The 72,089-nt window shown below is 34.5% G+C and overlaps 1 protein-coding gene and 2 pseudogenes across 1 annotated transcript; 2 read left to right on the top strand and 1 right to left on the bottom strand.

Annotated features, from left to right (window-relative positions):
• The first annotated feature begins 5,966 nt into the window (after positions 1-5,966).
• On the top strand, positions 5,967-7,585 carry LOC149555635 (caffeic acid 3-O-methyltransferase 1-like; annotated as a pseudogene).
• A 25,009-nt stretch (positions 7,586-32,594) lies between these two features.
• LOC149555634 (caffeic acid 3-O-methyltransferase 1-like) lies at positions 32,595-33,899 on the bottom strand. Its single transcript, XM_089833669.1, is given in 4 exon segments — positions 32,595-32,885; positions 32,983-33,047; positions 33,219-33,404; positions 33,407-33,899. Coding segments are annotated over 4 exon segments (1,035 nt in total).
• A 2,067-nt stretch (positions 33,900-35,966) lies between these two features.
• LOC149555633 (caffeic acid 3-O-methyltransferase-like) lies at positions 35,967-50,884 on the top strand (annotated as a pseudogene).
• The last annotated feature ends 21,205 nt before the right edge of the window (positions 50,885-72,089 follow it).

Genomic DNA, 72,089 nt, shown 5'->3' with positions numbered 1-72,089 from the left:
AAGCATACCATATCTAGGCATACTTCAAGGGTATCTGATTATTATCACCTAGAACAACCATATGCCAAGAAAAAGGTTCTAGGTGGAAGGGGCGAAAAAGATCTTGGATCCATCACCAGTAACACTGAGCCCATCTATAGAACCAAAAAATGTGCAAAAAAGTCTCTGGTTGACCACAAAAAGGGCAACGAGGGTCAGGAACTCCTAGGTGCCATAGCCAAGGGCCCAAAGGCAAGCCTTGGAAAAGAATACACCAGGCAAAATGCACAATTTTGGGTTCAGTAATGGCATTCCACATAGTGGAGAACCTATGACTCTAAGTACGGTGAGAATATTGCAAATGCCATTGTTGGTTGAGAATAACAACCATGGGCAAGTGAGGAACTAGCAATCAATAGCCTAGCCTAGGCTTATAGCTAGTTACCAGGGTGTCTAGATACCACTTCCAGTCTTTCCACCAAGGGTGAGTGGACTGAGTGCCCACTTTATGTAACAAATGTGGAGGCACCACAAAAACTAGAAGATCAAAAGTTTTCCAATCTGGACGAGTGAGTTAGAATTGCACTTTCATGTCCTCCCATGATCGTAAACTCATAGTAACTCTAGAGAAAAGATATTTAGGAGTCCTTAGGCCATGATTAAAAAAATGCAAAGCACTAGCTTCATCCACCTTTGCCATGGGAATACCTTGGATAGAAAATAATGGTGACCACTAGAGATTGTGATGGCATTGCCAACCCAGTGAAGCCAGTGCTTGATTGCTTCCTAGGCTTTCCAAATACTCTCGACAATAAAAGTACTCTAAATCTAGATAGGTATGGTGGTGACAAGAAGGGTTTTAAAACCAATCCCCTTCTATGCTGGCCAGTGAACTAGAAAGCCTAAAGAAATGCAATGTCTTAACATAATATTTTGGGCTTCATTGCCAAAAGTAGTTCGAATCACCCATTTGGTGCATAAATAAGTACCTTTCTTTTGGGAGGAAAACAAGCCTAGGCCACCAGACTCTTTGGGAAGACAACAAAAATCACAAGCAACTCTATGAAAGCCCTAGTGAGAAGCATCTGACGCCCAGAGGAAGTCACGTAATAGGTGCTTGAGTTTGAGGTAAGAGGCCTTTAAAGGAGCTCAACAGGAAGAATAGTATACATGGGTGGCAGCCAATAGTTTTGAGCAAATCTAGAATTTTCCCACAAGAGAGAGAGGTTTGGTGATCCAATACTCTAGCTTCTTCTCTATTCTAGCAAGAACCACATTCTATAGCTCTATAACTGAGGCTTGGAAGGCAAAAGGGATGCCAAAAAAATGAAAGACTTCCCCATGTTGAACCCATTTCCATTGATATTGTTCAAGCCAAGAAGAATGGGGAAGAGAAGATTGCCTATAGTAAAGGGTTTTGTGCCATTCAATAGTAGACCTTGAAGCAAGACAGAATGTGTCAAGACATTGTAAAGTGGAGGCAACATTCTCTTCATCCTCTATGCGAGTGAGGAAGGAGTCATTTACGAAATGACCATTCACAAGCTGATCAGGGGAATCTGGGAGGGAAATACCCCAGACCCCCCTTTGTGAGATGGAACTTGTGAGCAAATATCCCAAACATTTTGCTGCCAACACATATAAAGAGGGCACCAATGGACATCCTTGTTGTATTGAATGATAAAGCCAAAAAGCTTGAGACTAATAGCCATTAATGGTGATGCAAGAAAAGGCATCCCCAAAAAGAAACTGGACTAACTACAAAAAAGTAGGGCCAAACCCAAGAGCCTAAAGCATTGCAAGGATGAAAGGCCACTCAATCTAGTCATAAGCTTTGGCAAAATCAATTTTGAGAAAGGTGGCTTGTTTTCTGGAATGTTGTGCCCATTCCATCCCTTCCCACACATCAATTATATTGTCTAGGATATAATGGGATTTTATAAAACCTATTTGTTCAGGGCGAATGATCTAAGGAAGAAGATGACAATTTTAAGAGAGAGAGAACCTTAGCAATGATCTTGTAGGAGACATTCAACAAAGTAATAGGCCTCTAATTGCATATTTCTTCAGGGTAACCCACCTTAGCTATGAATTTGATATTCTCCTTTTTAATAATATTTCCTAGAGAATAGGAATTGTAGGCCTCTATGTAAACTTTATGCAGGTCGAGTCCAATCTCATCCCAAAATGTTTTGTAAAATTCACAAGGGAAGCCATCAAAACTAGGAGCCTTATCATCCACCATGGAGAAGAAAGCTTCCTTGAGGTCCACTAAAGTGAGGTTTTGCTCATAGAACACATATTATTCTAGAGTGAGTCTTTTCAGAGTGACAACCAAACAAGCCTGCAAGGCTTGGTTCTGGGCTACCGAGGGACCCTGCATTGTGAAAACTTTTTCATAGTGGTGAACAAAAGCTTGGAGAATGTCAGGAAGCTCACAGAAGGTGTGCTAACCCTCTTGAATGCATTTGATCCACACTGTACAGTTGTTAGCCCTCAACACATTGAAAAATTCCTTGGAATCTTGATCACCAACCTCTTGGTAGTGAAGGTAGGCATTGAGTTGAGCTCCCCAGGCATTATAATTGTTTGCAACCTGCATCTAGTGGCAAAGGTTAGCAAGCCAAACCTAGAGATCTGTATCAAACAAATTCATGGCAAGAGCTTCAGTGGCTGTACAAAGATCTTCGGTAGAGGCCTCATAGGATCTCTTGTAGAAAATGGCCAGTTGTCTCACATAAATGCGAAGAAACCTTGTAGTATGGGTGATGTCATCATTCCACCACTGAATCCACCCAAAGGAAGAGTGGGGCCTAGGTTCAAGGTTCCAAGTTTGTAAAATATGAGCAGTTATGGGTGGATGGGACAACACTGAAGGATTAAGGTAAAATTGAGTTTTATAATTACAAGGAGGGGAGGAATGCCAGGTAATGGAGAAGTGGATTTAAAAATTGTCTGAAAGAGTCACATTAGGGAGTGGAGTAATAGGTAGCAGACTTGTGTGAGAAAAAGAGAAAAAGGACTGAGAAAAATCATAGCATAGTCCAACCTTTTAAGAACCTTGTTAGCTCTCTCTCAAAAGTTAGACCATGTGTACTAGATGCCATCAATCCAATGGCGATGAACATTGGGATCAAAAAGACCCAACTTGTTTCGCATGTAACCATCGGAAAGATAGAATGCCCACTTTATCAATAGCCAACTCAACTATATTAAAATCTCCATAGAATATCTAGGTGGAAAATGGAAAAGAATCAACTGGCCACCTCCACAAGTGTGAGTGCTCAACCACATCATTAGGAGCATAGATATTGACAATACCAAAAGAATGGTTTTGAAAAGATAACAAAATTTAAAGAACTCTTTGCATGGGGTTAGAACTATGCGAAATAAAAAAAAGGGAAAAGTTGAAGGGAGAGGATAGTGACTACACCACCTTGACTAGCTTCATGTTGAGAAGCAAAGCTAACACCATCCAACCATATCACACGGCAAGCTGAGTTGAGAAGAAACCCAAAGCCTTTGACTTCTTGTAGGCACAATACATCAATATTGCTAAGCCTACACTTGGTATCATGTACATGATATTTTCTAGGGAGGTCTGTTAGCCCCCACATATTCCAGGAGAAAAAATTCATTATAAACCAACTTTCATATTCTCCTTGTCCCCAAGCAAGGAAAAGGTTTTATGCAAGAAAGTAAAGGATTTGAACGTGGGGTCACCCAAAGTGATGGCTCTTTGTTTATCCCTAGTGATAGCAGCTACATTCTGGCCTTTAGGGCTACGAGAGTGATAGAGAGATGGAGAGGAAATCATAGAAGTTTCTTGAGGCACACGAACCCAAGTAGCTTGGACCTCCAACTGCTAGGTCCCCTGCGACACAGGGTTTGAAATAGGTGATGGGACAACAATGGGAACCTTTGGTGTCGTGCGCATAAGATGAGCCACACTGGAGCTGGGATGACTAGGTTCTTGAGAAATAGGGCTTAGCTTAGCAACACCCTTACCCTTTGTGACAATTGTTGTCCACTCATCTTTTTTAATGGTCAGAGCTAGCTTGGGTTCCTACACCAAAGAACGATTATGCTTAAGAAGAGGACAATCCTTTATCTTATGGCTAGCAGATTGACAATGAAAGAAAGTATTTGGGAGATTTAGGTAAAGCACATTTTGGGTAAAGGTGGTAGCACCAATATGAATTTCCACATGAATTATTTAAGGTCCCTAGAGAGGTCAACCTAAACATAGCCCCTCCACTGAGGGCGGGCATTAAAAAATTTGTCCAATTCCATGAAAATCACTTTGCCCATAGTTTGGGCAATTTTTAGGAGAAAATACCAGCAAGGGATGGGCAACCCAAGGAACTCTATCCAAATTGGAACCCTAAGTTTGAGGTCATCCGAGATGCAAAAGTGTCAAAACCATCTCTAAAAAACAAGCAACAACGAGAAAACTATCCATGACCCATGGCTAAAAATTCTCTTAGCCTAGGAAGGGTTACCAAAACAAAACAAAAAAAAGCCCTTAGTGACGTTTTGAATCCCTTCAAGGAAAATCCCCTAGGGGGTCCAAGCCTCGGATACCCATTCATGTAGTTTGCTTTCAAATGGAGTGCAACCCACAGAATACCCAATAAGGGTTTGGGTTTCTAGCCATTGACAAGAAGATTCAAAAGCAGAAATATTCAAAACCAGGTCAGGAGAAGAATTACCTCATGAAATACTTTGGGCACAAATTTGCATGGGCATTTGCTTGGTAGGGCCATTTTTGCATGCAGCAACAACTCCAGCACCAATAACAACTATTGGGCCAAAGAGGGTTGAGGTCATTATATTCTAAAGTAAATTCTTGCACTAAATGCAGAATGATAGACAATAAGGTAGAAAGGGCTCAGACGCAAACCGTACAAACCCTAGCAGAGCTCATTTCTTGAATTCTTCTTTCAACACACCCTAATTCCAAGAGCATTTGGGTGATATCTTCGATGAGTTTTATTTAAGTTTGCATGACTTATTTTTTAATTTTTTGCATTGATGAACTATTTTATATTTTATATATTTAATTGTTCACATTCTCGTGAATAGGCGGGCGAAGAATTTTAAAACACAATTCAAAAGTTTGTGCAAGAATGGGGCCCACATCTTTGTTATCTTTTGATTCTGTTAAGGTATGGCAATGTATATCATACATATTTTGCATGCATAATTTAGTATGGAATGCATTTCTTTTCATCTACCATGTCACTTTTTGCATCTGGACAGATGGCGCCGAGAATTGATAGTTACAAGTACAATTGTTTTTAATGTCTTCCTATGCATTTGAATGTTGCATTTTCTTAAGACATACAAAAAGTACAGTAGATCCTTGCTATAATTTTAACTCTTTCAAAATGGATGTTACTATGTACAAGAATGACTTATATACTAATATATGTATAAATATTGTACCTAATTTAACGTAAACCTTTATTTATGTTTTCAAATCAAACACCTATCAGCATCAAATGCTAGTTAATTTTAACTAAGCAAAAAATACTGTTGTCAGAATTAGAATATGATATATTGAAGTCATTATAGGGTCCAATAGATTATCATATCATCTATTAAAAAATTTCATGAACAATGGGATCAACAATCAAATTGCGAGTTGGGAAGTTGTACAATGCGTCGAACATATGATAATGACTAGACAATCGATTGGACATTCACCTAACTTCACATCGTAATAATTGTCTATTGATTAAACAATCAATTGAGAATAATAAGTAATTCTTCACATGGAAATTATTGATATTTGTTCGTAAAGTTGCTCCAATTATTTTTGAATGTAGTGAAAGAAAATGGAGGCAGAGACATTTAGAAACCATTTAATACACAAAAGGCATCATTCACGTTTACTATGAAGAATTTGATAACCGGAATTTCCATGTTTCTGTGCCCATGATTTTTCTATAAATTGACAAAGTTTGTATTAGATGAGGCAAACTATGGCTTCTTCAGAGTCTTCCATGGAAGCACATCTCAAACTCTATGAAATCATTCTTTCAGCAGCCAAGCTAATGGCCCTTCAGGCTGTTGTTTTACTTAACATTCCTAACATTATTGCCATCCATGGTGGTGATGATCCCCTCAGTGTAAAGAAAATTTCTTCACATATTTCTATTTCCACCAACAAACTTGCCCATAGCTAGTACCTATTTAGAATCATGAGGCTTCTGGCTTCCATTGGTATTTTCACAGAAGAGAGCATAGTAGATTATGGTGGCACTCCCCAGTTCAAGTATGGCCTCACTACCCTCTTTAAGTTTCTTGTCAAAAATGGTGCCCAGCAATCATGTGCACCTATTCTGTTGGTGAGTAATGTGAAGTGTGTGGTAGATGGTTATCAGTATCTACATGACTTTGTCATAGATGGTTGTCATGCATTCATGGAAGCCCATGGGATGAACTTATTTGAGTACATGAGCACCAATCCTGAACCAAACAATATTTTCAATGAGGGCATGGCTAGTGATACTGGCCCTTTAATGGCATTTGTGGTGAAGATTTATGAGGGGTTTAAGAGCTTCAAGAGTGTAGTCAATGTTGTAGGAGGAATAGGCTTTGCAATATCTGTAATTGTGTAAGAATATCCACACATTCATGGCATCAATTGTCACAAATCAAATCTTGACATGCTTTTTATATGGACTTATTATGTGATTGACCTTTTGACTAAGACTATGTATGACTCGACTTGAGTAGGATACTTTATAGACTTTGATTAGAATTTTATCATATATGTTATTAGATGGTAATGTTAATTTATTTTGTCATTGTGATAAGTCGTTATATGCTGCGCTTATGAGATATTGACTTTTGACTTTTCAAATTCTTTATATTTCCGCATATTGTTCCATATCTTGAAGTTTTTTTGCTTATGTGGCAATAGTTGTGATTTTTGAACTTTACTTCAATTTCGACCTTCCTCATGTCATAAGTACTACTCATTCCATACAAGGTCAATAAAAAATTTCTATCTCTAAGCTTTCATAGATTCTCAACAATGAGAACTTGCATGCTAGCAATTAGAGCATTGGAGGATGCTTGCAAATTTCACCACGAATACAAACGTCTTCTACAGTTTTCTGTTATTCATAGAAATTAATTAACTTTGTAGGAATAGAGAACATGGAGGGTAATATGTTCAATAAGATTCCTTCAGCAGATGCCATTTTTATGAAGGTATTTATACTTTTAAAAGTTGTTTTTATTGAAATTCAAGTTATGTTTTCAAATGGTGATGTAATGAAATGTTTCATTGTTATGTATTTAGTGGATTTTGCATGATTGGGATGATGAACAATGTATGAAAATTTTAAAGAATTTTCATGATGCAATATCAAAAGATGGGAAGGTATTATTTGTTGATGTCATCATTGAGAAAAAAGGAGCAGTCAAGAGATAAGCTGAATTACTGTTTGATATCTTAATGATGGTTACTTGCATAGGCGGAAAGGAAAGAATAGAAAAGGGATTTGAGAACTTGTTTTAAAAAGCAAGATTTTAAAATTGCAAAATCTTCAAATTACCTTTTCTTCAAACACTTATAGAAATTTCCATGTAATAAATATAAATTTATAATAAACACGTTCCAAGTAATAATGAATAAGATCTTGTATGTGACAATACATTATGTTGTATGTGGGCATGTTCTACTACACATAATTGAAAAAAATCAAAATTTTATTTGTAGTTTTCTAAAGAACAATAAGTTGGAATTTGTGTATAACAAAAATATTGTGTTGTATGTAGTATCTTCCACTCACATAATTGAAATCATGCAATATTGTATTAGTATAAGTTAGCACTCTAAACATCAATGAAACAAATGAGTTATTTAATGTTGATAAATAATATGTTCAAGAAAATTTAAATAGCAATATAACAATGCAATTGTATGCAATATGAGTAATACTTTTATGTTCTTTTGATTTTGTATATTTTTAAATTAAAAGATACATAGAAGGAAGGTTCTATTTTTTATAATTTTGTTCAAAATTTATTATATATTTTTCATTAAAATTGTATATTTTTAATTATCCCTATAAGTTAAGCTATATTACTATAAATTGCATGACCATTGAAGATTGAAAAATATTTTCATTTTCATGAAAAATATAGAATATAAAGAACTTTATAATCTTGATAATATATTAATTTCCCTTCTAAGGTTTCATAGGCATCAAAATAAAAGTTATCAAGTACAAGTATTTGGTGGAAAAATATTTTCTATAATCTTATCAAGAAATTTGTGTATAAAAAAATGTGCCTTGGATTGCTTAAAAAGGACTTTCATCCATTTCTTTAATAAGAGAAAACATATAGAAAATAGACTTTCAAAATTCTTCCAATATTATAGAGATGCTTTTAAATAAAACCTTTCAAATAGGCTTTGCACAGTTAAGTTACTCTTTGAGCAAGAAAGAAGTTAAACCTACATTTTTTGCAACATTGATTTTTTGAAGTATTAAGTAATTATTTATTTTAAAATGAATGTAGGAGCATTTTATGAGTTGTTGTAATTGTGCTAAAAACTAAATATTTTTAAGCTTACCATTTTCTAACATAAATTTATTCAATTTTTCTATAAGGTGTGAAAGACCATTGAGAATACATATTTATAGAAAATAATATGCTATCAAATATGTAGTTATGTAAAATCTATATTTGGAAATTTTGTATCATCATCATTTTTTTTCTTATAAGTTGGAAATGATAAAGAAAATGAATATATTGTTCAGAGAACATGGGACTATGTATGGAGAAATTTGAATCAAGGAAAGTAAACATAAGTTCATCACATAACCTAACACCTTAAAGAGAAGTCTAAGTGAATAAATCCCAACTCTAATGTAAATAGATCTAGGAAGATTAGTGTTAACCAAATGATGAAGGGGCACTAATATTAAAAAGTATCTAATATGATAGAATTAGAGAAATAATTCAAGATCCTTATACCCCTTAATGTAGAAAAATATACGAAATAAAATTAGAATACCAGATTTATTAAGTAGATGTGTTGAAATAAAGAAGGTAATTGAAGGACTAGCCTTAAGAATGAGGATCTTTAGATTTGATTTCTTGATGTTTTGTGCAACTCAGACTAATGAATAATATAATCCCCAAACCTCAAATAATATCATTTTAAAACTCAAAAATTGTTTGGCTATTTGGCAAAGTCCACTTTTCTCTATAGGAATGACTTTAGGTCGTAGGGAAGAAATATGTGTTGGAAGTATTAGAGTTCTGAGAAGGGGGGTGAATCAAAACTCACTGATTTTAATCAATTTTTAGATTCTAAGTTTAAAGATTCAAGAAACTGAATGCATTCAAAACTTATTCAAATAAATAAGATTCATCATGCATAAATATAAAACATGAACTAACAGAAGATAGAGACACATATTTTGCTGAGTGAGAAACTCTCAAAATTTCTCAAAAAAGATTCGTCATATGGAGAAAACCCACTCCACGAATGTATAATCTTTATTGAGCTTCAACTCCTTTACAATCTACAAAAGTAATTGCTCAAGGTGTTAAACCCTTTATATCTTTTGCTATTTGTTTACAATCTCACATACACATATACATGTATATGCTACATCTATACATGTAGGTAAGCTTATAATATAGCTTTCAGATTACAACTCTTCACAAGTTTTCTCAAATGTATTTTTGTCTCCTTTTCAATGATCTTTCTCACAGACATATTTCAGATTTTACAATGATCTTTTTAAACAGAGATAAAATTTGAAATAAATCAGTTACACAAAACCAACTGAACTAGTTAGGGACGTTCAACAAAAAACACTTATGAAATGCTACTTTTTAAAAACCAACTTTAATCAGTTATGCCTCGGATTCGTTCATGTCTTTTGAAGAAACTAGTCATATAAACTTCAAACTGTGCAAGTAGGATTTTGCACTTGAAATTCTCAAAGGATTCCTTTTAAACAAAAAAAATCTTCAAAAATGCCATTTTAGGGTTCGAACCAATAACCCTATTTGTCTTGGAACTTCATTTGAAAATTGAAACTGTATCAAACAAAAGATTTTGCCTCTAAAAAATAGTTTCAAACATTCTACATTTGTTTTTGCCTTTTCTTTCAAAATTATTCAAAATAATAGCCATTAGGGTTTATAAGAAAATACCCAAAAAAAAATTCTTTTGAAAACAAATGAAACCCTTCAAAACTTGCCATTTGAAGACTGATAAAAAATCTTTATCTTTGAAACCAGATTCAAAAAAATTCATGAAATGCTTCATACAACAACGAAAAATTTGTCTTTAAAAAACCTTTATTTTTCTTTCTTTTGTTTTTCAAAAAACTCATTGTATTTTCCTTTCAAGATAGAAAGAAATTTTCAAACTTTGTTTTCAAAAACTAAAACTAGATTTGAAAAAAAAATTCATATAGGAAAACATTAGAAAAATTTGCTTAACCTTATTCCTCCTTTTTAAAATTTCATTTTTGGGAATAACAAACTTCAAATTGTTTGAAGACATTCCAAATTTTTACCTTAATCCTATTAAAGAAAAGATTCTAAATAGACTGCAATGATATACCTATAGCTAGGTAGAGCATACTTGAAGCTATTATTTTTATTTTTACCTCCATTGTTTTTGAAAACCCTCATCACAGTTTTGAAAACCCTTTTACATTCTTTTGCATTATTCTGCCTTAGCCATTCATGCATGCACAAGATAGAAATAGATAAGTATTTATTCAAATAGAAATCATGAAGAACCTTACCCATTTTTTATCAAAAGGAAACTTGTTCAACCACTTTCACAAACCATTTCATGCAGTCAAAGATCATTTCATCTTAACAAAGAAAGCACAGATCTTCTCAAAACAACTTCATATGCCAAAATATGTTTGTAGGAAGAAAGAAAATTTTTCAATAATTTATACTTGTCACACTTTCATTTGCATAGAGAAAAAGTTAGAAAAGTCTTTCATAGGATTGAAATGAAACACCCACAAACAAAACCAAATCATAAGTCCCTTTGAAATCTGCCATACCATTTTGACATTTGGAGAAACATGTAGGTTGATATTAAATGTCATGTAATGATCATGTTAGTAGTTTACGATCTTCTTTACAATGCTTCCATCAAAACAACATTCAAGGTTTCCTTTCAATTCTGCCTTTGTTTTATGTGTGCCACATTTTCAAGACTTTGCTAATAACTTTCCACATATACCATGTTTATCACCTATAATATTGCTTCGACATATGTCGTATTTACCACCTTTTAATATTACCTTGCATTTTGCCAACTTTTTGAATTGCCATCATGGTCAATGATCTCTACCATTTTTTGAGGCAAAAATTTTCACCATCTCATATATACAAGGTGAAACATAAAAACTTTGAATACAAATTTCATCTCATATATACAAGATAATGAACAGAAATGCAAGAAGATTATTTTCATGAACAAGGAGTGTTGACCACACAAATGCTGATCACATAATGTTTTGAATCTCAAAAACTGAACACTAATACTAATATGAATGCTGATCACACAAACTGATAATGTGAATACTGACAATCATAAAACAATGTTGATAATGATAAACAACTCTGATATCTCCCCCAAAAATTTTGCGTCAAAAAATTTGACCATCTACTTTTCATGAAAAAATTTTGTGAATATGAGAAAAAACCTAATACAAAATTTTTATTGGCAAAGATCTTATATCAGCATTGATTGGGAGAAAACTCCCAATTGAGTTCTTGACTTTTCAAACAATTCCCTAGTTAGAGCTTTGGTAAAAATATATGCTACATGTCCTTGAGTAGGCACATAGATTAACTTGAATTCATTATTAAAAACTTTATCTCACAAGAAACGAGGTTTAATGGTGACATGTTTTGTGTGTGAGTGCATTACTAGATTTTTTCTTAATTAAATAGTACTCATTGTCACACATGATAGAAATGGATTTTCAAACCTAAATACCTAAATTAGATAGCTGATAATCCATCTAAATCAACAGACTACAACATGTTGTAGCAGCAAAAAATTCAGATTCACAGGTAGACAAAGTGACACAATCTTGTTTCTTACTATGCTAGGCAACTAAAGTATCATCAAGGAAGAAAGATGCACCACTAGTGCTCTTTTAATCATCAGATCCACCCCAATTTGAATCAATATAACCAAAAAGTGTAAAATCATTACTGTGAGGATACCATAAACCAAAATCAAGTGTTCCTTGAATGTATTTCAGTATTCAATTCAGTGCATTGAGATTAGATTATTTTGGATCAGATTGAAATCTTGAAACCATACATATTTCTTGCATTACATCAGGTCTAGATGCTATAAGATATAAAAAAACTTCCAATCATGGATCTATAAAAATTTTGATTTATAAAAGGTGAGTTATCATTCTTTATTAGTTTGTAGTCCGTCTTCATAGGAGTACTTACTGGTTTACAGTCAATCATATTAAACTTTCTCAACATTTCTTTTGCATGTTTAGTTTGAGACAAAAACAGTCCATGTTCAAGCTGTGAGACTTGCAAATTGAGGAAAAATGTGAGCACACTCAACAGTGACATTTCAAACTCAGATTCCATAATTTAAAAAAAATGTTTTTCTGATTCATCATTAGTAGACCTGAAAAATAATATCATCCACATAGATTTCTACTGCCAAAATGTCATCATTTATAACTTTGATACACAAAGTGCTATATGCTTTTTCACAATAAAATCCATTTGTAATTACATGTTTATCCAACCTAGAATATCAAGCTCTAGGAGCTTGTTTTAAGCCATATAAAGTGTTTTTGAGTTGGTACACATAATCAGGTTTTTCAAAAGATTCAAAACCTTTTGGTTGTTCCATATAGACTTCCTCTTCAAGATACCCATTCAAGAATGCAGTTTTGACATCCATTTGGTAAACAGTGAATTTTTTATAACTAGCATATGCAAGGAAGATTTTGATTGATTCCATCCTTGCAACTGGTGCAAAGGTTTCACCAAAATCAATTCCTTCTTCCTAAGCATAACCTTTGCATACAAATTTGGCTTTATTTTTTATTGCTTTTCCATCTTCATTCAGTTTGTTATGGAATACCCATTTTCCACCTATGACATTTTTGTCATTAGGTCTAAGAACAAGTTCTCAGGTCTTTTTTTTCTCACTTTATTTTATTTCCTCCTAAATATCATTTTTCCAACAAGAGTCTGATAAGGCTTTAGTAACATTTTTTGGTTCAAAATTTGATATGAAGCAAAAAATGTCCAGCAATGTTTGCTTGTTCATCTATTTTGGCTTTTCTTCTAGTTAAGATCCCTTTTTCTACATCCCCAATAACTTGAGACTGAGGATGTCTCTTAGCAATTATTCTAGAAGATGTTTTTATTTTTGAACTAGTACTTGTTACATTGGGACTTGAATAGTTTTCTGGTTCAGTTTCATCTGTAATTTTAGTTTCAACATTTTCAGGATGTTCATCATGCATAGTTTCTGATTTTTGGAATGATGTATCTTCATGATCCTCTTTATTATTGCAGCACATAGAATTTTCATCAAATACAACATTTATGGCTTCTACGATTTTATTCAGCCTTTTATTATAGCATTTATAGGATTTTCTATGTGTAGAGTATACAAGGAAAATCCCTTCATCAAATCTTGAATTCAAGTTCTCTAAGGAATCATCATTCTTTTTGATGAAAGATTCACAACCAAAATATTTGAATTTTGAAAACATTTTTTGTTTTGCCATTCCATAATTCATATGGAGTATGAGTTGTTCTAACTGTAATTTGTGCTCATTTTAGAATGTAGATAGCTATATGAACAACTTCTTTCTAGAATTTTTTAGGTAGTTTTGCTTCATTAAGCATGGTCTTGGCCATTTCTTTGATAGTTCTATTTTTCTTTCTACAACACCATTTTGCTATGGTGTCCTAGCAGTGGAGCATTGTCTTTTTATGCCATGTTTTTCACAATACTTAATAAATTCTTGAGAGGTGAATTCTCCTCCCTTATCTGATCTTAAAAATTTTAATTTTAAGTCAGTTTCCCTTTCTACTATTTTTTTCAAAAATTTTGAAGTGATCAAAGGCTTCTGATTTGTTTTTCACAAATTTTACCCAAACCATCCTTGAGTAGTCATCTATGAAAAACATGAAATATTTCTCACCATTTAATGATGCAGTTCTAGTTGGACCACATAGATTAGTATGCACTAGTTCAAGTGGTCTACTCGATGAGTATTCTTTTGTTTTAAAAGATCCTCTTATTTATTTACCTTTTACACATTCTTCACAAATATTTATTGGTTTGGTAATTTGTGGTAATCCTCTAACCTTTTTATTCTTACTAATTCTAGCAATATTATCAAAGTTAAGATGTCCCAATCTCTTGTGCCATAGCCAATTCTCTTCTACTTGACTCATAAGACAAGTATTAACCAATGAAGTTTCTTAAACAATAGAATCTCTTAAGTTAAAAAGATTTCCACCTATCCTTAATCTACTAACAATGACTCTATCCCTTCCATTTTTGATAAAGCATCCTTTAGCATTAAAAGAAATAGAGTACCCACTATCACAAATCTAACACTCAAAAGATCATGTTTCAGACCTTCAACAAAGTATATATCATTAATTTCTGTATCCTTGTTTGAAATTATTGAACCTCTTCCTATTATATAAGCTCTAGAGTTATCACCAAAGTGTACAAATCCTCCATCAAAATCTTCTAGGGTTTTGAATTTTCTTTTACACTTAGTCATATGGTGTGAGTAGCCACTATCCAAATTCATGTTGCAGGTTTTTTAGCAAATAGGGCTATTTCAACAATTAAAGACTTTTCAGTTGTCTTCACTTGTTTCTGGATCTATTTAGGTCTCAAATTTAGATTGCATTAATTTGTATAATGACCATAGTGAAAACATCTAAAGCATCTGATAATTCTTCTCTTACCTTGATTTGTGTTTTTTTCACAGAAAATAGCCTTGTGCCCAAAGATATTATCATTGAAATAGTAACCATTGAAGAAGAATTTGGTTTTCTAATTAGAAAACTCTTTAGATGAGCTTTGTAAAGCATTGAATTTTTTATCCTTTTCTTTAAGTAATGTTTTCTAATTTTCTATAATCATATTTACTTCTTTTAACTCTTCTTGAAGTTTTTGATTTTCAATTTCATGATTTGAAATTAACTTCTTTAATCTTTTAAGTTCTAGCAAAGACTTTAGAAGTTCTTCTTCAAGATCTATTTCTTCATCTAAATCAGATGAAGATTCAAATTCACCAGATTCTGGTTTAGGGTTGTGGACTATTTCAACCATGAATAGTCTCTCCCCTTCTTCAAAAGCATCACTAAAATCTTCATTTGAATCTTCTTTTGATAGAAGACTTTTCTTTTTGAAGTCCTTCAATCTTTTGTTTTGATTCCAAGGTTTCTTTTTAGAAAACTTTTTAGAAAACTTTGAAGTCCTAATTGACCACAATTGAAACATTTAGGTTTTCATTTATACTTCTTTCTCATTTTCATGTCTAGTAATGCTTCTAGAGCATCTATAGGTCTAAATCACTCTCATCATGTTTTTCGGCCTTAAAAGTTGTCTCTTTTGATGAAGAACTAGCTTGGTTACTAATTCTAATTTCATATGTAGTTAGAGTTCCTTGTAATTGATGCAGAGCCATTTTAGAAAAAAAACTTTTCTTTTCTTCTAAAGTAGAAATTTTAGTTTCAAATTTAGGTAGAACTAACCTAATGACTTTTGAAACTATGTCATTTTCTTCAATTTTTTCACCAAGACCCTTTCTAGCATTGACTACTTCATCAATTCTTAAGAAATATGCCAAAATACTTTCATCTTCATTCATTTTCAAATTATCAAACTGTGTTTTGAGAGATAACAATTTTGACTCTTTAACCTTTTCATCTCCTTGATAAATAGTTTTCAACTTTTTCCAAATATCATTTGCTAATTTATAGTAGACCACTTTATCAAACACATCTTTGGTGAGACCACACAACAAAGCATATCTTGCCTTTTTATCTAGTTAATATGTTAGTTTATCATTAGCATCAATAGGTATTGTTGGTGGGACAATATACTTTGTAATAACAACATCCCACATTCTAACATCTATCGAATGCATAAATGCCTCCATCATTACTTTCCAGAAGACATAATCATTTCCATCAAATAGTGGAGCCCTATTAATGGAAGCCGCTTTAGCTTATGCCATAACTTCCATTAAAAATCCTTGGAATAATTCGTAAAATGATTATTATGCTTTGATACCACTCCTTGGAAGTATTAGAGTTTTGAGAGGGTGGGTGAACCGAAACTCGCTAATTTTAATCAATTTTGAAATTCTAACTTTAAATATTCAAGAAACTAAATGCATTCAAAACTTATTCAAATAAATAACATTCATCATACATAAATATTAAACATGAACTCACTGAATATAGAGACACATATTTTGCTAACTGGGAAACCCTCAAAAATCCTCAAAAATGTTTTGTCATAGGGAGAAAAACCACTCCATGGACCTGTAGTCTTTATTGAGCTTCAACTCCTTTATAATCAAGAGCAATAACTACTTAGGGTGTTAAACCCTTTATATCTTTTGCTATTTGTTTACAGTCTCACATACACATATTCATGTATATGCTACATCTATACATGTAGGTAAGCTTATAATATAGCTTTCAAATTACAACTCTTCACAAGTTTTCTCAAATGTATTTTTGTCTCCTTTCAATGATCTTTTTCACGCACATATTTCAAATTTTATATTGATCTCTTTAAATAGAGATAAAATTTGAAATAAATTAGTTACACAAAACCAACTAAACCAATTAGGGCCATTTAACAAAAAGCCCTTATGAAATAGTGTTTTTTTTAAAACAAACTTTAATCAGTTATGCCTCAGATTTGTTCATGTCTTTTGAAGAAATTAGTCATATAAACTTCAAACTATGCAAGTAGAATTTCACACTTGAAACCCTCAAAGGATTCCTTTTAAAGAAAAAAATCTTCAAAAGTGCCATTTTAGGGTTCGAACCAGTGACCCTATTTGTCTTGGAACTTCATTTGAAAACTAAAACTGTATCAAACAAAAGATTTTTCCTCTAAAAAAATAGTCTCAAACATTCTACATTCCTTTTCACCTTTTCTTTCAAAATTATTCAAAACAATTGCCATTAAGGTTTATATGAAAATACCCAAAAAAAAATTCTTTTGAAAACAAATGGAACCCTTGAAAACTTGCCATTTGAAGATTGATAAAAAATATTTATCTTTGAAACCAGATTTGAAAAACTTCATGAATTTCTTCATACAGCAACCAAAAATTTATCTTCAAGAAACCTTTATTTTTCTTTCTTTTGTTTTCCGAAAAACTAACTGTATTTTCTTTTCAAGATAGAAAGAAATTTTCAAACTTTCCTTTCAAAAATTGAAATTGGATTTGAAAAAAATTTCCATATAGGAACATAATAGAAAACTTTGCTTAACCTTATTCCTCCTTTTTTAAATTTCATTTCTAAGAAAAACAAACTTCAAAAGTTTGAAGACATTACAAATTTTCACCTTAATCCTATTAAAGAAAAGACTTTGAATAGACTTCAATGGCTTACCTATAGTCAGGTAGAGCATACCTAAAGTTGTTATTTTTCTTTTTACATCCATTGTTTTTGAAAATCCTCATCACAGTTTCAAAAACCCTTTTACATTTTTTTGTATTATTTCGCCTCAGTCATTCATGCATGCACAAGATAGAAAAAGGTAAGTATTTATTCAAATAGAAATCATGACAAACCTTACATATTTGTTGTCAAAAGAAACTTGTTCAAAAACTTTTGCAAACCTTTTCATGTAGCCAAAGATCATTTCATCTTAACACAGAAAGAAGAAATCTTCTCAAAAAACCTCACGTGCCAAAATATATTTGCAGGAACAAAACAAAATTTTCAATAATCCATACTTGTCACACATTCATTTGCACAGAGAAAAAATTAGAAAAGTCTTTCATAGGATTGAAATGAAAGACCCACAAACAAAACCAAATCATAAGTCCCTTTGAAATCTGCCATAACATTTTGACATTTGGCGAAACATGCAGGTTGATATTAAATGTAATGTACTGACCATGTTAGTAGTTTATGGTCTTCTTTATAGCGTTGTCGTCAAAACAACATTCAGGGATTCCTTTCAATTTTGCCTTTGTTTTATATGTGCCATGTTTTTGAGACTTTGATAATACCTTGCCACATATACATGTTTGCAACCTTTAATATTGCTTCGACATATGCCATATTTACCACCTTTTAATATTACCTTGCATTTTTCCAACTTTATGAATTGTCATCATGGTCAACAATATGACCCTGTCAAGTAGGTTTTGAAGCTTTGAAGATAGATGTAAGGGAAATTCAAATGTACAATTTGTTCTTCCTATTGAAATCTAAAACTTACAAAATAAAGATATGTTTGTTTTAGTAATGCGGGTTTGCCTTGGTCAAACCCCAATTTTGGAATTAACTTTCACCTTACCATAGTAGGATCTCTTAAATCTACTCCAATGAATTCACATTATTAATTGAATTGGATCAAGAGGAATGAGGACGAATAGATGTAAAAGATGAGAAAAGGGATCTTGAATGTACTGAGGAAGACCTAGAATTCTAGATAAACTCCAATTTCTTTAATGCTTGAATATTTAATCTTCAATGGAGAAATTGTTTGAATGTTTGAAAAATTAAATGCATGAGAACATGAGTGCTTGAGCACAAAGATCTTGTATGTACATCACAAAAAAATGAGGAAAATGGATAAGATTACAAAGGGCTCAGGAGACATTTTCCACTACAAGCCAAACTATGTTTATATATAAAATATGTTGTTAAAATTACAGACATAGGCACACCCAACAACAAGCCCTTCTATAATTCAGAAATCAATGTATACCTTGGTCATCCAACAAAAGTGTGTATAGGAAGGTGATTTTCAATTGCCAAAATCATTTGGGCTGGTAATCAAAATTCACAAGGCAATACCTATTCGCAGGTAGTGATCAAATTTGTTTTTATGACTCATGATATATGAGAAAACATGTCTTAAAAGGTGTTCTTAACATACTCAAAAAATATACTCAGAACATACTAGGTGGGATGATCATATATCATAATAAATGGAGATGCCCAATAGAAAGTTTCTAGACAATGCAAAAACTAAAAGTATGTTAGTTTGATATGCAAAGAGTGGTTGGAAAAAATTCTTGAATTTAAAAAATAACTGAAAACATTTAAAATCTATGGCACCCCAAAACAATGAGAATAACACTTCGAAAGAAAGAAAGAAAATGTGCTATACTAATTTGGCCCTAACCAAAAGATTAAAACCAAAATAAAGAAATGCAATTTAGGGGCTTGTAAAAATTCAAATTCATCCTACACTCGTCTTATTCTTCCCTCGAAAATTAAACCCAGCAAGGGAGCATTCAAGAACAACTATAACTCAGCAATCTCCCAGAAAATATAAATAAAACCAAACACATGTATGTCAATCTGCCTCTATGTAAATAAAGATTTGTCAGAGACAAAAAACTAAGCAGAATCAAATGAAAATAAATTGGCAAAGGGACTTGGTACATACTCTCTGGAGGTTTGTTGAATAGGACATGAAACTCACTGATTCCATCATTTATCATCTCCACTTTAGTAATGCCATCCAATTCTCTTTCTCTGGCATGGTTAGTAAGTAGCACATCAATGAACATTTTCTCTAAAACCTTGTTATCTTTTTCTTTTTGTGTAAAGGAAATGGGTGCAACTTCTGTAGCCACTTAAAAAAATGTCCTTGCCAATCCAAATATAATGACATAGTTGTGTCCTGGGTCTACCCAAAAAAAAAGCTAAATGAACATGAACACTTTAAAGTTTACCAGATGGATATCCACACACAGTGCATCTTTTAACATTTTACAGTTAATAATAGCTACTTGTGCCAACCATGGGTCCCTCAAAAATAAAAGACACATGCAACTAACATTTTACCAAAAAAATCAAATATCTCAAAGAATTTCACTGTCAATAGTGAAAATAATTAAAGAAATAAAAAATAGGGCACAAAGATGAACCTCAAGCTTCGAAAGAAGCATCCATGAATGCACGTACTTTTGGTTGAAGCTGAGAATTTTCAAAGCATGGAAAACCTTGATAAAGATAAGCTATAAAAAAATTGTGCAGAGTTGAAAGGGTAGAGTAGCTGGAATAACGAAATAGTTGAAAGAACAAGAAATTGCCACCATAGCTAAACATGGTGACAATGAAGGAGTTGTGGGTACATAGCATCTTATTTTTGCTGTAAGTTTTCACATTTTTCCCTAGCTTAGTTTGAGATTTAAAATTTATATATTATTTTAAAATCTTTATTGTTATGCCTTTTAGCATTATTAATTTATTAATTTACAATTTCTAAATTATTTTTCATCAGTTTAAAATTATATTTTATTCACACACACTCTATTAGAGGTTTTTTATTTTGGTTTCAATAATTTGATTTTAGCTATTTATAATTCTAGATATTGAGATCAAATTATCTTTAGAAATGACAATTTTGATTAATGCCATGATAATTATTATGCATCTCAAATTATAGTTTATCTAGAAGTACTCTAATGGAGGTTTTTATGTTTGGTTAGAATAATTTCTCTTAGTTTCTTTTGTAATCCTAGAAACTATCATAAAATAATTTTTTAAATGATAATTTGATTTCAAAAACAAAATATGTCACAATGAACAACAACAAACATTTATCTTGGGAATTGCTGGTGGGGGGGGGGGGGGGGGGTGGGGGGGGGCAGGGGGGGAAGGGTGGGGTGGGGTCAAATAATGAAGTAGAAGCTTTGGCCCTGCTATGGGGATTGATGATAGTGAAAGCTAGAGGAATTAACAGACTAGCTATCGAGGGAGATTCTATGTTAATTATCAAAGTTGTGAAGGCAGAAGGTCAATGTAGCTAGAAGATTAAAGCGAAAATAGAAGAAATCTACACCTTATTGAGTGGGCTTCACAAAGTCCACATGGCTCACATCTATCAGGAAGGTAATAGAGTTGTGGATGACCTAGCTAAAATAGGTCACAACATGGAAGGAATAAAGGAATGGGATGAACCCAACCATCCACACAAATGATGGTGGAAAGTGAACTTGTTCAATACCTCACAATATGATGAAGCACAATATGTAGAGCATTGGTATGTATCCAAGAGGGCAAGAAAATCCTTGGTTTAAATACTATAAATTCTAGAACATTTGGAAATATTTTTTGATTATTTCCATTTGGGATTCCCTCACCATAAGCATTAATTACAATGATGAGAGGAGGATCCGTGGGGATTTTGGTAGAAAGTTAAAATCGCTAAGGACAGGCATTGTGAATAAGCATAATGAAAATTCTCTTGCACTTCACTCCATGCATAAGAGTTACAACTGGCCATGGTTGATATCGATAGGAAAGGCACCATTCACACATGTTAAAAGTGGAGCGAGATTGGAAATCATGACACCTTGTGATCTTATGATGGGAATTGATTGCTTCCTCATGTTCATTTTTAGTATTATATCTTTAAATTGCCTTGGCTTTCAAGTTTTGTCCTGCAACAAGGGGATGGCAATGCAAATTGAGTATTTGGTTATTGAGCTCAATAAAGACGTGGATGCTAGCACGAAACGTATCAAGAACTAGATGAAATTGAAGACTGTATCATGGATAGTGATGCTGTGTAGATCTATTTATGAGAAATTGGATTATTTTCATTCATGGAATGCATTGAAGGGTATGACTAGCATGTGTCCATGAAACTTATCAAAAACTAGAATAAAAGGACTTAGGTGAACATAAATGGGGTGGTCTTCAAAATCATAGAGGAACTTGTCATGGCGATTGGTGTTTGTCTCTTGAGGGTAGGAGCTAGCGTAAACAACCCAGAGTTTAAGATAAAATGAGTTTGAGGAAATTCTCCTAAGGAGGATCCTATTCGCATGCGTGGTGGATTTTTGAGGGGGGACATACCCAAACCTTGGGACATTGTGTGCTACACCATTATGCACTACATTATGCTCAAAGACTAGTTCTGGGTGATGTACGAATACCGCTTTTCTATTTTAAACCACTTTAGGAACCAAGACTTGATTTCCTTCCCACGCCTTATTTTGCACTCAATGGTGGATAATGTTTTTCATGCTAGGAAAAAGAGGGAGGAAGGAAGACCCTCTTATATCATGCATCAAACCTTCATGTTTAAACTATATAAATTCTAACTTACTCTCAACTTGCATCTTTTAGTTAATAACCTTGTCATTGTGATGCCTCAAGTCTACCTTGAAGAAGGTGGACAAAAAATTCCTGGTTACTGGGAAAAAAATTAGTGTTATTGACTCGAATACTAATATGGGGCAGAGCAATAAAGTTTCTAGGAGATCTAGAAAAAGGCTTAAACCCAAATAGAAGGTGAGTTTAGAATCCATAGAGGCTGAAATGAAATCCACTAGGAGGAGATGGAAAGCTATGCAACCTAGCTCTGGGAGTAAGGATGTTCCTATCACTTCCCACATCTCAGACACCATGGAAGCCAATCCGTCCGAGATAAGAGCTTGAGGGAAGATATCACCTCCCCTGTGAAGGAAGCTTCTAGGGGTGGAAGGAAGAAGGGGCATTACAAGCATGAGCATGATCAAAGCAAAGCTAGGTTGGACAGGCTGGGGAAATTCGTGCATGACCAAGCCAACAGTCATGAGACCCTATGCTATAAAGTTGGAACCCTTTTTGAGTTCTTTACAAAGGTCATGCATTCGACAACCACCACTTTTTACTTTTTGTAGGTGAACAAGGAGGAGAAGGAAGTGGGAAAAGAGAGAGAGCCCACTTGCTCCCTCTATAGCTTCTTGGAAGACAATTGGCTCAAGACTCTGGGACCTAGAGGAGAAATAGGAAAACTAGCCCCTGTGCCTTTGTTCATTTTTTCTTTTGTTATATTATGGTTAACTGTGAACATCATGCCCATTGTGGCATTTTTTTATGATAGTTGATATTAAATGTATTAATAGCAGCACTTGTAATTTATATTGGTGGGTAAATTTTTGGTATCATATGTATGTCATGGGTAGTTTAGTTGATACTGATACTAAGAAGTGCCTTTCTATGTTGTTAATCATTAAGATGTTTTCAATGTCTAGAAAAGGTATTGGTTAAATAGTAGGGGGTAGCTAGTGACTGTTCTCCAGCCTTATGTACTATGGGGTTAGCCCCCATTTTTGGTTGCTATCTAATACATGAAAAACAAGAAATATTTAAATCATATAAGGGAAAAAATTACTAAATATTGGAAGGTGCATTAATTTTTATAATTAAAAATTAATAATAATATTAAAAACTAAAAATTAGAAGGTGCATTAATAATAATATTTAAAAAATAAATTTTTAAAAATAAGAATAAAATAATAACAACAAAACTATAATATAATATAGGCAAGGGCCTACAACACAACCATCATTTGGGTTCTTCAACAACTTTGAAAATAAATGAGTTCTTGAAAGAATGAAAGATATTCTCAAGTTATAATCGCTTTACTATTCTCAAATTATAACCACTTTGCCAAGAAATTTGAAGAAAGATGTGTTTGTGAAAAAAGATAATAGCACATATTTATTGCACTGATACTTTCTCTTGAGCTCTTTTACATAATAAAAGTATCCCATTATAGAGTCAACAAAACTTATTCTCCTTTGTTTTTTTGCAGAAGAGTATAAATTAAACACTCAACTAATACAAGTTGTTGACATTTATGGCTCAAAATTTGTAAAACAAGTTTTTGTTAATAGTTTGAGTTTGAAAATTTAGAAGTTTTCATATATATGCAAATTATATTGCACCCATTTATGTTGATCAATTCTTCTCCATCTTCAACACCTTGTTGTTTCGTCAAGCACACACCTACTATAGTCATTTTTTATTTTAGAAAATATCATTTGTCAATAGTTTATTATCCTACTTGCTATAGTGGTACAGTTCTCAATGAAAAAAAAGTCAAATACTACATATATAGTCACAACATATACTATAGATTTTGCAAGGTATCGTTGGTATAATACCCAAAAAAAAATCAAATTTTAATTATTGAAACAAAATGTAGAAGATAGATGCTTAGAACTCTACATTGTCCTCCTTTGATTGTTTAGTCATAAATGCCATAGATTTCTATTCCTTTTAAAAGCTCTTATAGATAGGACTAACAATCTTGTTGAGGCAAGAGCTGTCAGGGACAGGCTAAAGCTAGCATTATTTTTGGAGAATTCAAAACTCCATATTGGAGGTGACTCTCAGATTGTTACTTCACCATTGTCTTCAAAGAAGGTTATTAACAAAGACCTTTAATATGCCTTAGGTGAATTTTGGAAGCTGTTGCCTTTCAAGAGTTAAAAATCAGTCATTGTTTTAGGGAAGCCAATCAATTTGCTGAATTTTTAGCCAACATGGGGGTAGGTCTGGAGCTTGGTTGTAAGTTGTTTGACATGGTAAGCATAGGATTTTTATTTAAATGTTGTAACTTCTTAGCTAAGTTGGCTGATGAACTTGCAACTTCGATGATTTGACATCTTTTTCAAGCTGGATTAGCAAATAGTTTTGGGGTATTTCTTATTGGATCTTTCTTCCTTGAGCTCTTGAACCAATTTTAGTTTCTTAATAAATCTTTTATGATGGCTTGCCACTTTTAACCAAAAAAAACAACACCTTTTATTGAATAATAATCCCTGCATAGAACTTTTAGCATATATCAATGACACATTACCAAATGTTTAAACTACTCTATATAGAAAGCAACCATGTACAAATCAATTCTAATCAATGAACTCCCAAATTCCATTTATGACACAATTTATTTTTATTTGATCTATTTGTTCATAAATTTTGGTTGGTAGCATTAATTTTATTAACTTTTCAAAAAAAAAAAAAAAAAACAAAAGAGGGGTAAAAATTTATTAAGATAGAAAGGAATACAACAAGGAGAGCTCAACAAGGAGCTCGATCCTGAGCAACAAGATCATCAAATTCTTGCACCATCTCAAAGGACAGTTGCCTCCTATCCCTAATATTCCAACCCGGATCATGACTAGAAGCCCATTTGGCTAAACAATTAGCAGTTCTATTCCATTCACGAGGAATATACGTGAACCTAATGAACTGAAAAGAGGAAGAGAAGAAAAGAATCTGCTTAACAACAGTGGCCAGCTGCCAACTAACATCCTCAAGCTCTTGCGAAGAAAGCATGTTCACCACCACCTGTGAATCAGACTCACAGATAATCTTACTCCATCCCCACAAGAAACATTGTTCCACAGCATATAAAATAGCCTGAGCTTCCATGAGATTGTTAGTATAATCACCCTTATGAACTAAGAAGAAAAAGTTAACATCCCTAGAACTACAATGAGCCACTCCGCCAATACCAGCCGGACCAGGATTTCCACGGGAAGAACCATCAGTGTTAATTTTTAGAACTCCACAGGGAGGAGGAGTCCATTGCCCATCCTGGTTAACCCAACCCTTCCTCTGATGGTGAAGTTGCCTAGACATAGAAGGAAACCTATGAGCTGCAAACCCATCCTGCAGATGAAAATTGAGGCGATTACAGATAGTAAGATCAACCAGATCCATACCCCAATCAAGCTCACACTTCACAAGAATAGTTTCTTGAAGAGAATGTGATATTTTCCACCAAAGATGCAAAACACCAAGCCAAACATCTTGGAATATGCGATGATTCCTCTCCAACTAGATATGCCAAAGCATGAAAGATGGGCCAGCAATCCAAGCAGCATGGAGAGAAGAAGACTTGGAGGGAGCACTACCCAAGCAGGCCCAGAACTCAGGCAAAGAGGAAGCATGTTGACAAGAGCAACCCCAAGCACTCCACCAAAGGTGCCATATCTGAGTAGAATAGGAGCAATGGAAGAACAGATGGGAGACAGACTCCTCTCCATTACCATACAAAACACAATAAGAGGGGCCCTGAAATCCACGTTTACAAAGATTATCCCAGGTAAGACAACGGTTGTGAGCCACTAGCCACATGAAAAAATTGCACTTTGACCAAGAAACTTTATTCCAAACTTTCTTCCACCAAGGGACCTCAACATCCCCAAATAATTGTCTAGTTATCTCCTGATACCCAGCAGAGACATGATATTTACCAGACAAGGTACCACCCCAAGCCAAAACATCTGGACAAGCAAAGAAGAACACTCTCTAGAGGCTAGAATTTGAGAAAGCTCCTGACGATCCAGATCTGTACCTCAAGGAGGCCAATCAGAAGAATGCTTCCATCTATAACCAACAACAGGTCCCAATTGATAAAGAGTCTTGTAATGAGCCACTTTATCCCATCTAGCAACAAGAAAAGAGTCACAAAGAGGCTAAAGATGAGGGTATATGGATAAAATGGAAGGGAATCCATCCCAAGCATCAGACCAAAACAAAGCCTGAGAACCTCCTTTACATATCCAGAACAGACCCCTCTTCACCAACATCGCACCTGTCTTCAAAGTATGCCAAACCATTGAGCTACGACCTTCAAGAGGAAGTGCAGAAACAGAGCAAGGATCAGCACCATAAAAATATTTATGAGTGATAATACGAGCCCAAAGTTGATGTTGTTCAGAGCACCATTGCCAATAAAGTTTAGCAGCCAAAGCTTGACTACTCAACACAGCAGATCGAAGACCAAGACCACCCTCCTTTTTAGGCCTACAAACAGTTGCCCAATTAACCAAGCTCCATTTAGTACTACACAGATTACCACTCCAAAGGAATTGTCGAGAAAGAGCATCAAACTCCTTGAGAAAGTAAATAGGTGCAGCGTGAACCATGCTTCTATAAGTAGGAAGAGCTTGGATAACAGCTTGAAGAAGAGTAACCCGGGCAGCAGTAGAAAGCCATCTATGAGTCCAATGATTTACCTTATCCTGAAGCTTGGTAATCAAATTTTGCCAGAAGAGACATGGCTGCCTGTAAACAGCAATAGCAATGCCAAGATAAGTCAAAGGAAGTGATCCTATTTGAAACCGTAGGATACCAACAATCCTGTGCTGAATAGAATCAGGAGTGTTAAAAAAGTAAATGGAAGATTTGTGCTCATTAACTTTTTGGCCTAAAGCTACCAAATAAACATCCAAAGCATGTCGAAAGACTTTAGCTTCCTTGATCCTAGCAAGACCGGCAAGAGCATAATCATCAACAAATTAAAGATGGGAAAGAGAAGGTAAGCCATTACCCCACCGCTAGCCTTGAATAGAATTCTGGGACACCCGATGCTTAATGAATCTGCCCAAGCCTTAAGCCATGATGATGAATAGATATGGGGAGAGAGGGTCACCCTTGCGGAGGCCTCTAGAAGCACCAAATAGTTGAGAAGGTTGACCATTAATAAGAATAGAAAAAGAGGCAGAAGTAACACAACTCATAATCCAACTCACCCAGTCAGAGCTAAATCCAAAAGAAAGAAGAATACTCCTTAGGAAGCTCCATTTAACTCTATCGTAGGCCTTAGCCATATCTAACTTAACAAACATGGCTTTCTCCCTTGAAGTAGCCATAGAGTGAATAGCCTCAGTAGCTATAACCACCCCATCCAAAATTTGTCTGCCAGCAACAAAACCACCTTGTTCTTCTGAGATAATAATGGGAAGCCACCTTTTCAGTCTCTCAGCAATCAACTTAGTAATAACTTTTTAAACCACATTACATAAAGCAATTGGTCTAAAAAACTCCAATTGATTAGCACCCTCTCTCTTAGGAATAAGAGTCAAGAATGTAGAGTTCAAAGCTCGAAGCATCTGCTTGCTAGCATAGGATTCTTTAACCACCTCCAACAAATTATGATTAATGATGTCCCAAAATTCCTGAAAGAATTCAACTGGAAAGCCATCAGGACCAGGAGCCTTCCCCTTAGGCATGCCAAACACCACCTCCTCCAGCTCTTCCAAATATATAGGACACATGAGATAATCATTCATTCCCTGAGTGATAAGGGAAGGAATACATGAAAAAATAAGATTTTCTTCATTATCAGTAGGAGGAGAGTCCTCGGAGAAGAGGGTAGAGAAGTACCAAATAGCCTCCTGGAACAAAGCTGGCAAGGAATTCAGTTGGATACCTTGAGAATTAACCAAAGAAGAGATAGTGCTCTGATTCCGGTGAGATTGCACTGTTTTATGGAAAAAGGCAGTGTTTCGATCACTTTTTGGAGCCAATCAACTCTATCCTTTTGCTTCCAAAAAATTTCTTCTCGAAGTTCCCATTCTTCTAGAGCTCTAGAAGCAAGGGATTCAGCCTTGCCAAGATCCTCTGAGAAACCTCGATCTCTAATCTCCCTTGTGATGACATCAAGTTCTTCTTGAGCAAGCCTCTTCATAAAGTGAAGGTTCCCAAAGCATTCCCTATTCCATATCTTGAGCTGCCTTTTAACATATTGAAGCCTTTTAGAAAATGAGAACATTGCACTACCATATGCAGGAGCACCATGTTTCCACCAACAAAAAATAAAATCATGAAGAGAGGAGTCATGAAGCCACATAAACTGGAACTTAAAAGGAGGATGCTTCAGAACATAAGCCCCTATAGTGGAAAATTTAATTGGCCAATGATCTGAACCCCTCCAATCAAGGATTTCTGAAGAGATAGTAAGGGTGCCACTAACCCAGAAGCAAGAAACAAGAAATCTATCCAGACATTCTAAGATAGCAGCAACACCAGTCCTGCGATTATTCCAGGTATAGAGACCATTAGAAGGCTTAACATCAGAGAGATGAAAAGAGATATGTGTTGCTGAAGAAGAGCAGAAGAAGGCCCCAATCTAGCCAAACCACCATGCTTCTCCTCCAGACTTAAAACTGAATTGAAGTCCCCTACTAACTCCCAAGGACGATAAGGATGACAATTTCTAACATATTGAATATGTTCCCAAAGTTCCTCTTTTCCCACAAGATCAATAGGTGAATACACATTAGTAACCATGATTACCTCTCTTGAGTCTAGAGCAGAAGCTACCATAGAGAGAGCTGAGTGAGAAGACATCCAGCCAAGAGGAGAAATTTTTTGAGGATCCCAAAATATAGCTAAACCACCCGCACTGCCTGTTGCCCCAACACACTGGCATTGGCCACGAGACCAAATACTAAAGGCATGTTGGACCATAGACTCCACAGAGAGCTTAGTCTCTTGGATACAAAAAACATCAGGACTATGATCAACCACCAAGTTATGAATAGCCTTTTGTCTATGGATGCTATTCAACCCCCTTACATTCCATGGGAGAATAATCATCATTGGGTAGAATTGGGAAAATGAGAATCCAAAGGTTTCACTGAACCAGACTCAATCAATATATCTCCTGTGAGTTTAATCTTCTCTTGGTCTGTTTTACGCCCACTCCTTAGAGGGGGAGTAGAAGAAGCCCGCTTAAAGGGTCGAGACATCAACCCCAAGGGGAGAGGAGATCCCTTTCCCTTACCTGATGGTAGCACATCCTTAACCAAGTCAGCTAAAACAACATCATTATCCTCCAATACTGCAGGAGTCACCATAGCCTCTGTCACAGGAGCTATAGGGACCTCACAATTCTGATATACTACAACTTGGGATGCCCCACAAGCATCATTAGGAACAAATCTCTCATCTGGGCAAACTGGATCAGAAGAGATAGGAGGAGCAATACCCTCCTCTAGAACCATACTATCCAGCACCTCAAAGCAGTTAAAACCTGAATCAGATAATCTTTCTTTCAAGGGCCTCTTTTGACCACGTCCCTTAGCTCGAGGGCGAACAGGGGTAAATCCATCCTTATCTTGCATTTGAGCCTTACCCTTACTTGTAGCATCTTGCAGATTCATCCCCTTGGTAGTATTAGCCATTTGAGATTGTCCTTTCCCTATAGTATCTACCAAACCACCAGCATTGCAAGCTGTAGAACCATCCACTCCTTTGAAACTCGAGTTACGAGGGCACTGACGCTATAAATGACCATACTCATGACAAATTCGGCAACGAAAAGGGAGGGATTCATAATCTAACTATTGCACCCAAGAAGAATCCCCCATACAAATTTCCAAAGAATCTGGTAATGGGTTATTCAAATTAACTTCAACACAAATTCTATCATAAGAAATAACCTTTTTATCAAGGGATTGATGTGCAATCGCAGCTGGCTTCCCCAACAAAGCAGCAATTTGTCGAAGGATGTCTTCACGCCAAAATTCCAAGGAAAGACGAGGCAAGCGAACCCAAACTGGCACTGTTGAAGGGAGATCCTCAGCAAAATTAAAACCTGAATGCCAAGGTTTGACAAATAACCCCACATGGTTGTAGAAATAAGGGTCTCCTTCAAAAACACGATCCCGATCAGACATGCAAGAGAATGCAACAAAAAAATAACTATTCCCTACCAACATAATCTCCATATCGTCTTCCATCTGCCATGAGCGGCGAATCCATGCCTCAACAGCGGATAGAGAAATCTGGATTCCAAGAAATTTGCATATCAAAGCATGCTTGGTCCAATAATCAATGTCCTCCATTACAGCCATTGGAGGAATAACCAGAACAGGGCAATCATGGCTACATGGAAAACAACCATTAACTTTTTGCAGCTTGGAGCTCTCCCTTGAATAAAATGATTTAGATCGCATTGCATGCATAGTTGGAGAAGAACCATCTGTTCTCACCAACGGAGAAGAAATCTCAGGCCCTTCCATGCAAACAATAAAACCCTAATCCAAAATTGACTGCAGAAGATTTCCAAAAACACCGACTCAAATTATGTCCAATAGCTAGCAATCCAAACAGAACAGAAAAATAGGAAAGATCAAACACCAAGAACAGGCTAGGGGAAAACCCTTAGCCCAGCCGGCAGCCAACGCTTCTCCACATTCTCCCTTCAATTCCAACTTTTCAAAAAAAAGTGAAATTGACCAAAAGCCATATTATTAACTTTTCATTAAAATGAAATTTAATTTTTTATTAATAAAAGCTTTACTTAAATGAAATTTTATGATGTGATTCATGAATGAGCTATCAATATCAAATTGCCAAAGTACTTTTTATGTTGGAAAATGTTACGATTAATTTTTCTTAGTAAATTAGAACATGATTTGAATCTTTATTTAACCTTTCTATTTTGTACTTTCAACTCCCAAATCCACATCAAAGTAATAATATGTGAATTATTGAAATAGTAAAAGAATTGAAATTTAAGAAATACAAATTTTAAAATGCATTTTTTAACATCTCACATTTCACATTTCATTGCCATCTTTGATTTAAAATGAAATAAATAAATAAAACCATTAACAATATTAGTTATATCTCACAGCACTAAAGAAATTATTTTTCATATAGAATCAAGACTAAAGAATTTCTTAACTTAACATTTTATCTTATTTTTTAATCAACAAAGTAAAGCGACTCACAATCTTAGTAAAATTTTTGGACTAACTTCACATAGATATTGAAATTCACAATATATAGTCACCAAATAACTCATATTCTGAACGCTGTGGTCTCCAGATGATGCATCCACAGCCTTGAACAGAAATTCAAAGGGCCTTATAAATATCACCTGCCTCCCAAAAAACTCCCTAAAATGAACGGCGAAATCTCTCAATTACCTGAGAATTTCCAAACAGTCCAACCGACGGACCAAGACAACTACAATCTCCTCTAAAATCCTTTGAATTGTTTGCCAGACTGATCAGAATGTATGAAATTCCATTCAATTTCTCATAATTCATCAACATTAACCTATATGTATGTGGCAGTATTGCTTCTCTGCCAAGATGATACAATCACACTACAGAAGACAAGTGCTGAGGTTTACTTTTTTAGCATGTCTTAAAATGTGTAGATTATTTGTATAAATGGCTAATGTGAGTATCTAATTAATTACTTGAATATATAAACAGTTTAAACATCATATATTAAGCTTAATTCTTATACCAAAAGTGTTAAATAGTCTAAATTGAATTTTTTTCCCAAACTTAATTCTTCCTTTTGTATGTGATGTTTAAGAATGGCCGTCCAAGTCTACAAGATAAAACAGATGTCAAAGACCATTGCAAATATCTTCAACCAATTAAAAAATATATACAAAATGAAACTCCATGGCTTCATACTTTTTAAATTAAAATTCCCAAAAAATTTGAACTTAAGATAAACTGCACGTAAATTCATCATCACAAAATATTTTATGTATCACCTATTTTCTTAGAAAGATTACAATACTGAGTTACAGTAATACCAAATTTGTCTAATAAAAAATACGTATATCTAAATTTTCTATTATTCTTTGATACTGCTCCCCACTGACTATTTACCCAGTGTATCACATCATTCAAGAATACTATTTTCTTACAAAAATTACAATGCTGAGTTACGGTAATACCAAACTTGTCTAATAAAAAATACGTATATCAATTTTCTATTATTCTTTGGTACTGCTCCGCACTGATTATTTACCCACTAACTATTTAGAAATTTCTATGAATGATTGAATGAAAGGTAATGTTATGACACGGTAACTGTTAAACCCTGCTCTGTAAAACATATCCTCAAATTGTTTCCATGTTCTTTCTTTTCCACCAAGAGACACAGCCATCATACACATATCAAACAGTAATCCTGCTTGTCTCTTCGTCCCTTCTGCTTCATCAATAATTGCATCCACAATTAATACTTTCCCATCTGCTGGTATTGCTTCATAACAATTTATTAAGATTTTCAAGCATTGTTCATCATCCCAATCATGCAAGATCCACTGCAGAAAAATAAACAAAAATAACTTGTAAAATTAGCATAAAATCAGCACGTCAGAATTGAAATCGATTATTAGATAATTGAATATTAAATCACACCTTCATAAAAATTGCATTTGCTGAAGGAATTTGTTCAAACATATTGCCCTCCACATGCTCCACACCTGCATTTGTAGAAGAATTTACTCAAACTATTTGTACTTCTCCGTGAAATTTAGAAATGAAAAATAGATACCAATTATCTAACTATAGAAGAAATTGAAATTTATGCCCTTCTCTCTTATTATCTAAATACTAATTTTCTATAATGATTAGAGATGGAGATTGTTACCGACCATGTATGGGAGCAGCAGTAGTTATGACATGAGTAAGGTCGAAATTGATGCCATGAACGTGTGGATATTCTTCCACAATTACAGATATTGCAGAGCCTATTCCTCCTGCAACATCCACTACACTCTTGAGGCTTCTAAACCCATCATAAATCTTCACCACATAAGCCATTAAAGGACTAGTATTGGTTCAGGATTGTTGCCCATCTATTCAAATACGCCCATACCATAGGCTTTGATAAATGCAGGGCAGCCTTCGATGACAGAATCATGAAGATGCCGATAACCATCTATGATACATTTTAAATTAATAGCCAGCAGAGTGGGTGCACAGGATTTTTGGGCACCATTATTAACCAGGAACTTAGAGAGGGAGGTGAGGCCATATTTGAATTGACTAGGAGTGCCACCATAATCTACTGTGCTCTCCTCTGTAAAGACACCGATGGAAGCCAGAAGCCTCATGATTCTAAACAAGTATTCAGTGTGGGCAGGTTTGTTGGTGGAAGTAGCAATATGAGAAGCAATTTGGTCTAAAGAGAGGGAATTCTCACTACCATAGATGGCAATAATGTCAGGAATGTTAAGTAAAACAGCAGCCCGAAGAGCCATGGGCTTGGCTGCTGAAATAGAAATTTCATAGAGCTGAAGATGTGCTTCCATGGAAGACACCGAGGAAGCCATGGTTTGCCTCATCTAATACAAATTTGGCCAATTTATAGAAATGTCATGATTAGAGAAATGTGGAACAACAATGTTGCCCATTGTCAAATATCGAACTGTTTATAACAGTTAGTAGTAAATTGTTTATCAGTTCCAAAACGTGAATGAAACCCTTCTAATATTTAATGTTTGAATTCAGGATAAAATATTTTTGTAAGCTTTTTTTTTAATGTTTTCTAATGTATTGCATAGTCGCTGCAGTGTCTTGAAAAAATAGAAGTGCTGGAAAACGTGGTTCAGCACATCACAGGGACTGCGAAGAGGCCATGGTTGTCGTATCAATTAGAGATTCTCAATTTCAATTGCCAGCTTGTGTCATCACTAGGGACCCCATTGTTAAGCTCCTGTGCATTGATAATAAGTTCAGACATTTGACAAACATTATTTTTCTGTCCTTATTTTCTTCTAGATTTTCCTTTATTTAAATATTGTTTTATATAATATATCTGATGTGAAGTCATAGTATTCTAACTACTGTTTTGGTGATTTCAGCATATCTCCGCACCAATGGGGCATATATTTTCTCTTTTTTCACTTTCACAATAAGCATGTAGTCAAATAATTAATTTTTCTTTTTTTTTTCTGACTTTCTTTATATAAACCATTTTCTGCTATTTTCATGAATAACTCTATATTTTTCTATTTTTATGTAAGTATAATTCTGATGGAGGTACTGATGGGTGGTGCTCCTCAGAGTTTTCTCTTAGGCTGACTCTTGCAATATGGGCTTTACATAGACTCCTCTTTCGTAGGCTGTCACAAATCTGGTGATCTAAGGACATTCAAAACTATTTTTTACTAAGAATTGAGCGATTCATTTTATATTTTTCTGAATATGTAATTCTATACTTATATTAATAGAAAATGAGTACTAAAATATATATAATATTTACTAACTAAACAAATTACAGAAAAAAAGAATAACTAAAAATATATTATATGAAAAAAACCATGTAAAATAAAAATATTATTCTAGGCCTGCATCTATCTTAGTGTTTTTTTTTTACAACATAAATCACTATTAATATATATGCTATTTTTCATTATTTAAATTAGTAACCAGCAGTACAACTCAAGATTTGTCTTCTCTTTTATGAAGTCATTGGTCTACATGCCTTTTAAAACCAATTTATTAGAAAAGTCTAATGATTTTATCCTTGTCAATTATGGCAGTCTTCTAAATCCTTTTGTCCTTAATGTTTTAATACATGATCACATAGACATTTATATAAAATGTAAATTTTAATTTAAAATTTTTATATAATCAATTAATTTTTAAAATTTAATATATTAATTAAATAAGATAATCTTAAGTGTTTATCTTGTTTATTTAAAATTATTTAAATACTTATACGTTTAATTTAAGATGGAATTCTTTTTTTTCTATTAATTTAATATGAATATTGTTTGGCAAGTTGAAACGTTTTATATATTTAATGTCTAACTAAATACTGTTGTCAGTATTGTAATGTATTGAATGTCATTGTAGGGTCTAATCACTGATTATCTGATCTACCACAAACTTTCATCAATAGTGCTACACTAATGGATCAACAATGAAATGTTCCAATTATTAAATATCAAATTTTTTATCTCTGTTGAGGTGGCACGTTGAACAATGTGTCGAACATATTATTATGATTAGACATTCGATTGGGCATATCGAACTCTTCTGATGGCAATAATTTAAAAAAATGAAGTATATAGAAACATTTATAACCCATTTATAACAACCCTCCATTAAAAACCAAAAAAATACCATTTATAACTACAACTTCTTCAAAGTTCCTGTGATATGTTGAACCACATTTTCCTACTTTTATATTTTCTTAAGATACTACAGTGACTATAAAATACATTAAAAAACATGAAGAAAAAAGCTTACAAATATATATTAGAAAGGTTTCACTCCCTTTGCAGAAATGATAAACAGTTTGATATTTGATAATGGGCAACATTGTTGTTCCACGTTTCTCTATTCATCACTTTCCTTTAAATTGACCAACTTTGTATTAGATGAGGCAAAGCATGGCTTCCTCAATGTCTTCCATGGAAGCACATCTTCAGCTCTATGAAATTATTCTTTTAGCAACCAAGCCCATGGCTATTCGGGCTACTGTTCTGCTCAACATTCTTGACATTATTGCCATCAATGGTGGTGATAATCCCCTAAGTGTGGAGCAAATTGCTTCTCCTATTTCTACTTCCATCGACAAAGCTGCCCATAGTGAGTACCTATTTAGAATCATGAGGCTTTTGGCTACAATTGGTGTCTTCACAGAAGATAGCATAGTAGATCACAGTGAAACTCCCCAATTCAAATATGGCCTCACCGCCCTCTCTAAGTTTCTTGTCAAAAATGGTGCCCAACAATCCTGTCCACCAACTATGTTGGCCATTAATGTAAAGTGTGTAGTAGATGCTTATAGATGGTTTGTTGGAATATTAATTGCAGATGGTCATTTCTCCCTGGAGCCAAATGCCCACCTACCACCTGACGACCAGCAAAAAAGATAGAAACATAAATGCGGTCAGTGAGTTTTCAAATTCAAAAATGGGGGGAAACATCTTGCAAGTAAGACAAAATGAAGGTTTTGCACTCATTAGATTGGAGATCTAGAGAGATAGAGAAGAAGAGCAGATCAGAAGTTGCAGAGAAGGAAGAAGAGAGAAGTGATCAGCAGATCCAGACATTAGAGTGCAACAAAAAGGAAGTTCATTTCGTGCCTGCAGTTGCATGTGTTTCTTCTCTGATCATTCTATAAGTTGAATGTTTTATTGTTTCATTCGTCTTGCTGAAGCAGTGATTGCTCTGGGCGTTATTGTATGTAGCCATTAGAGCTGCAAGTTTAAAGTTTCTAAGTATTGAAGTTGTTCAAGTTCTATTAGTTTAGGGTTTTCTAGTTGAAGCCAAATGCTCCTAGATTTTGTAATAGTTTGAATCTAAGTTGAATAGAAAGCTAGCAGGCATACGTGAATTCATTGTCTCTTAGCATTTGTGAAGTTTTTTTTTGTTGAATATTTCAAGCTTGGGTCTCTAGTTTTAATGGTGAAAATATTCATGTCATAAGTTTGCACTCGATATTATTTTTTGGTAGAAGTCATCTGCAGTGGCTACCGAGTTTACTCGGTGCTGTAATAACCCTCCTCAAATCTGCTCTCAAAAATGCTGATGAAAGCTCAAGGAATTTCATCAAACAATTCACATGCAAGGGATGTATTACTGTTATAGTATTTCAGCTAGCTTCAAATGACCTTTTTACAATTTGTATCAATGAAAATCTTGTCCTAGAAGACTACAATGGACTACACAAACGACCTAACATGAGTGTTCTACTAATTTTGACAATATTCAGTGCATATATATGATCTAAGCATGAGAAATGAACACCTATAGCCAACTGGAAGTTTTACAAACAGTTGGTATGCAAACTAACTAGCCGATAAATAATGATATTAAATTGCTTAAATGACACCAGCAACTATTATCTTCTTAATTGCAATGAAAATTACAATGCTCATGAAATATGGCCAAGACTTTGGCATTTACACGGATTACAAAATGATAATGCTGGTATAATGCACAGTTACAGCTGAAAGCTTATAACACCCTAAAAACAATACTAACAAAGAACTTGGTTGTAGATGGCTGAAATAATTTCCTTCTGTGCCGCCGCTTCTGCTTTGCTTTTTTTGAACTACTTTTTCGGCCTGCTTTTTCGTACTCGCTTTTTCAGCCTGCTTTTTCGGTTTCACTTTTTGAACTACTTTTACGGATTGCTTTTTCTGCTTGCTTTTTTAGTTCCGCTTTTTTTGGGCTGCTTTTTCGTATCTTCTTTTCTCAAACTGCTACTATGTTGAATCTCAAGACCATATCTTTCAATGGCGTCAAGATTTTCAGCTTGAAGGGATTTCGTCCTTCAAACTATTGAGATATAATCTCCAAAAAATTCTCCAATTTCTTTGATATTTCCAGGCCTGAATAAATGAGAGCTATCCTCTTCCTGTTAATCCCTTCCTCACTTGCTCCACGCTTCTGTCTTACCAATGTGGGATAATACATGACTTTTAATATTACTTCTTTTTTCTTTTTACAAAGTCCATGTATGTGCTCAAAAGGGGGACTCTTGATTTTTATAAAGTGACTTTATGAAACATTATAATATTTAATTTAAATAGTCACTTTACCATTGTAACTTTAAACATTAAAATAATATACCAAGTAAACTCAAAATCCCACATATAATAGCTCATTAGAAAGAGCCCAACAAAATGCATCTCATCCTATCATTGAAAATTGAAGGCACTACATCCCCCTATTGGCTTACTAAAAATAGTAAGTCTTCCTGACAACCCAACAAACGAACTCTATTTTGCCTGTAATTAAATTTGACTAGGCCAAATAACCTTAGGATCCCTTTTGAAGTCCTGGTTAGCCCTCGGGACCATACAAGAATGGGCTAATGACAACATACCTCCAAATTGGCTAAGTGGGGGACATTACAGTCCACCCCTCTTGAAATTGCTTGTCCCCAAGCAATCCTAACTCAGGATGCTGAATAATCTCCTCTGCCTCCCATGTCGCATCCTCAACTAGTAGGTTCCTCTACTTTACTAGGTACTCCCTGATAGTCCGCCTGCGAAGCACCCTCTCCCTAGAGCCAAGTATGGCCTCAGGAATCAAGATAAGTTTTCCCTCATCATCAAGAGGTGACAATACTACTGAAGGCACCACATTATGCCCTAATGCCTTCTTAAGGTGTGACACATGGAACACGTTATGTACTTTACTGTCTGCAGGCAGCTCTAACTCATAAGCTACCTCACCCACTCTCCTGGTTACTTTGAATGGTCCATAGTAGCGAGGTTTCAATTTCTCTGCTCCACTCTTCTTGAGAGAGGAATGTCTATATGAATATAACATGAGGTACACCATGTCTCCTACCTCGAAAAATCTCTCAACCCTATGCTGATCAGCATATTGCTTCTGCTAATTTTGTGCCCTTTGCAAATTTTCCTTTAAGGATCGCATAATGTCCTGACACTCCTGCAATATATCCTTGGCCTTAGGCACCCTACTGTCCCCAAATAACAAATCTAGAAAATTAGGAGCATCATACCCGTATAGTGCCATGAAAGGGGACATTTGAATAGACATATGGAAAGAGGTATTGTAGCAGTACTCCCCTTGATGCAACCACTTCACCCAAGCCTTCTGCTCTCCTGCAATGTGGTTTCAAAGGTACCTCTCAACCCATTTATTCACTATCTTTGTTTGCCCATCAGTTTGGGGGTAGTAACTGGTACTTGGAGTTAGCTCTGTTCCACACAGCCCGAACAACTCCTGCCAAAAGTGGCTCATAAACCTACTATCCCTGTCGCTGACTATGTTCTGTGGCATCCCATGTAATCTAAATACCTCTTGAAAGAATAGCTCTGCTATCTGTACTACTGAATATGTGGATGAAATTGCAAAGAAATGTGCAAATTTCGTCAATCTGTCTACCACAACAAAAATAAAATCCCAACCTTGTACCTTGGGGAGGCCTATAATGAAATCCATGGAAATGCTATCCCACTTCTTCTCTGGTATGGGTAGGGGCTATAGTAAACCACCTGGAAAGGAATGTTTCTATTTGTTCTGCTGACATACTGGGCACTTCCTAACAAATTGAAGCACCTTTGTTTTGAGTCCTTTCCAAGTGAAGCGCTCTCTCACCTATCGATATGTCTTAAAGAATCTGAGATGTCCTGCCAATGGTGAATCATGAAATGCCCTCAGAATCTTCTGCTTCATAGCAGACCCGAGTACTAAATAAATCCTTTCCTTGTAGATGATCAAATCATTTACAATAGTGTATCAACTATCCTAAATAGTTCCTTCAATAACACTAGATGCCCAACTATCCTTGGCATACTCTGCCAAGATCAACTCTCTTCAATTGTCCATGACTATCCCAACAACAAGCAAATGAGGCCTTCTTGATAAAGCATCTGCGACAATATTTTTCTTCCCTTTGACATAGACTATGTCAAAATCGTAAGCCTGTAACTTACTCACCCATTTCTATTGCTTGTCATTGAGATCCTTCTGTCCAAGGAAATGTGTCAAGCTGTTATGATCTATTTTTACTGTGAATTGGCTCCCTGCTAAGTATTTCTTGAAATTAGCTAGCGCATGCATGATTGCTAGCATTTCTCTGTCACAGATGCTATAAGTTCTCTCAACACCTCATAATTTCTTGCTCTCATATGTGATGGGATGTTTTTCCTGCATGAGGATAGCTCCTATGCCCTCTCCTGAGGCATCACACTGCAGCTCAAAAGGCCTGGTGAAATTTAGAATGGCTAAAACAGGGCATGTACTCATCAGCTCCTTGAACCTGTCAAAACAATCTTGAGCCTTCTCTGACCACTTGAAACTGTCTCTTCGTGTCAAATCTGTAAGTGGTGCTGCTATCTATGAAAATCCCTTCACAAATCTACGGTAGAACCTACAAAGCCCAAGAAATCCCTTGAGTTGCGAAATGTTCCTCGGCGATGGCCAATCCAGAATGGCCCTGATCTTTTCTGGGTCAACCCGAACACTTCCTGCACTAATAATATGCCCTAGATAGAGCAACTCTATCATCCCAAACTCGCATTTACTCATCTTGGCATATAGTGACTCCCTCTCTAAAATGTTGAGCACTACATCAATATGCTTCAAATGTTCCTCCCAAGTACGGCTATATATCAGTATATCATAAAAAAAAATCAAAACAAACTTTCTCAATTGATCTCTGAATACTCTATTCATATAGGACTGGAAAGTGGTGGGGGCATTAGTCAACCCAAAGGGCATGACTAAGAACTCAAAATGTCCATAGTGGCATCTAAAAGCTGTCTTCTCTACATCCACCTCTCTAACCCATATTTGGTGGTAGCCGGATCTCAAATCAATCTTAAAGAAGTAGCAGGCACAGTGTAATTCATCAATAAGCTCGTCAATGGGTGGAATAGGGTATCGGTTCTTGATTGTCTTCTTGTTTAGTTCCCTATAATCAAAGCACATCCTCATTGTACCATCCTTCTTCTTCACCAATACTACTGAAGAAGCAAAATGACTCTTGCTTGGTTGTATGTGCCCCATGTCAATCAACTCCTTGATTGCCTTTTCTATTTCATCTTTATATCTCTTTGGATGGCAGTATGGTGTGATGATGACTGGCTTAGCCCCTTCCTCTAACTCAATAACATGCTCAATTCCCCTATCCGGGGGTCTTCCTGGAGGTATCTCACCAAACACCTTAGTATGTTTTGTTATTATTTTTTGTACATTAGGGGGATACTCCTGTTTATGTTGCTCTGTCACCTTAGGCATTACTCTGAACTCTGTTGTCCATTGCACCTAGTCGTGTCTGAAGAAACTCTGCATCCGCTTGAGTGACACCACTCGTAGTCTCCCATCTGACAAACCTCTGAGTACTATCTTCTTACCATTTTCCTCAAACCTCATTTCCATTTTCTGGAGGTTAAATGTAAACTCTTCCAAAGATTTCATCTAATTCATCCCAAGCACTATATCCTGATCACCAATGTTGACCACAAAGAAATCTCCCACCATGTCATAATCTCCCAAACAAAGCTGCAAGTTGGAGATTTTCTTAGTACAGTCAATTTTGAAGCCGTTGGCAACCATCACCTTAAATCCCCTATGCTCTTTTGTATGTAGCCCTCTACGTGTCACAAACTTCTCATCAATGAAGTTATGTGTTGCCCCTGTATCAATGAGTGCCACAAATCTTTGTCCATCCAAAGTTCTCCTAACTCTAAAAGTGATAGCCTCTTGTATACTGGACAACTGAGCTATTGTGCTATCATTGTGTGCTTCCTCATGTGAAGAATTATCATCTCCATCTGATTCTGATAGCTGCTTTGAATCTCCATCCACTGACTGTTCAACTGAAAAGTACTCCGTCTGCTTGGCTTTTGCTTTCAATAGACAGTTATGTGACAAATCCCAAGGCTCCCTACAATGAGAAAAAAGATTCTTCTTCTTGAGATCATTAAGTGTCTCATTGTCCAACCTTTTACTTTCCTCCTTAGGTGGCTAGCCCTCTCTATGAAAAGGTTTACTATCCTTATCTTTCCTCGAAGGGAAACTCTTTGCCTGGAATTTATTTTTAGAAGCTAAAGAGGAATCCATGTCACGAGCTTTCTTAATGGATTCCTACAAAGTGGGAGGGTTGAGAGCTTTAATACACCCTCTCAACGGATCAGCTAACCCATCCAGATGAATTGCTGCATACTTAATAACTTCTTCCTCAGGCATAGGGTTCAATTAAAAGTATGTATCAAGCTTTGAACCCACACTCTTGCTGTAGACTTCCCTGAGCCATCATAATATGGTAACTAAAGTTTCTCTACTTTCTTCTGTAGCTCATAGCTCTTGTTCCTGTCATGTCCATGTGGCATATGTTTCATCCGCACATCCATATACTCCCTAAAGGTAATTGTAGCAGTAAAATATGGACCTCCGACTTCCCAATCTCTTCTCAACTGGTCCTGTATATCAGTGATATGGAGCTCTAGTATGGGCTGCTCTGGGGCTCTAGGAGAAAATGTGAGAATCATGGGCATTGAACTCACGGTCCTAGCTTGCTGGGGTGCATGACCAAAATTGTTCCCAACTTGTTCACCTCCATTATGTGTCCCATCCTGATTGTTCCCATTCTGATTGTTACCATTTTGATTATTACCATTCTAATTATTTCCTCCACCCATGTTAGCATTCAGCCCCATTCGACGAGCCATCTTCTGCATCATAAGCTCCATTCTCTGATTTTGTTCCTATTCCCTCTGTTCTGCTAATCATTGTCCCTATGCCAAGGTCTCTAATGACTATAAGAATCTTTCCTCTCCAGGATCCCGAGCATTCCTGTCTCCCATATTGCCACCTTGATCAAAGAATATCTCTTCTGTGTCTGTATGACTAGATTCTATGTCCACCTGCATGAATGAACTAGACTATTCTCTTTGCAGGTCTAAAATCCTATTTTGTCTTTCTTTGGTATTGCAAAAATTATAAGGCCCCTGTCGCATGCTCAAACATAAATGCTCTGATTTTAGTGTTTTTTCATTTCGTCAAACACTTTCCCCTCTATCTGGCTGTTCCAAATTCCCTATAAGACCTCCATAGGATGGTAGGACTTATAGCTCTGATACCACTGTAATAACCCTCGTAAAATTTACCCTCAAAAATGCTGATGAAAGTTCAAGGAATTTCATCAAACAATTCACATGCAAGGGATGTATGACTGATATAGTATTTTAGCTAGCTTCAAATGACCTTTTTACAATTTGCATCAATGAAAATCTTGTGCTAGAAGACTACAATGGACTACACAAATGACCTAACATGAGTATGCTACTAATTTTGACAATATTCAGTGCATATATATGATCTAAGCATGAGAAATGAACACCTACAGCCAACTGGCATTTTTACAAACAGTTGGTATGCAAACTAACTATTTGATAAATAATGATATTAAATTGCTTAAATGACACCAACAACTATTATCTTCTTAATTGCAATGAAAATTACAATGCTCATGAAATATGGCCAAGACTTTGGCATTTACATGGATTAGAAAATGATAATGCTGGTATAATGCACACTTACAGCTGAAAGCTTATAACAACTTAAAAACAATACTAACAAAGAACCTGGTTGTAGATGGCTGAAATAATTTCCTTCTATGCTGCCCCTTTTGCTTTGCTTTTTTCAAACTGCTTTTTCAGCCTACTTTTTTGTACCTGCTTTTTCAGCCTACTTTTTTGGTTCCACTTTTTGAACTGCTTTTACAAATTGCTTTTTACGCTTGCTTTTTTGGTTCTGCTTTTTTTGGGCTGCTTTTTCGTATCTACTTTTTTCAGACTTCTACCATGTTGAATCTCAAGACCATATCTTTCAATGGCATCAAGATTTCTAGCTTGAAGGGATTTTGTCCTTCAAACTATTGAGATATAATCTCTAGAAAATTCTCCAATTTCTTTGATATTTCCAAGCCTGAATAAATGAGAGCTATCCTCTTCCTTTTAATCCCTTCCTCACTTGTTCCACGCTTCTGTCTTGCCAATGTGGGAGAATACATGACTTTTAATATTACTTCTTTTTTCTTTTTACAAAGTCCATGTATGTACTCAAAAGGGGGACTCTTGATTTTTATAAAGTGACTTTATGAAACATTATAATATTTAATTTAAAATAATATACCAAATAAACTCAAAATCCCACATATAATAGCTCATTAGAAGGAGCCCAACAAAACGTATCTCATCTTGTCATTGAAAATTGAAGGCACTGCATCCCCCTATTGCTTTACTAAAAATAGTAAGTCTTCCTGACAACCCAACAAATGAACTCCGTTTGACCTGTAATTAAATTTGACTAGGCAAAATAACCTTAGGATCCCTTTTGAAGTCTTGGTTAGCCCTCGGGACCATACAAGAATGGGCTAACGACAACATACCTCTAAACTAGCTAAGTGGGAGACATTACAAGTGCCTTCTTCTACCTTGCTCCACTCTCCTGTGGCTACTGAGTTCACTCAGTAATCACACCCTATAGTGTCTACCGAGTTGATTATTCATCTACCGACCTCACTCGATATCTAGTGTTTATCAAGTTGCCTTTCATTTATCGAGCTCACTTGATAAACTCTCTTGCCACTTGGTTTCTTTGGTTACCGAGCAAAACTTTCACTCGATAATAGTTGTAGCCAAGCAAATTTTTAGGTTTAGGGTTTTGAGTTTTGAAGTTGTATTATTATTTCTCACATGGTATCAGAGCTTTGAGGCCCCACATCCAAAGTGAGTTAGGGAATTTATTTTCTTGGGATATTTATCATGGCAGGAGATGCAGGAAAGATATGGCAGTAGCCGCCATCATTCAATGAACAAAATTATGAGACATGGCCAAAGAAAATGAAGACCATAATGGTTGCTAATGATTTGTGGGATTTTGTAGTTAATGAATTCAATGATGTGACAGACCCAACTCAGTATGCTACCTTCACAAATGCACAAAAGACTCATTTGAAAGAGTCAAGGAGGAAGGATGCTAAGGCATTAAGTTTGATTGAAACAACAATGACAAAAACTGCATTCTCAAAGATTTCAGCAGCAAATTATTCAAAGAAAACATGGGATATCCTTGAGGAAAACTTCAAGGGGACTAATAAAGTCCATACAATAAAGCTATAGAATATAAGGAGGGAGTTTGAGAACCTTCAAATGAAAGAAAATGAATCAATTGTAGATTTCAGTTCAAGGACCTCAAATGTGATTAACCAACTGAAGTCAAATAGAGAAGACTATCAAGAGCAGAGGATAGTGGAAAATATATTGAGTAGTTTACCTCATAAATATGACAATTTGGTCATGACCATAGAAGAGGCACAAGACCTCACTATTTTGAAAATGGATAAGTTGATGGGTACACTTCAAACTCATGAGCATAGGATCAACAGATCTACTTCTTCATCTTCCCAAGAGCAAGCATTCAAGGCTCAAAAAAATTCAAGAGGAAGGGGGAGAGGAAGAAATCACTCAGGTAGAAACTCTAGAGGTAGAGGCCGAGGTAATGGAAGACAAAGGAATGCTGCAGCAAAAAGCTCAGGAAGAGCGGATGGAGCAAGTAGCTCACAAAATACTTCAAGAGGAGGTAAGAAAAGTTACAAGTCAAATAAGAGTAATGTAGAATGCTACTACTATCATAAATATGGGTATTATGCAAATGAATGTTGAAAGAAGCAAAATGATTAGTCAGGACAAGCAAATGTGGCTGATGTGAATATGGGAAGTGAAAATAATGCCACTGCCTTCATCATGTGTAATGTTGGTGAATAAAGAAGCCCTGAGGTTTGGTACCTCGATAGTGGATGTAGCAACCACATGAGTGGTAATGAAACCTTGTTCTCATTCATTGACAAGAGTTTCAAATCAAAAAATAAGATGGGTAGCAATGGAACCCTACCAGTTGTGGGAAAATGATCTATTATGGTCCGCACCAAGAAAGGTGAGAAGAATAAAATACAAAATGTATATTTCACCCTTGGTATGAAGCCAAATTTGATGAGCATTGGTCAGCTCATTCAAAATGGATACAAAGTGCTAATAGAGAATGACACATGTGTCATTCATGAAAAGGATGGGAGCAAGAATTTACTTACAGTAGTTCAGATGACAAAGAACAGAATGTTTCCCTTGAAGATAGAAACATGTTTCTTATCTCAAGTTGGTACTATACCTCTCACACAATCAGCTCTAAGGAGTGTGATTGAAGACCCCTCACGGCTATGACACCTCAAGTATGGTTATCTTGGCTATGCTAGTTTAAATTTATTGTCAAATAAAAGAATGGTAGAAGGTTTGCCACGCATAGGAAATTCATGTGACAAGTGTAAGGCTTGTATTTTGGGTAAGCAACATAGGTTTTCCTTTAATTATGGAAATTCTAGGAGGGCTAAATATCCATTAGAGTTAGTGCATACTGACCTAGTCGGTCCTATGCAAGTTACTTCCATTCGGGGGAGTACTTATTTTATGACATTCATAGATGATTTCAATCGTAGGACATGGGTGTATTTCTTAAAGAACAAATCTAAAGCATTTGATGAATTTGTAGAATTTAAAACCCAGGCTGAAAGAGAATGTGGACATTCTATCAAGGTCCTAAGATCAGATAGAGGAGGGGATTATACCTCCAATTCTTTTATAAGTTTTTACAAGAAACATGGCATAAAGAAAGAGCTCATAGCTAGTTATACACCACAACAGAATGGAGTGGCTGAAGGAAAGAAGAGGACCATTGTTGAAATGGCAAGGAGCATGATGAAAGAGAAAGGTCTCCCAACTAAATTTTGGGGAGAAGCTATGGCAACAACAATTTACCTAATTAATAGATGTCCTACAACGGCAGTCTGTGATAGAATTCCAATGGAAGCGTGGCCATGAGGAAGATGGATAGTTTAACACCTAAGGGTGTTTGGATGTGTTGCATATGCACATGTGCCTAAAGAGCAAAGGCAAAAATTGGATGACAAAGGTGTGAAATGCATTTTCGCGGGGTACAGCCCAGAATCAAAGGCATACAGATTGTATGACCCATTGAACAACAAGATGATGCTTTCAAGAGATGTGGAATTTCTTGAAAATCAATCTTGGTATGGACAAAATGATGAGTCACCGAGCACTTCATGTAAAGTGCCAATTATAAGCAAAGAAGATGGTGATGAACAGTAAGAAGAAGGAGCAGATAGAAGAAGAGGCAAGCAACCTCAGTCATTACCGAGCTCCTCTAGGCATGACCAAGTGTCAGTGCCAATAGCAATGAAGATTCTAATCCCACACTCTCCTCCCTATTACCAAGAAAGACCAAGAGTTTTAGGGAGATATACCAAGATGAAAGGTATGAAGATTATGATGAGAGTGTTAATTTTGCATTATTTTCTCATAGTGATCCAATATATTTTGAAGAAGCTATTAAGGAGAAGAAATGGTGTAAGGCCATGGATGAGGAGATAGATTCTATACAAAGGAATGAGACATGGGAGCTAATTGAATTGTCTCCCAAGAAGCAAGTGATTGGAGTGAAATGGGTCTACAAGACCAAATGCAATGCTAAAGGCAAGATTGATAGGCATAAGGCAAGGCTAGTAGTCAAGGGCTACAAACAGAAGTATGGTAGAGATTATGATGACACATATGCCCCCGTTGCAAGAATGGAAACTGCGCATGCTGTCATAGCAATTGCAGCTCAACACAAATGGAAGGTATATCAAAAGGATGTGAAGTCTGCCTTCCTAAATGGTGTATTAAAGGAAGAAGTGTATGTGGAGTAGCCACCTGGTTATGAAGTAGAAGGTGAAGAGAACAAAGTATATAGATTGAAGAGAGCTCTTTATGGGCTCAAGCAAGCTCGAAGGGCATGGTATAGTAGGATTGACTCATATTTGATGAGCAATGGCTTTAGTGAAAGCAATGGTGAGCCTACTCTCTACATCAAGGCATCAAATGGAAATTTGTCGATTGTTGTCTTGTATGTAGATGATTTTATTTTTACTGATAATGAAAAGACTCTAATTGGTGAGTTCAAAGAGGTCATGAAAAGTGAATTTGAAATGATAGACCTAGGTCTCTTAAAATACTTTCTAGGCATAGAAGTAAAACAAATGCATGATGACATCTTTATTTCTCAAGAAAAGTATGCAGGACAGATCTTGGAGAGATTTAAAATGCAGAACAGTAAGGTAGCCCCAAGACCAACAACATTAGGTTTGAAGTTGAGCAAGGAAGACTCTAGCAAGAGAGTGGATCCAACACTATATAAGAGTATGGTTGGAAGTCTAATATACTTAATTGCAGCTCGACTAGACCTAATGCATGCAGTAAGTCTGATTTCAAGATTTATGGAAATAGCAAAGGATTCCCATTGGCAAGCAGGAAAGAGGATCCTAAGGTATGTGAAAGCTACCAAGGGATTTGGAATTTTCTATATTGTAAATGATGATTTCAAGTTGGTGGGTTATACTGATAGTGATTGGGCTGGAAGCTTAAATGATAGGAAGAGCACTTCCAAATATATGTTTCATATGAGATCGGGTGCAATTTCATGGTCATCCAAGAATCAACCTATTGTTGCTCAATCTATAGCAGAGTCTAAATACATAGCAGCAAATGCAGCAGCATGTCAAGCAATTTGGCTTAGAAGAATCTTGACAGATTTAAATCAAAGGCAAGACGATGGAACCACAATTTATTGTGACAACATCTCATCTATTGCATTGTCCAAGAATCCAGTCTTCCATGGGAGAATTAAACACATAGAGATCCGATATCACTTCATCAAAGAGTTGGTTGAGAATGGGGATATCAAAATTGAATATTGCAAGTCTGAGTAGCAGCTAGCAGACATTTTTACTAAGCCATTAGGCATTGGAAGTTTTGTACACCTAAGAGAGTGTCTTGGTGTAGTTGATGTGGATCAGCAGTGATCTTTGTTTGTTTGGCTTAGGACAAAGGGGGAGTGTTGGAATATCAATTGTAGATGGTCATTTCTCCTTGGAGCCAAACACCCACCTACCACTTGACGACCAGCAGAATATATAGAAACATAAATGTCGTGGGTGAGTTTTCAAATTCAGAAATGGGAGGAAAACATTTTGCAAGTAAGAAAAAAGGAAGGTTTTACATTCATTCGATTAGAGATCTAGAGAGACAGAGAAGAAGAGTAGATCAGAAGTTGTAGAGAAGGAAGAAGAGAGAAGCGATCAGCAGATCTAGATGTCAGAGTGTAAAGAAAAGGAAGTTCATTTCATGCCTACAATTGCACGTGTTTCTTCTCTAATCATTCTATAAGTTGAATGTTTTATTGGTTCATTTGTCCTGTTGAAGCATTGATTGCTCCAGGCATTACTATATGCAGCCATTAGAGCTGCAAGTTTAAAGTTTCTAAGTATTGAAGTTGTTCAAGTTTTACTAGTTTAGGGTTTTCTGGTTGAAGCCGAATGCTCCCATATTTTGTAATAGTTTGAATCTAAGTTGACTAGAAAGCTAGCAGGTATATGTGAATCCATTATCTCTTAGCATTTGTGAAGTTTTTTTTGTTGAATATTTCAAGCTTTACGTCTCTTGTTTTAATGGTGAAAATATTCACGTCATAAGTCTGCACTTGGTATTATTTTTTGATAGAAGTCATCTACAGTGGCTACCGAGTTCACTCGGTGCCTTCTTCTACCTTGCTCCACTCTCCTGTGGCTATCGAGTTCACTCGATAATCACACTCTATAGTTTCTACCAAGTTCTTCATTTACCAAGTTGATTATTCATCTAGTGACCTCACTCGGTATCTAGTGTTTACCGAGTTGTCTTTCATTTACCAAGCTCACTTGGTAAACTCTCCTGCCACTTGGTTTCTTTTGTTATCGAGCAAAACCGTCACTCGATAATAGTTGTTGCCAAGAAAATTTTTAGGTTTAGGGTTGTGAGTTTTGAACTTGTATTATTATTTCTCACATGGTTGCCATGCATTCACAAAAGCCCATGGGATGAACTTATTCGAGTTCATGAGCAACAATCCTGAGCCAAACATGATTTTCAATGAGGGCATGACTACTGATACTGGCCCTTTAATGACTTATGTGGTGAAGACCTATGATGGGTTTAAAAACTTCAAGAGTGTAGTGGATGTTGCAGGAGGGGTAGGCTCAACAATATCTATAATTGTGCAAAGAATATTTGCACATTCATGGCATCAATTTTGACCTTCCTCATGTTATAAGGACTACTGCTCCCATACATGGTCAGTAAAAAATTTCTATCTCTAAGCTTTCATAGATTCTCAACAATGAGAACTTGTAGGCTAGCAATTATAACATTTGAAGATGCTCACAAATTTTATTCCAAATACAAATATTTTTATTATTCATAGAGATTTAACATGGTAGGAGTGGAGAACGTGGAAGGTAATATGTCTAAAATGATTCCTTTAGCAAATGCCATTTTTATGAAGGTATTTATACTTTTTCAATTTTTTAAAAATTATTTAAATTAAAACTGAGTTTTTAAATGGTGGTGTAATGAAATGTTTCACTGTTATGTATACAGTGGATTTTGCATGATTGGGATGATGAACAATGTATAAAATCTTAAAAAATAGTTATGAGGCAATATTAGAAGATGGGAAGGTATTAGTTGTTCATGTCAACATTGAGAAAAAATAAGGAATCAAGAGACAAGTTGGATTACTATTTCATATTGTAATGATGGTTGGTTGCATAGGTGGTAAGGAAGGAACAATAGTGGAATTTAAAGACTTAATTTAAAAGGTAGGATTTAAGAGTTATAAAATCTTCAAATTACCTTTCATTGAAATGCTTATAGAAATTTCTAAGCAATGAAAAGAAATTTCAAATAAACAAGTTTCAAATATAATGAATAAGATCTTGTGTGTGACAAGACATTATGTTGTATACGTATAAGTTGTGTTCTATGTGATATCTTTTATTATTGCAATATTCTATTTCTATAAGTTAGCACTATGAACATCAATGACATAAATGAGTTATTTAGTGTGGATGAAAATATGTATAAATTTTTTTTAAATAAAATATAAGAATGAGATATTAAGTTGTATGCAACATGAGTAATAATTTTGTGTACATTCCAATTAAGAGATATACATAGGCAAGGTTCTATTTTTTATAGTATTGTGCAAAATTTATTATATATTTTTCATTTGATTTATTTATTTTTAATTATATGTCTAATTTTTTCTATGTTAAGTTATAATTTAAATGAAGATTGAATATTTAAAAGGATTTTTTTTATTTTCATGAAAAATATAGAATATAAAGGATTTTCTATTTTTGATAATATATTTATCATTTATGTTCTTATATAATATAATGTTTCATGAGCATCAAAATGGGGTTATCAAGCACAATTCAATAAATACTCTGAAAAATATTTTTCATAATCACATCAAGAAATTTGTAAATCAATAAATGTAACTTGTATTTCCTAAAAGGGATTTTCATCAATTTTTTTAATAAGAGACAAGCTTAGAAACTAGACTACAAAAATTCTTTGAAATTATACAGATGCTTCAAACAAAAACTCTTGAACTAGACTTTGCACACTTGGGTTACTGTTTGAGCAAGAAACAAGTAATAATTTTTAACAACATTAATATTTTAAATTATTTAATAGTTATTTATTTAACAATTAATTTAGGAGCATTTACGAGGTGGTATAATTGTGCTGAAAATTAATGATTTTTAAGCTTAATGTTTTATTACATTAATTTATTTAATCTCTATACTTCTTGTATTTTCTTACACATCCTATTTCATCTTTTAACGTGAATAGATGTGGCAAGATGTCATCATAGTGTATGAATTCTCACTTTGTAGTAGAGATTTTTTTTATCTTGTGTTAATATCTCAAGTAGCATATATAAGAGGTCATAAGTTTTCATGAAAACAAAAAAATCCTATAAGAAGTTATAACATGCAATAATTTGACTCTATGTAAAAGTTGACATTTGTCAAGAAGAATTATTACATGGATAATAAGTGGTCCCTAATCAGGTAACAATAGGAAATAGGAGAATTAAGTTTTAATGATAATTTTTGATGAATTAAGATATAACTCAAGTGTTGTCAGGTATGATAGATTGTTTCATGTCTATAAGGTGTGTAAGATCATCGAGAATACCTATATATCTAGAAATTAACAAGCTTCCAAATTTGTAGTTATGAAATATGTAGGATTGAAAATTTTGTAAAAGCACCATTTACTATCTCATAGACTAAAAATGATGGAGAAAAAGAATAAATTATTTAGAGATAATAGGGCACAAACTATTACATCTTCAAATAAGATGGAGTAAGTGAGCGACAAGAGGAGTGGAGGACCTTTTTTAAATTAAAAAGTTAGTGCTTCGCGGATATGAGATCCCCAAGAATTTTTAATTTAAGATATAGCATGCATAAATTCATCATCTACTACAAAATTATAAAATAATTTATGTATTATATCATTCAAGATTAATATTTTCTTAGAAGAAATACAACACTGAGTTAAGAATGATGGTTATCCTTCAATGACAAAGTGATGAAGAAGAAGATAGCCATCTATGTTTTAAAGAATTTAAATGTGAAAAGAAAATTTAATAGATGCAAAACAATTATATAATGCCAAATTTATCCTAGTTCACCAAAAATGTGGCTACATCCAGACTACAAGAGTATTGTATTAATGTATAAAAGATAACTACAATTGAGTAGTAGCAACATATTAATAAGCTCTAATTACATTACATATGAAAAGTTTTATAAAACCAAGAGACACAAAATTGGAGGGAAACCAAATAATGAACGTTGGCCTTCAATGTATCAACAAACACCCACCTGAAGGACAACCAATACTGCAACTTCTCACCCAATACCCTACTTAAATGTCGATTTACCTTTTCTTCACAAGCCCAAGAGAAGTCTTGGCACATTCAAACTTCTCTTTGGTGACAACTTTCATGAAAATATCTACATGATTGATCTTAGTGCCAATCTTAAGAACTTTCAACCTGCCCTCTTCAACTGTGTAATGAATAAAGTTAGCATATGTTTCAACACATTGTGATGAATGATTATGCACCATCAAAATTGTGTTTTATTTGTCACAAAAAAAATTATATTCACTTTGATGAATTTTCAAGTCACTAAGAAATCATTGAAGCCAAATCATTTCCCTTGCACCTTCAAAAAGAGCCAAATACTCAGCCTCAACTAAAGAAAGAGCAATGAAATGTTGCAACCTTGAAGCCATACTGATAGCAGATCAAGCATACATGAAGGTATAACCAATGGTAGACTTTCATTTATCCAAGTCTTTAGCAACATTAAAATTAGTGTAACCTTTTGCCTAACCCTTATTTCCTCCAAAACATAATACATAATTTTAAGAGCCTTTTAGATACCTTAGTATCCATTTGACAGTTTCGCAATGAGATTTTATGAAATTCCTCGTAAATCTACTCACAACTTCCACGGTATGAGTAATGTCGAGGTAGGTAGAAACCATGACATACATAATGTTAACAATTGCTTATTTATAAGGATTTTTCTCCATGAATTCATTTTCTTCTTGTATTTTTGGGCACAATTCAAAAACTTAATCGAAAATGACCAACAAGTGGAATAGGAGCAACTCTTGCATCGATGATGCCAAATCTCTCAACAACTTTGTTAATGTATTTTTTTTGAAACAAAATAATTTTCCTCTTTTTCCTATCCCTTGTGATCATCGTGCCAAGAATCTTCTTGGCTGCCCCTAAGTCTTTTATTGGAAATTTGCTTGCTAATTTCTCTTTTAACTGATTAAATATTTTCTTATTTGTGCTAGTTACTAATATGTCCATCTACATAAAGAAAAAGAATGATAGAATCACCACTAGGAAGTTTCTTGAAGTAGATACATGGATTAGATTCACATCTTGTGAAATTGTGTTCAACCATGACCCGATCAAAATTTTTATACCACTATCTTGGGGCTTGTTTGAGGCCATACAAGCTTCGATTTAATTTTCAATAAAGATGTTTTTGTCCGTTCTTCATGAATCCTTGAAGTTGCTGCATATATAACTCTTCTTTTAGATCACCATGTAGGAATGTGGTCTTGACATCAAGATGTTCCAACTCAATATCCCAAAATAGTTTGGATGGTTGTCATTTTAAAAACTAGTGAGAAGATCTCATTAAAATCTATCCCCTTGTCTTGATCAAACCCCTTTGCCACCAGTCTAGCCTTGAAGCTTTTTTTTGGCTTCTAATTCCTCTTTCAGTTGGTATAACCACTTGTTCCTAAGGGGTCTTCAATTTTGCATAAGAGAAACTAAGTCCTAAGTTCAACTCTTGAATAAAGAATCCATCTCTTCATGCATCATTTTTTGCCATCTATTATTGTTGATATCCTTAAGAGAAACTTTAAATGTTGTGGGTTCTGAGAATTCTAAAACTACAATTGAAGGCTCTACCTCTTCAGCAAATAATACGTCATAATTAGAAAATTTGGTAGGCATTCTCCTTTCCTTAGTAGATCTTCTTAAATAAGGTTTTGGATTCTCTTTTCTATTTACCAAATTATTGTTGCCAGGTATTGATTCAAATTCAAAACCAAAAACCTAAGTCTTCAAGGCACTGGTATTGTTATTTTAAAGAAGACTAGTTTTAGGGTGATCATTGTAAGAGCATGAGTGACCAAGCACTTCATGACTATCTAGAAATATACCCTTTTCCTACATTGGTGATTGTTCTTGTGATTCATGTTGATGAAGAACTTCATTGTATTCACATAAAATTTTATAGGTACATATATAATTGTGTGCCAAATGCATAAAGCTATAGGAAAGGAAATAGCTATAGGAAAGCTACAGGAAAAGAAAGAATAGTTTAGGAACCAACTGTAGGAAAGCTATAGGAACTGAAACAATAGTTTAGGAAAGAAAGCTCTTTCAATATTAGAAACAATCTAATATTGCAACACTCCCCCTCAAGTTGGTGCATAGATATCCCACATGCCCAACTTGCCCAAAAACTTTGAGAACACTCGACTTGAAACTGCTTTGGTAAGAGTATCGACTAGCTTATCTTCTGATTGAATCTCAGGCAGCTCCACAATCTTCTCATCCAACTTCTCCTTAATAAATAATCTATCTACATCCACATACTTTGTACGATCATTTTGAACCAGATTATGAGCAATATCACATGCTTCTTTATTGTCACAATATAGATGAATTGGCTGCCTAGGTAGACAACCCAAATCTCTCAGGAGAAGTCTTAGCCACAACACTTCACATACTCCGAGTGCCATACCTTGAAATTCTACCTTTGCACTTGATCATGCAATAACATTCTATTTTTTTCTTCTCCATGTAACAAGATTACCTCCTACAAAGGTGAGATAGCCTGATGTAGAATGCCTATCATCTACTGCTCCAGCCCAGTTAGCATTAGTATATGCATCCACACTTTGATAATCCTCATTTTTAGTGAATAAATTTCCCTTTCCAAGAGTAGACTTCAGATACCTCAAAATTTACATAACTACATTCATATGTTGCTCTCTAGGATTATGCATAAACTGGCTAACAATATTTAATGCATAGGCAAGGTCTGGCCTTGTGTGTGCTAAGTACATCAATCTTCCTACAAGTCTCTAGTATCTTCCTTTATCAACTGGTACCTAATTAGACTCAATACATAACTTGAATCCTTCTTCCACAGGTGTATCAGTGGGTTTACATGTTGACACACTGGTTTCCTGTAACAAGTCTAAGGCATACTTTCTTTGAGATAGAAAGATCCCTTTATCAGATCGAGACACTTTGATCCCAAGGAAATATTTCAAGGGATTGAGATCTTTCATTTTGAATTCTCTGAACATGTAATCCTTGAGAGCCCTCCTTTCTTCAAGATCATTTCCTGTAACTATCATGTCATCCACATACACAATAAGTGTAGTGATCTTACCTTGTTGATTCTTTATGAATAAAGTATGGTCTGAATTGCTCTGATGGTAACCAAAGGGTTTCATTGACTTTGTGAATCTTTCATACCATGCCCTTGGAGATTTCTTCAACCCATATAGTGACTTCTTTAATCTGCACACCTTCAAACTATGTATTTCTGGTATCATGCAGCCAAGTGGGAGTTCCATTTAGACTTCTTTGGACAACTCTCCATGTAGAAAGGAATTCTTCACATCAAACTATTGTAATGGCCAACCCAAGTTCATAGCTAGTGACAACAAGACCCATACTATATTAATTTTAGCTATAGGTGCAAATGTCTCTGTATAATCAATCACATAGGTTTGGGTGTACCTTTTTGCCACCAGTCTCGCCTTAAAGTGTTCAATTATACCATTTTCTTTGTACTTAACAGTATAAACCCACTAACATCCATCTGGTTTCTTTCCTAGTGGATGGTCAACAAGTTCTTAGGTATTATTTTCCTGTAATGATTTCATCTCCCTATTCATAGTGAGTTTCCACCTTGAATTAGCTAAGGCTTCCCACACATTGTTGGGAATAGATACAGTAGATAATCAATTTCCAGATGACTGATTTGATTCTGACAAACAATGGTTAGATAAATAATGACTCATAGGATATTTAACTTTACTAGAAAGTTTGGGTTCATGTGTGGATTTAGGAATACCTCTAGTGAGACATTGAGGTAGTAGTTTTCTAGATGGTTTAGGAAGATCCTTGGTAAGCGATTGCTATGGTGTCAAGGATTCGGATGGAGGTGGACCCATAGCTTCAATTTTTGGGTGTTCATCACTGCTTTGATTCAAAGTTTCACCTACTTCTTGATTAACAATATTAGTTTCTAGATTTTCATCACTACTTTGATCCAAAGTTTCACCTACTTCTTGATTAACAATATCAAAGACTTCCCTTCTTTAGAGATGTCCAAGCTACCCACATTTTCAAAAATGTGAACATCCACATTTTCAAAGGTGTTATCCACATCTTCAGAGATGTTCAAGCTACCCACATCTTCAGAGACGTGAACATCCACATCTTCAGAGATGTGATCATCATAGTCTAAAGTCTGAATTTCCTTCTGGAACTCCCCCTAAAGTTTAGTCTTAGTGAAAAAATACATCGAGTCTTCATGAAAAACTACATCTAATGTAATAAACATTTGTTGAGTTGGAGGATGATAGCATCGGTACCCCTTTTGATAAGCATCATATCCTAGAAAGACACATCGTAGTGCTCAAGGAGATAACTTGTTGCACTGATGCTTATTGAGGTGTACAAAAGCTACACAACCAAAGATGTAAGGAGGTAAATTTGGGACAAAAAGAGCAACAACCACCTCAATGAGAGCCTAGGATGGTGTCTAGAAATCAATAGTGCTAGAGGGTACTCGGTTTATCAATTATGCTGCAAAGGTAAGTACTTCGCCCCAATAGGATAATGGCATATGGGCTTCTATTAGAGAAGCATGAACAACCTCCAACAAGTGGTGATTTTTCCTCTTAGCTACCCCAGTCTACTGAGGTGTATTGGATCAAGTAGTTTGATGAATAGTTTTGTGTGCTTCTAGATACTGCTGAAGTTCAATTCTTAAATATTCACCTCCATTGTCACTATGAAGAACTTGAACTTGTGCATTGTATTGAGTACGAATCATGTTATAAAATTTTTGAAATAACAAGTTCACATCACTTTTAGACTTCATAAAGCATACCCAATTCATTCTAATACAATCATCAATAAAAGTAACAAACCAACATGATCCACCCAAGGTAGTGACTTTGGATGGACCTCAAATATCAGAATGTATGATCATAAATGGAAATGAACTTTTATTCAAAGTTAATGGAAAAGAAGCACGATGGGATTTTGTAAGTTCACAAACTTCACAATAAACTAGGAAATAATTTCTTTAGATAACCAAAGGAAGCATGTCCCAGACATCAATGCCATAACCAAATTTTAGATTTTTGCTTGTAATACTCTAGAGCCATCCATGTCCAAGTAATACAACTTCCCTTGCCAAACACCACAACCAATCATTTGCCTCATTTGGATGTCCTTAAACACATAGAAATCAGGCCAAAAAATTACAACACAAAGTAAAGTAGTGGTGATTTGGGAAACTGACAACAAATTGTAATCCAAAGATGAAACCACTAAAATAGAATCTAGATTCAAAGTATCAGAGAAAGGTAAGGATCCTTCTCCTGTAACTAGGGCCAGAGAGCCATAGGTAGTGGAAATAAATTTTTGTGAGGACGGTTTAACAAATGAAACTTGTCTAGAATCAAATGTCATATGATTCGTAGCACCGGAATCAATTATCCATGGACTATTAGAAACAAGTGTAGACATATTTAAAAACTTACCACCATTACTAGCCACTGCCGCTAATGCCGAAATCTGTCCAACAACAATTTGACTGCAATGGGTGCATTTGTAGGTGGATTTTTCAGCACCATTAGTGATCCCTACCTTGAACAACGAACCTTGAGATTGAATAATAATGGGAGCAGATTTGCTCTCAAATACTTCTGAATCTAAGTCAGCCATAGTTCAATGAAGGGATACAAATAATTCAAGCTTCAAAGCTTTGATACCAACTTTAAAAACAAAAATTTAGAGGAATATTTTCCATTCATTGTATTCACATAAAACTGTATAGGTACATATATAATTGTGTGCCAAATGCATAAAGCCAGAGGAAAGGAAACAGCTATAGGAAAGCAACAGGAAAAGAAAGAATAGTTTAGAAAATAGCTATAGGAAAGCTACAGGAAAAGAAAGAATAGTTTGGGAAAGAAAGTTCTTTCAATATTATAAACAATCTAATATTGCAACAATATAGAGGTATACAGAGGGGTAACTCTATTGTTACGTATACATGAAGATGGTGGGGAGAGTTCTTTGTTAGACTGGTTACTACTTGGTATAACCAACTGTTCCTCTGGTCTGAGGCCTATAGAATTACATCCACCATATCGTGATGTAATCGTATTGTGAGCCACAGAGCCTTGACAACGCAGATTGTTGTGCTCTGCTACGTTTGGTTTGTCGGCACATGTAGATCCTGTGCCAAGTTTGGTGATATTAAGGCATACAGACGATGAATTAGCTTTAGTTTGGAGATGGCAGTGCTCGACGGTTTCTGCAGAGGCCATGTCTTCATGGCTGTGTGATGAATCACCGTGAGTAGACTATCGTGTAGTGTTCTAGAAGTCAGCAATGGTGTTTGGAGGAGTGATGTCTCCAACTTGTTATTGAATACTTGGTGAAGGACGACGCGTTTGAATCCCAAAGGAAATCGAATTCAGGAAAGAATTTTCTGTCGATGACATGAGTTGGGCTTTGACACAAGGATTGCATGACATTATCAAGGTTGGGACTTACACTCATAGATTCATTATGTCTAATTGCCACAACAGAATGCTCAGGGCTACTGTGTAAAGGGGGTAAAGTTTCTTCACCAATAGGGAATTCAATTTGAATTTGAGGGTTATAATCACTTGAATATGCAGAAGTAGAAGATGAGCGAGCAGAGTTGGGAAATAAAATAGAGGTGAGTAAAAAGGGAATAGATTGAGGATTTTTAGTAGTATTGCCTTGGGAGAGAGAGAGAAAATTGTCATTATTCGCTATAAGGATATAATCTTTATTTGAATTGTCTTCTTTCATATTGGGAAAGGTAGTCTCATTGAAAATAATGTCTCTGCTGTGAATAATTTTCTGTTCTATCAAACTCTAAAGTCTAAAGCCAAACTGATCTTCTCCATATCTGACAAATATACAAGGCTTTGATTTGAGATTCAACTTGCTTCTCTTCTTCTTAGGAATGTGTACAATTGTCTGACAACCAAAAATCTGAAGATGAGAGTATGAGACTCTTCGTCCTTGTCATTCCTCTTCTGGAATTCTGAAATTCAATCTTCGAGAAGGACTTCGATTGATTAGATACACGGTTGTTACATGCTTTAGTTCAAAACTCTTTCTCCAAACTTGTATTTGAAAGCATACACCGAGCTTTCTCAAGGACAGTCCTATTGAGTCTTTTCAGTGTCCCATTTTCTTGAGGAATGTAGGGAACAACTTTCACCTTTCAAATGCCATTATGAGCACAGTAATTATCAAAACTCTAACAAAAAAAATTTACTGCCATTATCCATTTTCAAGCATTTAATCTTGTGACCTCTTTGGTTTTCAACAAGAGCTTTGAATACTTTGAATTTAGAAAATAATTCAGATTTATTAGCCATCATATATATCCAAACTTTTCTAGTACAATCATCAAGGAAAGTAACGAAAAAATTTGCATCTCGGTAGGATCGAAGGCATCTAAGGGCACAAGTTCCAATGGTCTTGCCTTCATGTCATGCCCATCTTTTAAAAGCCTAATCCATATTTTCTTGCCATAAAGAAAATGGTCACAAAATTCTAATTTTGCTGATTGGAGACCTAGTAGTTGATCCCTTTTGAGCATTACCTCAAGGTCATTCTTGCTTATGTGGCCTAATCTTTGATGCCAAAGTGCCACATTGCAACCCATGACTATCATAAGAGTGCCTACTTTGGTAGTTTTTCAAAGAGATAAAGACTACCAACTTTATTGCCCTAGACAATGATCCTCAAACCCTTGGTGACTTTTCAAGTATCCGGATGAAAGAATGGAAGATATCCTTGTACGAAACGCTGACTATTAGAAATCAAAATTTTCCTTAATTTGGGGACATGGCAAACATCCTTTAACAACAATAGACCTCCGTCTTCTAGCTGTAACAAAATTTCAGCTTTTCCAACTATTTCGCAAGATTTTTAATCTCCGAGAAATACCTCTCCAAATTTTCCTTCATGATAATTTGTGAAAAAATATGTACATGAAGTGGTATGAAAGGAGGCTCCAAAATCTATCACCCAAGAATATGATTTTGTGTCATTTGTAGAATGAATTAAAATTGTTTCATCTTTCTCATTGGTTGTATTTCCTTCAATATTCTTTACTTTCTATTATGCTTTCTTGTAAGCCCAACAATTTCTCTTTGAGTGGCTAGGCTTACCACAAAACCAACATTCTCCATTCCTACCTCTTGAGTTTGATCGATTGGGTGATCTAGATTTCCTTTGATTGTAATGATTGTTACCTCTATGATGGCTTCTTTCCCTTTGCTTGGTGCTGATCATGGTGAGAGAACCACTAGATGAGGAGTCTTTTTTACTCCTTCTCATGTCTTCATTAATTAAAGTGGCAATAACTTCATTTTAGATCAACTTTGTCTTCATAAAGCTTGAAGTTCTTAGTGATGTAGCTACAAGATCCCAACTGTCGGGTAAGGAATACAAGAAGATGGTGGCTTTGGCTTCATCATCTTGAGTCATAGCAGTCGAGGTTACTTGACATAATAAAGTTTTCAAATCATTTATATGATTTGACATCACAGTCCTTTCCTTCATTTTCAGCTTCTAGATCTTCTTCATAATGAAGATTTTATTTGTAGTCGATGTTGTTTGATACATGCTTTGAAGTTTTTCCCAAACTTGCTTCATTGTCTTTTCATTCAAAATATTGAACAAGACATTTTGTGATAGTGAGAGAAAAATAGATGCCATCACCTTCTCATCTATCTTTTCCTAGTATTCATTTGATATTGCAGCTAGTTTCTTAGACTTTCCTTCGATTGCAACTGATAAGTCTTGCTTAACCAGAAAAGAGCACATCTACACTTTCCATAGGGTGACGTTATCTTGTGCAAATTTTTCCACTCTCACATCTTCCATCTTTCCAAAAATTCAACACTAATTTCTAGTTTGCACAACTTGTGCTCTAATACCAATTGAAAGGATTGCGAAGAGAAAAAACAGTAGATGTAAAACAATTAGATGAGAAACACAACACTAGATTTATCCTAGTTCACCATAAATGTGGCTATGTCTAGACTATAGAGTATTGTATTAATGTATAAAATATAATTACAAATGAGTAGAAGCAACATATAAATAAGCTCCAATTATGTTACATGTGAAAGGTTTTGTAAAACCAAGAAACACACAATTAGAAGGAAACCAAATGATGATCGTTGGCCTTCAACATATCAATAGTTATACTTTTAAATTAATAGCCAACACAATGTGTGCACAAGATTTTCGGACACCATTATCAACCAACAACTTAGAGAGGGCAGTGAGATGATATTTGAATTAAGGAGTGCCACCATAATCTATTATGCTCTCCTTTGTATAGACACCAATGGAAGACTTGTGATTCTAAATAGATACTCACTTTGGGTAGGTTTTTTGGTGGAAATATAAATATGTGAATCAATTTAGTCTTAAAAGAGGGAATTCTCATTGCCATGGATGGTAATAATGCTAAGAAAGCTAAGTAAAACAATAGCTTGGAGGGCCATTTGCTTGGCTGCTAAAAAAATGATTTCATAAAGTTGAAGATATGCTTCCATAGAAGACACTGAGGAAGCCATTTTTTTCCTCATCTAATAGAAATTTGGTCAATTTATTGGGAAGTCATTAATAGATAAATGTGGAATGAAAATGTTGCCAATATCAAATATTTGACTGTTTATTAGCTCCAAAATGTAAATAAAACCCTTATTATATATTATATTTCAATTAAATCTATAATAGTTTTGTAAGCTACTTTTAATTTTTTAAATCTATTGTAGAGTCATTGTAGTGCCTAAAAAATGATAAAAGCATGAAAACATAGTAAGCACATCAAGGGACTGTGAAGAAGCCATGGTTGTCATATCAATTAGAGACTCTAATTTTATTTTTGATGAATAGATATTTTCTATTAATAAATAATATACTAAGATTACAATTCACAAAAAAGGGCTTGGGAATACAAGATCACCTCGTGAGAGTTAACACGACTGAAGCTAGAATCAGCAACTATTCATTAAGAAAAAAAAAAACATCTTAAGCAGCTAATGCAGTGCCAGTAGAGCAGGGTGTTTCATCCTGATCATGAAATCCCCAGTCATCCTTTGGATTGGTAGGTGGGCTAGGACAGTCTAGTCACCAGCAACATCATCAAGAGACTCTCAATTTGATACACATTGCAAGCTTGTGTCATCACTAGGGACCCCAATTTTAAGCTATTGATATGTTCAGACATTTGACTTACTCTTTTTTTATTTTATTTTTTTCTCCTAGCTTCTAGTCTTTCCTTAATATCATTGAGTTTTTGTGATATATTAATTTATATAATATATCTAATGTAAATTCATAGAACTCCAATTTTCGCTCTAGCGATTATTTTATCGATTTTGGTATATCTACGTACCAATGAACGATATAATTTCTCTTATTGTAATTACTAGTATATTGCATTGATTTCTGATTGCATTGACTCTTGTTCAATTACGTGAATAAGTGAATTAATCTTAATAAATCTTCAAGTATTTAAGTTTTCCTTCTTTTCCTAGATTTCTTTCATATTAATGATTTGTTTTTTAATAGCTATTTTGACAAATAACTTTAGATCTCATTTTTTTTATTGAAAAAAATGCTTTTAAAAAGAAAAAAGAAAAAGTGGGCTAACTACTACAAATTTTATTAATAAATAAGCTTGATTCAAGAGCTCATTAGAGAAAGAACTAGGAAGAAAATTCTGAATCCCAGCCCAACACTATAGAGAAGAAGAAAAAGAAGAGAAGGGAAGGAGTGTGAGCAAATTTAAAGGAAAACAAAATGACATTTGTGAACAAGAACTAACATAAATGTCAAGACTTCTCATTCTCAATAAGCTCTTGCAATATCTTTCATTCAAAGAATTGAGTATAAGGGCTGAAAGCTTCAAAATTAGCTTCATCATAGCTGAGATTAGCAAGATAATCTGTGACTCTATTACATTCTTGATAGGTATGTGAGATACAATGATCATCAAAAGAGTCTAAAAGTTTCCAAATTTGATTCATAATAAACATGAGTTTCTATTTTAGGAGTGATCTCTTGATGCATGCATTAATTATAACCATGGAGTCACCTTCAATGTGGATTTTATTAAAATATCCATGCTTAACCAATACTAGCCCAATGAGAAAAGCTTGAGCTTCTACAATATTGTTAGTGCATGGGGGAATTGGATAAAATTTAATTGCTTGTACTATACCACCACAATCCCTTTTCCAAATGCTAATGCCAAATTTATCCAAATTACCTCTTGATGGACCATCAAAGTTGAGCTAAACAAAATAAGTAGTAGGGTGATCCATTTAGTTGATTAATGGTCTAGAGGATATTTCAAGCTGCTATTAGAAATAGAACCAAAAGGAGCAAGTAAACTATGCCATTCCCTAATAATTTTGCTATCCCAAGATGAGAAGATATAATTGCATTTAGCATTTAAGATGTTGTTAACAACTTTAGAGACTAATTTTTGAATTCCATCTTGAACTATGTCTAAAGAATTAAAATCTTGGCAAAAAATGCATTTATTTCTCTCCCACCATAGAGCCCAAACATCTTATTAATATATTTAAGTAAACACTTATTGATAATTTTGGGGGAGGTGGGGATGGGTGACACTATAGCTCTGTCTCTCCTCTTATTATGCACATGTTCACCTTGTGTTGCTACTCCCACTACCCCTTATGCTTATGCTACTTGGTGGCCCATTGTAATCAATAACAAATTGTTTCTTGGGTGGTTGACACTTGCAATTTCCCGCTATAAGAGGGAGGAAGAAAGAAAAAATAAAAATAAAGATGATGGGTGGTCTCTCTCAAACCCACCTCCAAACTTTGCTAATGTATGGGGTTCTGAGGATTGATACGATCCTCTTCCCTAGGGAGACACAACTCTTGTATCTTGAGAACTTTCAAAACCATATTTTTTAAATTAATTTAGTTTGAGATTTTTAGTTTTCTAAATTGACATGTACAACTCTCATGAAATAATCCTCTATCCCTTTTCCCTTTCTTTTTGCAAATATGTAACTTTATATTTATATTAATAAAAAGAGACTTCATGAAAAATATATAAAATTGATTAACCTAAAAAAGTAAAATAAAATAAAGGAATAACTAAAAACATATTATCTTTGAAAAGATCAAGTAACATGAAAATGTTATTAAAAATATCAAGTAAAAAAGAGGTGGGTGAAAAACTTTAATTATGTCAACTTATTTCTTGTTTAGTCTTTGAATTTTAATTTCTAATTTAATTAACAATAAATTATGAGATATGAATACGGATTCTTCTAATATTTCACTAACTTTTATTATTATGTGTTATAAACTATATTCAAGTATAGAATCCAAGACAAGATGAGAGGCTTACAATTTAACAAGAAGAGTGGGTTTGACCATGTAGGAAACTAGTGCATTCAAGTTGTAGTGATACTAAGATGGGTGACCTCTCCCAATACTTCACCTTTGTGAGAATCACCTAGATCCAATGAGTGCTAACTGTTCCATTTGTTCTCATGAGGGATGGATTCTTGTGAATCACTACTTATGAAACATAAGTCAACGAGTTGATTCAAAAAACTACACAATTAAATGCCACCTACTTATCAGCTTATACTTTACCATTGTGTAGTTTTATTTGGTTAGTTGAACTTTAATAATTTTGATAAATTCAAATCTTTTCTACCCACAAATTGAAATATGTATTGTGAGAGTGAGGTTTTTCTATGGACTTATAGATATATTTTCCTATCTAAAAGAGGGGTAAATTTTTATTAAGAATAAGGAGCTCTATCCTAATCAATAAGGTCATCAAATTCATGAAATAATTTGAGGGGCAATTTCCCCCTTTTCACAACATTCCAATCTTGCATTTGATCGAAAGTCCATTTAGTCAAGCTATCCACAACTCTATTCCACTCCCGAAGGATGTTTGTAAAGAAAGCAAACTTCAAAGTTCTACAATAGATAAGAGATTGATTAACAGCTAAAGCTAGATGCCAACTAGCATCCTCAAGCACTTGTAAAGTAAGAAAATTCACAACCACTTATGAGTTAGACGCACACATAATCCTACACCATCCCCTCAAATAAAATTATTCCATAATGTGTACGATGGATAACACCTTTGTACGATTGTTAGTATGACAACCGTCATGCATTGAGAAAATAAATTAGATATCAAAATAACTAGAATGAACCACTCCCCCAATGCTAGCTAGATGTGGATTCTATTGAGAAGAACCATCAATGTTGAATTTAGGAACTCCTAGTGGAGTAGGAGTCCGATTCCCCTTGTGAGTCACCTGACTCTCCATCTATCACCTATGTTGTGTAGGAAGACCATCAAACCATTGACGATCATAAAGGCTAACTTTAGTGGCTAATATTTTATAATTGGCTATTCTCACTCATCAAGGACCCCAAATTTGACTAATATTTTAACACTTTTGGGATGTCCATCTTGCCTACACTTTACCAAAATTGGGTCCAATGATTAAGTCAATCGCCAATAATATTACATAAGTATTTTTACTTTGTTAATGACTTCACCAATAGAATCTAATTTTTATATGCTACAAATTAAATATTTTTTTCTACAATTTCCAAGGATTGTCTTAATCAAAGGTCATATTCACCAATATTAGGTAAAATATCAAGTTATCTTAAAGATTAAGTCTATAGATTCAACATGTGTCTCTATTTCATAGACTTCTCATGAAACTTTTTATTATTCATCACTTTAGTCCAAAATAAGTTTGATTGGGGATACATATCTATATTTTGGGGACTTTCTTTAAAATTTTGAATCCTTTTAAAAATATCACTGCAAATAAGATATAGTCGATTGATTTAGGATCATCCAATGGCAAAAAATAAAAAGGGTGCTGCCCTCTTAGTGATATCAATAATTTGGAGGCAAACTGTAACAATAAAAGTGAGATAAATTGAACCTTAAAGTTTGATAATTAATTAGGATCCATATAATAATAATATAATCATATTTTTTAGGTATGTGCACTTATATCATTATTTTTTATCAATAATGAAATATTTGTTAGGATTTTATAGATTTTTCATACGATTGAAAAAAATTGTCAATCAAATTAATTATTTTGTTACTTAAAAATAAAAATTCACCAATAGAAATTAATTTTCCCCCCACCTAAACTAATGTTCGATTTGCCAAAATTTTATACTTTTTTTAAAAGGGGAATTTCTTAAAGTTATCCCTGACCTGCAACCCCTAAGACCCCTCCTTGAAGATGAATGTTGAGGTGATTGTAGATGGTAAGCTCACTATGAGCCATACCCTCATCTAACAAACACTTATCTAGAATTATTTCATGTAGAGAGCGAAAAATCTTCCACCAAACTTGTATAACCCTGGTCTAAAAATCTTAAATATTTGCCTATTGCTCTCCAAAGATATATCCAAAAAAGTAAATGAAGGGCCATCAACCCACACAACCTGAAAAGGAAATACTTTAGTGAGGGCACTCCCCATGTGATCCCAAAAAAAAGACAAAGAGGAAGCATGCCTATACTGACAACCTATTCCACCAAAGGCATGAAAGCTTCTATTATTCCAAGTAAAGAGCCCATTAGCTAGCTTCATATCAAAAGGATTCAATAGATTAGTATTTTGATGAAGAAGATCAAAAGAAGACCCCAACCAAGACAAACCACCTTGAGTTTTTCTTCAAGACTTATAAGTGAATTGAAATCTCCTACTAATACCCAAGGATGGTAATTATGAAAATTTCTCAAATGCCCAATGTGCAACCAAAGTCCCACCTTTCTCACATAGTCCACATGCACATACACATTAGTAATCATAATCACCTCACTAGAATAAAAAAAAGTGTCCATCATAGCAAGGATTGAGTGAGAAGATATCCAATTAAGAGGAGAGATTTTTCATGGATCCCTAAAGAAAACCAAACCACCACCACTCCCCATAGCCCCTACAAATTGGCACTATTCATTAGGCCAAATATAAGGGGTGCACCAAACCAAAGACTTTGCTAAAAGCTAGTCTCGTGGACACAAAATATATCTAGAGAATGAGCAATCACCAACTTGTGAATAACTTATTTTCTAGGGATGCTATTAAAATCCTAAAATTTAATTGGAGAATAATCATCACTGGGTAGAGTGGGGAAAATAAGCATCCAAGCTTTTCACAGTCCCAAACACTACAAACACATGTCCTTTAATTTTGATCTTTCCTGACCCTTTTTTACGCCCACTCTTTAAAAGAGTAAAAGAAAACCACTTGAAAGGCCTTTTTGTCAAACTCAGAGGTAGAGAAAGCCCCTTACCTTTACTAGATGCCAACAAATTCTTAACCAAGTTTGCCAAAACTATCTCATTATCTTGTGGTACAACAGGAGTCACCAAAGCTTCAAACTTAGGAGCAGTAGCAACCATACTCAACTAATGAACCACCATCTAGGAAGCCAACCAATATTCATGAGGTGAAAATCTCCCATTTGAGCCAGTTAGATCATAAGAGATGTTAGTAGGAATAATTTCCTCTAAGGCCATACTATTAGGCACCACAAATTGATTAAAACCATAATCAAGCTACCAATCTTTAAAGGGTCTCTTCTATCCATGCCCCTTAGCTCATGTCAAATAGACATAAAGCCATCCTTATCAGGACAAATCTCAGTCACTTGAGGTTTTCCTTTTCCTATATTACCAATTTGAATATTCCCATTTGCTATGTTATCCATCAAATCTTTTCCTTTTCCTACATTATTTTTTTGGCCACTAGTATTACTCACATAACCATCAACCCCCTTAGAATTTGAAGCCCAAGGGCACTAACATTGAAAATGACCTTAATCATGACATGTCCAACACTGGAAGGGGAGGGATTCATAATCCAATTGTTGCACCTAGAAAGAAGACCCAAGAAAAAATTCCAAATAATCTAGTAATGGGTTACTCAAGTGAATAACAAGGACTCATGCAAAAGAAATAACATTTTTATTTAGAGATTGATGTGCAGTCACAACTGACTTTCCAAGAAAACTAGCAATTTGACAAAGAATTTATTCTCACCAAAATTCAAGAAGAAAACATGGCAAGGGGAGAACCTATATGCCAAAGTTTAACGAATAAGCCCACATTGTTGTAAAAATAAGAGCTCCCTTGCAAAACACGATCCCAATCAGACATGCAAGAAAACCCTACAATGAAGTAGTTATTACTAGCCATCATGTTCTCCATATCTCTATCCAACTATGTCAAATGCTAAATCCATGCCTCAAGAGTTGATAAGGATATCAAAACTCCAAGAAATTTACATATCGGAGCATGCACAGTCTGATACTCAACGCCCTCCTTCACAGTCTTTGGAGGAATAACTAGAACATGTTGATCCTTATTTTGTGGATGGAGCCTTATCCAAACACACATCTCTAGTTTCTACTCATTGGAACTCTCCAAATAATGATGCTTATACTACATATTCTCATTAATATGTAAAGATATATTTTCCTATCATTCTTCTAATAATAAGTTGATTTTTTATATACATGTAAATTTAGTTTCTTAGTTTTCTTTTTGAAAAGAAATATATAATTATGTACTATTATTGATTATTGAGTGGAATTCTCTGTCTCTTTACCTTTTCCTTTCCTCTTTCCTAGAGTATATAATTATGTACTATATTTGATTATTTAGTGTCATTTCTTCTATCTTTTTCCCTTTCTCTTTCATCTTTCCTAGAGTTTTCTTGTTCCATACTTGGTCTCTTTTTTTGTTATTTCCACCATTTTTGAGGTCCTAGAATTTAAATTAGCAACCAAAGTCATTGTCTTCATCTCCTTTCTAGCCTAATGCCAAAAAACCCATAATAATGCAATCTTGTAAATCCTTTTGTCATTGATGTTTTAAGACATGATCATATACACATATATACATAATGTAAATTTTAATTTAATATTTTTTTTTTTCTAATGTAGAGGTATCCTTGCGGCCCAGCCCAACACTCATAACACTCATAAAAGGAAAGCTGAGGTGAGACTAATCCTTTGTAGGTGGGGTAGTGGGCTCGTACAATGGTCCCACTAGGTCACCCTAGAGAGAGGTTTGAACTTGAGAACATGGGGGTAACCCACAGCCTTAGGCCTCTACTCTCAACCAGATGAGCTAGCACCTTTTGACATTTTTTATTTAATCTTATAGGTTTTAAATTTTTATAAATTAAACTAGCTAGCAGTTGCATGTTTGTGTATGTGCAACCATGAGCCAATAGGAAATATTTGTTTTGTATAATGAATAAAATTGATCACAAATGTTAATTTATACAAAAATAATGATGTCCACTAAGCTTATGACACACTGATACAAAGATACTAGAGAAATATTGGATAGCAAGATGAGAAAAGGTCATAAAATAACTTAGTTAATTATTTTATTAAAAACTTTAAATTTTTTATCCACATATTAATTTTTTTAAACCTTCAATCATTTTTTTATCTATACTTCACTATAGATGACCAAAAGAATTAAAAAAATTCACAATTGTAAAATAGATACATATATCAATTTAATAAACAACATGGAAAGTTTGTATAAATTTAATCTTTTAAAAAACCATTTTCTTTATTCTATCCATCATAGCATTATAGACACATATATGAGGCAAGTTCAAATCTTCTACAAAATTTATTTGTCAAATCTAATATTCACTACTATACAACTAAATCTAATGTTCACTCTGTACTATACAACTAAATCTAGATATTAGGGTTTAGCCTTTTAAATAATTACAATTCCAATGTATTGTGTTTCTCTACAATTTGAATAAAAGCTTTCAAATGTAACTCAAAATTCATTGTATTTGAACCCCATAAGTTCGCACAAAGTGCACATTATTTTCTGATAGATCGAGAACATACATCTACATCCTCAAAGGCAACATAAGAACTGATTTAAAAGAAAATATTAGCGAGTTGGAGGAAACATATGGAGCAATTTAATGGAGTATGCCAAATATAGCTACTTGACTACTATTCATAAGAATTTTAAATAACTTGACAAGAAATGCAACAAACAAAATCCTTTATAAATTTTTTGAAGCTACAAAATTGGGAAAGTTGGTGTAAAATAATTAATATTATAGATATTTTATATTTGCAACTTTCAAATTTTTTATTATCTTAAAATGAACAAACTAAAATTAAGAATATAAAGTCATATTAAAGAAAGAGAATAAAACTAAATTTCACTATTTTTAATCATTTAAATAAACAAAAGCAATAGTTTCCTGTTGCTCAAGAACTAATATGTAATGTCTCACTAGAGCATGAAATATTGTTGTCAGTATTGTAATGTACTGAATTTCATTATAGGGTCTCATCAATGATGATCTGATCTACTTAGAAACTTTCATCAATAGTGCTATACTAATGGATCAACAATGAAATGTTGCCAATTATTAAATATCAAATTGCTTCAACTATTTACATTTGTCGAGTTGGTAAGTTGATCATGATTAGTCATTATATCCAACTCTTTACATGGTAATTATTGACCATGAATATCAGTAGCACTCTTGATTATATCTCTACTCATTGAAATTAAAATATATTTTTTCTTTTTCAATTCAATCCTTATTATGTTGCATGACATTGCATGACATGTATCCATAATTAGAATAAAGAATTATTATTTTTTATTATTTTCAAAATAAAATAAATATGATTCTAAGTAAAATATAAAGAATTAATTCTAAGACTTCATATAAGCATTCATGATTAATAAATCAAATATACATTTGAATATTAATTATTTAGAATATTGGCATAAGTTTATTTTTTAAGAAAGATATATATTAGATTTAATAAATAATTAATCAAATTAAGAATGTTTCAAAATTATGTAACAAAATATAATGTTTTTCATTTAACTAATCATCAAATCTGTGTCTCCCGCTCACATGAAAACAATTTTCTAGCATCTTTTTCTATGATTTCCAAATATACTGAAGAAAAACAAAGGAGACAGCGGCATTAAGAAACCATTTAATATACAAAAGGCGTCATTCACGTTTTAGATCAGCTGATAAACGGTTTACTGTGAACAATTTGAGGACCAACATTTCCTGTGCCC

This window comes from Cupressus sempervirens, chromosome 5 (genome assembly GCF_028749045.1).
Source record: "Cupressus sempervirens isolate cs-2001-9-10 chromosome 5, ASM2874904v1, whole genome shotgun sequence".
In the NCBI taxonomy this organism is placed as follows: Eukaryota; Viridiplantae; Streptophyta; class Pinopsida; order Cupressales; family Cupressaceae; genus Cupressus; species Cupressus sempervirens.
Note: the sequence above shows the minus strand (reverse complement) of the source record. Positions and strands in the feature narration are given on the sequence as shown.